Source organism: Triticum aestivum, chromosome 3D (genome assembly GCF_018294505.1).
Source record: "Triticum aestivum cultivar Chinese Spring chromosome 3D, IWGSC CS RefSeq v2.1, whole genome shotgun sequence".
Classification (NCBI taxonomy): Eukaryota; Viridiplantae; Streptophyta; class Magnoliopsida; order Poales; family Poaceae; genus Triticum; species Triticum aestivum.
Window position 1 is genome coordinate 162,273,334 of NC_057802.1, and position 72,089 is coordinate 162,345,422.

The 72,089-nt window shown below is 43.1% G+C and overlaps 1 protein-coding gene across 1 annotated transcript; it reads right to left on the reverse strand.

Moving 5' to 3' along the window:
• Positions 1 to 32,702: 32,702 nt before the first annotated feature.
• On the reverse strand, positions 32,703 to 42,740 carry LOC123078046 (protein TPR1). The gene is made up of 25 exons (XM_044500434.1): positions 42,434 to 42,740; positions 41,509 to 41,688; positions 41,270 to 41,383; positions 40,417 to 40,575; positions 40,163 to 40,337; positions 39,951 to 40,074; positions 38,168 to 38,262; positions 37,952 to 38,087; positions 37,697 to 37,806; positions 37,484 to 37,553; positions 37,296 to 37,369; positions 37,095 to 37,190; positions 36,920 to 37,012; positions 36,550 to 36,677; positions 36,221 to 36,467; positions 35,979 to 36,146; positions 35,793 to 35,888; positions 35,528 to 35,683; positions 35,338 to 35,448; positions 35,078 to 35,257; positions 34,727 to 34,855; positions 34,548 to 34,643; positions 34,294 to 34,476; positions 34,039 to 34,214; positions 32,703 to 33,241 (listed from the first exon to the last, which is right to left on the reverse strand). The coding sequence occupies exons 1-25, from the start codon at positions 42,511 to 42,513 to the stop codon at positions 33,025 to 33,027; spliced, it is 3,393 nt and encodes a 1,130-aa protein (XP_044356369.1). The 5' UTR covers positions 42,514 to 42,740; the 3' UTR covers positions 32,703 to 33,024.
• Positions 42,741 to 72,089: the final 29,349 nt, after the last annotated feature.

Genomic DNA, 72,089 nt, shown 5'->3' on the forward strand with positions numbered 1-72,089 from the left:
TGTGAATACTTGAGGTGACAATGAGGTATCATATTGATTCACTTGATATATGTTATGGCATTCAACTCGCGGATTCCCGCGGTGATATTGGGGTAATCTATGCATAGGGGTTGATGCACGTTTTTATTATCTTTTCTCCGACGGAAACCTTGGGGTCTCTTTATAGTTATTTGTGTGGATTGAGTATTATGAATATGAATTTGCTTTGGTGTTATTCTAGTACGAAGTCTTGAATAGATCAAACAGAAAGAATAGCTTTGAGGGGGTTTCGTACCCTACAAACAATTCCTATCTTTTCTTATCCGCTAATAGGAACTCGGGAGTGATTCTTTATTGTACTTTGAGGGATAATCATATGATCCAACTATGTTAGCACTGTTGAGAAATTGCACTAGCGAAAGTACGGACCCTAGGCCTCATTTTTAAGCATTGCAACACCGTTTTTGTGCCGTTTACTATTAGTTACCTTGCTATTTTTATAATTTCATATTACAAAAACCAATAACTACTATCCATATACACTTTTATCACCATCTCTTCGCTGAACTAGTGCACCTATACATTTTGCCATTGTATTGAGTGTGTTGGGGACACAAGAGATTGCTTGTATTTGGTTGCAGGGTCGTTTGAGGGAGACCATCTTCATCCTACACCTCTCACGGATTGATAAACCTTAGGTCATCCACTTGAGGGAAAATTGCTATTGTCCTAAAAAACTCTGCGCTTGGAGGCCCAACACGTGTCTACAAGAATAAAGTTGCGTAGTAGACATCACTGCAACTATTGTTGCGAGAGTCGTCGATGATGAAGATGACGCCACTTCACCAACTATGGCTTCAATGCATCTCAACTCTGCACCAGGCCTGTCTGCACCGCCCAACTCCACCGTCGACCCTGCTCCATCATCTTCTCCAACTGGGAACGAGTAGTGCCTCTATGTCTTCAAACCTTTTTGGTCCTTACTGACAAAAGGGGGAGAAGCATATGAGGTTGATAGTCTTCAAGCGGGTCCATATGGGGTGGTTGCATTATTTTTGCTAAGTTCTTACAGCTCTCGTGTTTGAAACTATTTGGCTCTTGAGTTGTAACACTTAAAACTTGATGCTCGTCTGCTACTTTTGCTGCTACTTTGTGATGCGATGATAAATTCCGCATGAATTCATTCTGCAGACGCCCATTTCTCATTATGCATTTCATTATCTTCACTATTCTTATATATGCATGATGAATTGTCGTCATGAGTTGAAGAGGATCTCCACAAAGTAAAACCTGTCATGTGCATTTGCATTCAAAAGCAAACTACTTATATGCACATCTTCAGGGGGAGCCTTTTGCAACTTATGAAGATAATGACTTTGATCTTTAACTTTCACATACTTTTATCCCCGTTGAAAACATCAACCAGTTTGTCATCAATCACCAAAAAGGGGGAGATTGTAAGTGCATCTAGTGCAACCCCTAGTTGGTTTTGGAGTATTGACAACAAACTTGGTTGAGGGACTAATGTGTTTGTGAGAATTGCAGGATAACACAGGTAGTAGTCCCTTATTGATTCAATTTACCTACCAGAGATGACCCCTAAAAATGTGTGAAGACATTGAAGACAATGGTGGTTTGTGAAGACATTAATGATGAAGATTATGACATGTGAAGACATTCACTTGAAGACTGTGGATTGCGAAGACATAGTTGTTTTGTAGTTTCCTTTTCTTCTCTATTGAGTCATAGGAACCACCGTATTGGTAAGTGGGGTCCAAGTGAACAAAGTCAGAGTGACTGAAGTGATGCTCAACCAAAATCCTATGTCTTTGAGCAAAGACAATGAGAGCAAATCTTATCCAGAGCTGGATGAGTCAGCTTTGCTTGTAGCCCAAGTCAAGCTGCCGCGTGTGTTTGAAATCTGACCATTGGACACGTGTCGGTTCTTTGTGACCCAAGGTCATTTCGGACATATCATGTTGGGTTGCGTCCAGGCTATAAATAGCCCACCCCCTACACCATAAATTGGTGGCTGCTCAGAGTTAGTGCACGGCTTTTGTCATTTGAGAGCAACCCACCTCCGAAACTTTTGAGAGAGAGAGATCCTTGCGAGGACAAAGCCCAAAAAACCCAGAGCCAAAGAGTGTTAGGCATCACTGAAGTCTTTCTGTTCGCGTGGCCTGAAGACTTGTTACACTTGAGGACTGTGAATCCTCCAGCCGGTTAGGCGTCGCGTTCTAAGCATCCAAGAGCCATTGTGGTTCGCCGGTGAACGAAGTCTGTGAAGGTTTGGAAGTCTACCTTGAAGACTTACCAGAGTGATTAGGCGAGGACTGGGTGTCCTTAGCTCGAGGGGATTAAGGTGAAGACGCGGTCTTCTGAGTTCAATCTCAGCCTCTCTAACCAGACGTACAGTTGTCACAGCAACTGGAACTGGTCTACCAAATCCATGTCTTCACCAAGCAACTGGTTCTATCCCCAACTTCCTTTACCTTTCAGTTTGTCTTCGTGAAGTCATTGCTTGCCTGTCTGATTTGACAGACTTCACTGTGTGAAGACTATTACCTGTTTGGCTTCATACTGTCTTCCATTCTGATTCATTCTACCTAGCTGCTGATAGTCTTCGTACTTTCACTGTATTGCTTACTTGACTATGGCTTGTCTAGTGTAGTCTATCTTCCGCTGCATATTTATAGGTTCATCTTACCTGTTTGTCTTCAAAGACCTCATGTTTTGAAGACTTTCATAAAAATCGCCTATTCACCCCCCCTCTAGTCGATAACTAGCACTTTCATCTACATTGGAAGCTTTTGCAGTTAGGGAAGGCTTGACATTGGCTAGAAACTTCTAGTGTTTTTACATCTTGTAATTTCTTATTTGAATCTCGAGCTTCTAACTTTGAAGCTCATAACATAGCTAGGTATAATACTTCTCTTCCTCAAGAGAGGCATTTGTGGTTAGCCACTCCTCATGACCCAACCATCATTCATGTAAACATTGTGATACATCAATAAAGAACCTAGCTTCGTTGGCTCAAAAAAAAAGTCGACCATTGATGAGATGAGTTGATCTTTCACCTGACCCGTTGACTTAACGTTGACCATTCACTTTTCCAAAAAAATCACACGTTCGAAAGAGTCCATAGATTTCACAAAAAAGTTAGAATATTTCAAAAGTTCATGAATTTAGAAAAAACAAGTAAACTTGAAAAATTCATAGATTTGAAAAAATGTTCATGAATTTGAAAAAAGTTCGCGAAGTAAAAAAAAATCACGAGTTCGGAAAAATGTCCATGAATTCGTTGGAAAGAAATACACATTTTAAAAAAGTTCACAAGTTCAAAAAAAAGTTAACGAATTTGAAAAAATCATAAAATTTTAAAAACCGTCTGCTGATGTGGCAAAATTTCATAAATTTGAGAATTTGCACTTTTGTAAAAGTTCATACATTTGGAAAATAAAGTCGCGCATTTTGAAATGTTGACAAAAAATAAAAATAAAATTAGAAAGAAAAAAGGGAAGGAAAGCGAAATGAAAAAAACAGAAAGAAAACCGAACTCAGAAGCTACTAGAAGCTTCCAAAAACCGAGATGCACCAGCGGCCCGCGAATGTAGCGCAGAGCGAACGAGGAAAAACATGGGCCAACTCCAGGTCGGAAGGAGGTGTGTGCCAATTTGTGGAGTAGCGTGTAACTGACGCTGAGGGCGCGAACCAACTTTTGTTTGGATGGTTATTAGACTTTTTAGGAAGATAATGGTATCCCCATCCCACCAGAGTTCAAGTCTTAGACTTTACATTGGTACTCGCATTATTCCTGGATTTATTTTCAGGCTTCCGGCGATGTTGATTAGTTCAGTGGGAGGAGATGTTCCCGTCGACTGCAAGGCGGCTATGATGACTTCGTAAAATCTCAAGATGCTATGCAGGCTCAGTCTCGCAGTGGTGCTCTTAGGGGTAGGGTGTGCATGTGTGCCTTTATAGGGGTGAGTGTATGTGAGCAATTTCGATTGTACTATGTTTAAAAAAACTGACGCTAAGGGCGCCAAATAGGATTTGGGCAAACCACCTGGATGGAAAAATTCCTTAATATGAAAATGTCTCCATAGAGCATGGTTGACCCTTCTCCTAAAAAACATCAATGCTCTAATAAAATTTGTTTGATGAGCTAACATTCATCTAGCCGTTCCCCTAAAACCTTTGATGCCTTAGAAAATAGCTTTCCCCACAACATCTTCCTCCACTAGCCTAAATTTATTATGAATAAACAAAGTCTCGGTAAAAAAATAGCTTTCTCTCCTGCCCGAGTGATACGTCCATTTTGCATCATGCTTTTATATCGATATTTATTGCATTATGGGCTGTTATTACACATTATGTCACAATACTTATGCCTATTCTCTCTTATTTTACAAGGTTTACATAAGGAGGGAGAATGCCGGCAGCTGGAATTCTGGGCTGGAAAAGGAGCAAATATTAGAGACCTATTCTGCACAACTCCAAAAGTCCTCAAACTCCACGGAAGTTATTTTTGGAAATAATGAAAAATACTAAGCGGAAGAAATACCAGAGGGGGGCCCACACCCTGGCCACGAGGGTGGGGGGCGCGCCCTACCCCCCTGGCGCGCCCCCCTACCTCGTGGGCCCCCTGTTGGCCCTCCGGTGCCCATCTTCTGCTATATGAAGTCTTTCGTCCGAAGAAAAATCAGAAGCAAGCTTTTGGGACGAGACTCCGCCGCCACGAGGCGGAACCTTGGCGGAACCAATCTAGGGCTCTAGCGGAGCTGTTCTGCCGGGGACACTTTCCTCCGGGAGGGGGAAATCATCGCCATCGTCATCACCAACGCTCCTCTCATCGGGAGAGGGCAATCTCCATCAACATCTTCACCAGCACCATCTCCTCTCAAACCCTAGTTCATCTCTTGTATCCAATTCTTGTCTCTAAGTCTGGGATTGGTACCTGTAGGTTGCTAGTAGTGTTGATTACTCCTTGTAGTTGATGCTAGTTGGTTTATTTGGTGGAAGAGCATATGTTCAGATCCTATATGCATATTAATACTCCTCTGATTATGAACATGAATATGCTTTGTGAGTAGTTACGTTTGTTCCTGAGGACATGGGAGAAGTCTTGCTATTAGTAGTCATGTGAATTTGGTATTCGTTCGATATTTTGATGAGATGTATGTTGTCTCTCCTCTAGTGGTGTTATGTGAACGTCGACTACATGACACTTCACCATTATTTGGGCCTAGAGGAAGGCATTGGGAAGTAATAAGTAGATGATGGGTTGCTAGAGTGACAGAAGCTTAAACCCTAGTTTATGCGTTGCTTTGTAAGGGGCTGATTTGGATCCACATGTTTCATGCTATGGTTAGGTTTACCTTAATACTTATTTTGTAGTTGCGGATGCTTGCAATAGGGGTTAATCATAAGTGGGATGCTTGTTCAAGTAAGGACAGCACCCAAGCACCGGTCCACCCACATATCAAATTATCAAAGTACCGAACGCAAATCATATGAACGTGATGAAAACTACCTTGACGATAATTCCCATGTGTCCTCGGGAGCGCTTTTCTCTATATAAGAGTTTGTCCAGGCTTGTCCTTTGCTACAAAAAGGATTGGGCCACCTTGCTTCACTTTATTTACTTTTGTTACTTGTTGCTCGTTACAAATTATCCTTTCACAAAACTATCTGTTACCTATAATTTCAGTGCTTGCAGAGAATACCTTGCTGAAAACCGCTTATAATTTCCTTCTGCTCCTCGTTGGGTTCGACACTCTTACTTATCAAAAGGACTATGATAGATCCCCTATACTTGTGGGTCATCAAGACTCTTTTCTGGCGCCGTTGCCGGGGAGTGAAGCGCCTTTGGTAGGTGGAATTTGGTAAGGAAAAATTTATATAGTGTGCTGAAATTTACTGTCACTTGTTACTATGGAAAGTTATCCTCTGAGGGACTTGTTCGGGGTATCTTCACCCCGACCAGTAGAGCAAAGAGTTGCTCCTCAACCTACTGAACCTACTGAAAATGAAAATGTCTACTTTGAAATTCCTTCGGGTATGTTAGAAAAACTGCTAGCTAATCCTTTTGCAGGAGACGGAACAATGCATCCTGATGAGCACCTAATATATGTGGATGAAGTTTGTGGATTATTTAGGCTTGCAGGTGTGCCCGATGATGTTATTAAGAAGAAGGTCTTCCATTTATCTTTTAAGGGAGATGCATTGACATGGTATAGGCTATGTGATGATATGGGATCATGGAACTACAAACGATTGAAATTGGAATTTCATCAGAAGTTTTATCCTATGCATCTTGTTCATCGTGATCGCAATTATATATATAATTTTTGGCCTCACGAAGGAGAAAGCATCGCTCAAGCTTGGGGGAGGCTTAAATCAATGTTATATTCATGCCCCAATCATGAGCTCCCAAGAGAGATAATTATTCAAAAAAATTATGCTCGGCTTTCTGATAACAATCGCACCATGCTCGATACTTCTTGTGCTGGCTCTTTTATGATGAAGACTATTGAATTCAAATGGGATTTATTGGAAAGAATTAAACGCAACTCTGAAGGTTGGGATCTCGACGAAGGTAAGGAGTCAAGTATGACACCTAAGTTTGATTGTGTTAAATCTTTTATGGATACCGATGTTTTTCGTAAATTTAGCACTAAATATGGACTTGACTCTGAGATAGTAGCTTCTTTCTGTGAATCTTTTGCTGCTCATGTTGATCTCCCTAAGGAGAAGTGGTTTAAATATCATCCTCCCATAGAAGTAAAAGTAGCTGCACCTATTAAATTTGAAGAAAAGACTATCACTTATAATGACCCTATTGTTCCTACTGCTTATGTTGAGAAACCACCTTTCCCTGTTAGAATAAAGGATCATGTTAAAGCTTCAACTGTGGTTTGTAAAAGCAATATTAGAACCTATACACCTCCTGAGCGAGTTAAAGTTGAACCTAATATTGCTATTGTTAAAGATCTCTTGTCTGATAATATTGATGGGCATGTTATTCATTTCTGTGATGAAACTGCTAGAATTGCCAAACCTTGTGCTAAAGATAAACATAGACCTGGGGTAGGCATGCCTGTTATTTCTGTTAAAATAGGAGATCATTGTTATCATGGCTTATGTGATATGGGTGCTAGTGCTAGTGCAATACCTATTAACTTATACAAAGAAATTATGCATGATATTGCACCTACTGAGTTAGAAGATATTGATGTCACAATTAAACTTGCCAATAGAGATACTATTTCACCCATGGGAATTGTTAGAGATGTTGAAGTCTTGTATGGGAAAACTAAATATCCTGCTGATTTTCTTGTTCTTGGTTCCCCACAAGATAGTTTTGGTCCCATTATATTTGGTAGACCCTTCTTGAACACTGTTAATGCTAAGATAGACTGCGAAAAGGATGTTGTTACTATTGGTTTGGGTGATATGTCTCATGAGTTTAATTTCTCTAAATTTCGTAGACAACACCGTGAAGAGGAATTGCCTAGTAAGGATGAAATTATTGGTCTTGCTTCTATTGTCGTACCTCCTAATGACCCTTTGGAACAATATTTGCTAGACCATGAAAATGATATGTTTATGAATGAAAGAAGGGAAATAGATGAAGTATTCTTTAAACAGGAACCCATCCTGAAACACAATTTGCCTGTTGAAATCCTAGGGGATCCTCCTCCACCCAAGGGTGATCCCGTGTTTGAGCTTAAACCATTACCTGATACTCTTAAATATGCTTATCTTGATGAGAAAAAGATATATCATGTTATTATTAGTGCTAACCTTTCAGAGCATGAAGAAGAGAGATTATTGAAAACTCTGAAGAAGCACCATGCTGCTATTGGATGTACTCTTGATGATCTTAAGGGCATTAGTCCCACTCTATGTCAACACAAAATAAATTTGGAGAAAGATGCCAAACCAGTTCGTGATCACCAACGACGGCTGAATCCTAAGATGAAAGAAGAGGTAAGAAAGGAAATACTAAAGCTCCTTGAGGCAGGTATAATTTATCCCGTTGTTGATAGTCAGTGGGTAAGTCTTGTCCATTGTGTCCCTAAGAAGGGAGGTATTACTGTCGTTCCTAATGATAAAGATGAATTGATCCCGCAAAGAATTATTAAAGGTTATAGGATGGTAATTGATTTCCGCAAATTGAATAAAGCTACTAAAAAGGATCATTACCCCTTACCTTTTATCGATCAAATGCTAGAAAGATTATCCAAACATACACATTTTTGCTTTCTAGATGGTTATTTTGGTTTCTCTCAAATACCTGTGTCAGCTGATGATCAAGCTAAGACCACTTTTACTTGCCCTTTCGGTACTTTTGCTTATAGACGTATGCCTTTTGGTTTATGTAATGCACCTGCTACCTTTCAAAGATGCATGATGGCTATATTCTCTGATTTTTGTGAAAAGATTTGCGAGGTTTTCATGGACGATTTCTCCGTCTATGGATCCTCTTTTGATGATTGCTTGAGCAACCTTGATCGAGTTTTGCAGAGATGTGAAGAAACTTATCTTGTCTTGAACTGGGAAAAGTGCCACTTTATGGTTAATGAAGGCATTTTCTTGGGGCATAAAATTTCTGAAAGAGGTATTGAAGTTGATAAAGCTAAAGTTGATGCTATTGAAAAGATGCCATGTCCCAAGGACATCAAAGGTATAAGAAGTTTCCTTGGTCACGCTGGATTTTATAGGAGGTTCATTAAGGACTTTTCAAAAATTTCTCGGCCTCTGACTAATCTATTGCAAAAAGATATACCATTTGTCTTCGATGATGACTGTGTAGAAGCATTTGAAATACTTAAGAAAGCATTGATTTCTGCACCTATTGTTCAGCCACCTGATTGGAATTTACCCTTTGAAATTATGTGTGATGTTAGCGATTATGCTGTAGGTGCGGTTCTAGGGCAAAGAGTTGATAAGAAATTAAATGTTATTCAATATGCTAGTAAAACTCTAGACAATGCCCAGAGAAATTATGCTACTACTGAAAAAGAATTCTTAGCAGTTGTATTTGCTTGTGATAAGTTTAGACATTATATTGTTGATTCTAAAGTAACTATTCACACTGATCACGCTGCTATTAAATATCTTATGGAAAAGAAAGATGCTAAACCTAGACTTATTAGATGGGTCCTCTTGCTACAAGAATTTGATTTGCATATTATTGATAGAAAGGGAGCTGAGAACCCCGTTGCAGACAACTTGTCTAGGTTAGAAAATGTTCTTGATGACCCACTACCTATTGATGATAGCTTTCCTGATGAACAAATAAATGTCATAAATGCTTCTCGTACTGCCCATGGTATGCTGATTATGCTAATTACATTGTTGCTAAATTCATACCACCTAGTTTCACATACCAGCAAAAGAAAAAGTTTTTCTATGATTTGAGACATTACTTTTGGGATGACCCGCATCTTTATAAAGAAGGAGTAGATGGTGTTATTAGATGTTGTGTGCCTGAGCATGAACGGGAACAGATCCTATGCAAGTGTCACTCCGAGGCTTATGGAGGACACCATGCTGGAGATAGAACTGCACATAAGGTATTGCAATCCGGTTTTTATTGGCCTACTCTCTTTAAGGATGCCCATAAGTTTGTCTTATCTTGTGATGAATGTCAAAGAATTGGTAATAGTAGTAGACGTCAAGAAATGCCTAGGAATTATTCACTTGTTATTGAACCATTCGATGTTTGGGGCTTTGATTTTATGGGACCGTTTCCTGCCTCTAATGGGTATACACATATTTTAGTTGCTGTTGATTACGTTACTAAGTGGGTAGAAGCTATTCCAACTAGTAGTGCTGATCATAACACTTCTATTAAGATGCTTAAAGAAGTTATTTTTCCGAGGTTTGGAGTCCCTAGATATTTAATGACTGATGGTGGTTCACATTTTATTCATGGTGCCTTTCGTAAAATGCTTGCTAAGTATGATGTTAATCATAGAATTGCATCCCCTTATCACCCATAGTCTAGTGGTCAAGTAGAATTGAGCAATAGAGAGCTCAAATTAATTTTGCAAAAGACTGTTAATAGATCTAGAAAGAATTGGTCCAAGAAACTGGATGATGCATTATGGGCCTATAGAACTGCATATAAAAATCCTATGGGTATGTCTCCGTATAAAATGGTTTATGGAAAAGCATGTCACTTACCTCTCGAACTAGAACATAAGGCATATTGGGCCATTAAAGAGCTCAACTATGATTTCAAACTTGCTGGTGAGAAGAGGTTATTTGACATTAGCTCACTTGATGAATGGAGAACCCAAGCCTATGAGAATGCCAAGTTGTTTAAAGAAAAAGTTAAAAGATGGCATGACAAAAGAATACAAAAGCGTGAGTTTAATGTAGGTGATTATGTATTGCTATACAACTCTCGTTTAAGATTTTTTGCAGGAAAACTTCTCTCTAAATGGGAAGGTCCTTACGTTATCGAGGAGGTCTATCGTTCCGGTGCCATAAAAATCAACAACTTTGAAGGCACAAATCCGAAGGTGGCGAACGGTCAAAGAATCAAACATTATATCTTAGGTAATCCCATAAATGTTGAAACCAATGTTATTGAAACCGTAACCCCGGAGGAATACATAAGAGACACTTTCCAGAACGTTTCAGACTCCGAAAAGGAATAGGTATGTGGTACGGTAAGTAAACCGACTCCAAAACAGTTCTAATGGCAATTTTTCTCCGTTTTGGAATATTTAGAAAAATAGGAAGCAATCCGGGAAGGACACGAGGGCTCCACGAGGGTGGAGGGTGCGCCCTACCCCCTGGGCGTGCCCCCTTCCTCGTGGGCACCTCGTGCTCTCTCCGGACTCCGTTTTCTTGCACAATACGTATTTTGGTCGGTAAAAATTCATTATATAATCTCCCGAAGGTTTTGACCACCGTATCATGCAATTATCTTCTGTTTTCGTTTCGAGCTGTTTCTGTAGCAGATTTGGAGCAAGATGTCATCTCAGGATTCCGATGGAGAGAGCTACGTCTCGCACCTCATTGCTGACCCAAAGACCTATGGGGATCTATCCCCTTGTGGTCGGACTACGGATGAGGAGGAGGATGCTCATTTGATGAGGATCAATGATTCAAGTTCGGAGGAGGAGGATGTCTCCCTAAACTATCTAACAGCTGATCTATTCCTTCTCGTTTTCGGCAAAAGAGCAAAGGAGATTTATGTGACAAGATCTTGAAGCTGGAATCAGAGGTCGATGATTTAAAGGAGGAAATTTCCCTTCTCAATTACAGTATGAAGAAGCTAAAGGCACAACTGTCATCATCAACAACTCCATCATCACCACCTCCGAAAAAGGAGACATAATCATATGGGTATGGGCACTCCCCTTGGAACCTGCCAAGCTTGGGGGAGGTGCCCCGGTATCGTATCACCACCACATCTCCTATCTTTACCGTTTTTCTTAGTTTGATCCTTTTTAGTATTATCTTGATCTAGTAAAATAAAAGTTTTAGTATGATCTAGTTTTGAGTTTTGCTTTATGATCCCTCTATGTAATCGAGTCCGTGAGCTATATAATAAAGATTAGTGTTGAGTCAAGGGCTTGATTATCTTGCTATGATCTTGAGTGAATAAAAGAAAAGAGAAAATAATAAAAAGAAATAAAGAGATCATATTGATCTTATGGAGAGTAATGACTTCACATAGAAAGAGTGTGATGATTAAAAGTTGTTGAGAGTTGACAAACATAGATTTGGTCATCGTTGCAATTAATAGGAATTAATAAAGAAAGAGAGGTTTCACATATAAATATACTATCTTGGACTTATTTTATGATTGTGAGCACTCATTAAAATATGACATGCTAAAGAGTTGATGTTTGACAAGGAAGACAACGTAATGGGTTATGTTTTCTTATATCTGAAATAAAGTATATTGTTATGGATCATCCAACATGTTGAGCTTGCCTTTCCCCCTCATGCTATCCAAATTCTTTGCACCAAGTAGAGATACTACTTGTGCTTCCAAAAACCCTTAAACCCAGTTTTGCCATGAGAGTCCACCATATCTACCTATGGATTGAGTATGATCCTTCAAGTAAGTTGTCATCGGTGCAAGCAATAAACATTGCTCCCTAATATGTATGATTGATTAGTGTGGAGGAAATAAGCTTTATACGATCTTGTGATGTGGAAGAAATAAAAGCGACGGACTGCATAATAAAGGTCCATATCACAAGTGGCAATATAAAGTGATGTTCTTTCGCATTAAGATTTTGTGCATCCAACCCTGAAAGCGCATGACAACCTCTGCTTCCCTCTGCGAAGGGCCTATCTTTTACTTTTATCTCTTACCCTTATGCAAGAGTCATGGTGATCTTCACCTTTCCTTTTTATATTTTATCCTTTGGCAAGCACAGTGTGTTGGAAAGATCCAGACATATATATCTAATTGGATGTAAGTTAGCATGAACTATTATTGTTGACATTACCCTTGAGGTAAAAGGTTGGGAGGCGAAACTATAAGCCCCTATCTTTCTCTGTGTCCGATTAAAATTCTGTAACCACAAGTATTGCGTGAGTGTTAGCAATTGTGAAAGACTAAATGATAGTTGAGTATGTGGACTTGCTGAAAAGCTCTGACATAGACTCTTTCTTATGTTATGATAAACTGCAATTGCTTCAATGACTGAGATTATAGTTTGTTAGTTCTCAATAAAGTTTCTGATTCATACTTTGCATTGTGAATAGATTATTACTTGAGCATAAGAAATCATATGACATTATCCATATATGTTGCTATTATGAGAATAATCATGATGCCCTCATGTCCGTATTTTGTTTTATCGACACCTCTACCTCTAAACATGTGGACATATTTATCGTTATCGGCTTCCGCTTGAGGACAAGCGAGGTCTAAGCTTGGGGGAGTTGATACGTCCATTTTGCATCATGCTTTTATATCGATATTTATTGCATTATGGGCTGTTATTACACATTATGTCACAATACTTATGCCTATTCTCTCTTATTTTACAAGGTTTACATAAGGAGGGAGAATGCCGGTAGCTGGAATTCTGGGCTGGAAAAGGAGCAAATATTAGAGACCTATTCTGCACAACTCCAAAAGTCCTCAAACTCCATGGAAGTTATTTTTGGAAATAATGAAAAATACTGAGCGGAAGAAATACCAGAGGGGGCCCACACCCTGGCCACGAGGGTGGGGGGCGCGCCCTACCCCCTGGCGCGCCCCCTACCTCGTGGGCCCCCTGTTGGCCCTCCGGTGCCCATCTTCTGCTATATGAAGTCTTTCGTCCGAAGAAAAATCAGAAGCAAGCTTTCGGGACGAGACTCCGCCGCCACGAGGCGGAACCAATCTAGGGCTCTGGCGGAGCTGTTTTGCCGGGGACACTTTCCTCCGGGAGGGGGAAATCATCGCCATCGTCATCACCAACGCTCCTCTCATCGAGAGAGGGCAATCTCCATCAACATCTTCACCAGCACCATCTCCTCTCAAACCCTAGTTCATCTCTTGTATCCAATTCTTGTCTCTAAGTCTGGGATTGGTACCTGTAGGTTGCTAGTAGTGTTGATTACTCCTTGTAGTTGATGCTAGTTGGTTTATTTGGTGGAAGATCATATGTTCAGATCCTATATGCATATTAATACTCCTCTGATTATGAACATGAATATGCTTTGTGAGTAGTTACGTTTGTTCCTGAGGACATGGGAGAAGTCTTGCTATTAGTAGTCATGTGAATTTGGTATTCGTTCGATATTTTGATGAGATGTATGTTGTCTCTCCTCTAGTGGTGTTATGTGAACGTCGACTACATGACACTTCACCATTATTTGGGCCTAGAGGAAGGCATTGGGAAGTAATAAGTAGATGATGGGTTGCTAGAGTGACAGAAGCTTAAACCCTAGTTTATGCGTTGCTCCGTAAGGGGCTGATTTGGATCCACATGTTTCATGCTATGGTTAGGTTTACCTTAATACTTCTTTTGTAGTTGCAGATGCTTGCAATAGGGGTTAATCATAAGTGGGATGCTTGTTCAAGTAAGGACAGCACCCAAGCACCGGTCCACCCACATATCAAATTATCAAAGTACCGAACGCGAATCATATGAACGTGATGAAAACTAGCTTGACGATAATTCCCATGTGTCCTCGGGAGCGCATTTCTCTATATAAGAGTTTGTCCAGGCTTGTCCTTTGCTACAAAAAGGATTGGGCCACCTTGCTGCACTTTATTTACTTTTGTTACTTGTTGCTCGTTACAAATTATCCTATCACAAAACTATCTGTTACCTATAATTTCAGTGCTTGTAGAGAATACCTTGCTGAAAACCGCTTATCATTTCCTTCTGCTCCTCGTTGGGTTTGACACTCTTACTTATCGAAAGGACTACGATAGATCCCCTATACTTGTGGGTCATCACCGAGCCACACCGCCGACCCAATGACAAGGGAAATGGATCACTCGACCCTGGCCGCACCTCGACGGTGCCGGAATCCCACCGGCGTCGGTGAACTCGGACTCGATCACACCGAAGCATAATCAGCAAGGGAAGCTCGTAGTTGCACCAACCACAACGTCGGCGGTCGTCGCCGCTCGCAACATTGCGCCCAAGTGCCCACCGGCCATCAGTGAAGGCCGTTGGACAAGGTCGTGCTACTGGCGAAAAAAGAGGGCCGAGGGGGCGCCTCCGCCTCCCCATGTTGTTGAAAGGAGATGTTTCTCTACCTACTAGGTGTTTCTCGGCCAAATTTTTGACTAATCTGATGATGGTGAGTCTGATGTGTCGACACATTATGGTGAGCTCGTTCTTCAACTCTATTATTATTTGTTGGAAGTCCAGGGCATTGGACCTACAAGAGCATCTCTAGAGAATCCTTGAAAAACAAGTTCCGCAAACCAGTTTAGGGTACCCAAAAACTGGTTTGCAGTACCATTCGGGTTTGGGCAGAACATATGCCCTAAACTCAAACTCGTACGCTATGAGTTTAGGGCATCTATTCCTCCTGAACCTGTGTGGCACCGCAAACCAGTTTTCAAGGTTTTAGGCAAATTTATGATTTTGAACAACATAAATCTTAATACAATAGCAATATAAATTAGGGATAATTGGTTTTATACCCTTAGTTGTGTCCCCCTCGTCAGGATTGCCCCTAGTTTCTGAAAACGTGTGGTCTTGCCCAACCCACTTCAGCGTGTTGTGCTTTTGCCCTTTTACCATTTGACCATCACTTTGAAAACTTCATAACTAATTCATACTAAATCAGAAAAATGCAAATAAGATGCCAAAATGTTCCGAAAAACATCACCTGTGTGTAAATGTCACTTGCATTCATGACAAAAGTGTTGTTAAGTGCCCATTTGAGTTTTAGCTCTTATCATACCACCATGAACAATAAAATCTAAAAATAATGAAAAATTGAAAAAAAATGTTGGTGGAAAAGAATGACAAATGTTTTAAGTGCTTGCCAAGTTTCATCAGGGAATGGCATTCGTGGAAGTCGTGGCAAAAAAGACAATCAACACTCGAAAATAGATTGTTTTCTTTGCCACGACTTCCACAAATGTCATTCCCTGATGAAACTTGGCAAGCACTTCAAACATTTGTCATTCTTTGCCACCAACTTTTTTTTTGGAAATTTCTGAATTTTTTTAGACTTTACTATTCATGGTTGTATCATAAGAGCTAAAACTCAGATGGGCACTTACCCACACTTTTTTCATGAATGCAAGTGACATTGACATACAAGTGATGTTTTTTCGAACATTTTGGTACCTTATTTGCATTTTTCTGGTTTAGTATGAATTAGTTATGAAGTTTTCAAAGTGACGGTCATAGGGTCAAAGGGCAAAAGCACAAGATGCCAAAGTGGGTTGGGCAAGACCATGTGTTTTCAGAAACTAGGGGTAATCCTGGCGAGGGGGCACAACTAAGGGTATAAAACCAATTATCCCTATAAATTAAACTTATTAATGTCTTAGCATCACACAATACAATAATCATCTCAATTATAACAAATGTTCAAATCCGAATAATTAAACAGTAACAAATGGTTCGAAATGAAAGAATTTCTCAAATCACTCATGAATACAAATAAGATCAAATAAATAAAATGGGAGTCTCCTCGCTCTTGGGTAGACTGGCTCGCATGGGCGGAGTACTGCTACAACACCTCTTATCACTCCGCCCTGCGCGCCATGCCGTTCGAGGTCGTCTACAGCCGACCTCCCCCGCCCATCCTGCTGGTTGACCTGGAGATGGCGCGGACGGAGGCGGCGGGCGACCTTCTTCGCAGTCGGGACGAGATGCTTGCGGAGGTGGGGCAACGTCTCATTCAGGCCCAGCAGCCAGCCAAGCATTACTACGACGGCCACCGGCGCGGAGTTGGGTGTGTGTGGCATTGTCGTCAATCCGCCGATAGGTCTCAAGAAATGCAAGGATCTGATCCCGATTCCTGGCAGGCTTGACACGGCTACCAATATTATCATAGAAAAACTTTAAATTTAAATCCCTCTCATCCTCGATAATCATGTTGTAGAATTACACATGCAGTCATGATATTTGAGAGAGATTTCTTATCCGAGAAGCGAGCAGGTGCTCGAATAATGGCAAACCAAGCTTGCAACACACCAAATACCCTCTCAATATCCTTTCGGCATGCCTCTTGTGCTTGGGAAAAATAGTTTGCTTCTTGCCTTTTGGATTACTGATGGTCTTTACAAATGTTGACCATGAAGGATAGATATCGTTGGCAAGCTAATACCCCATGGTATAGTTATGTCCATTGACAGTGAAGTTGCAAGATGGAGCATCTCCACTACCAAGATGAACAAAAAGATGTGATCTCTACAATACGTTGATATCATTAAGATAAGAAGGCAAACCAAAGAAGAAATGTCAAATCCACAAATCATGCGGAGCCACGGCTTCGAGCTTCGAGCACAATAGTGGGATCCCGATGATGGCCGGTGTACTGCCTGTGCCAAGTCGTAGGGTAGTTCTTCCACCTCCAATGCATGCAATCAACACTTCCTATCATGCTCGGCCATCCTCTTGCTTCATTCATCGCCATCAACTTCATTGTGTCTTCATTGGGAGCTCAGAGATACTCGGGATCGAAAACCTGGATTAAAACCTTGGAAAATACATGCACGCATTTGAGCACGGTATCTTCTCCAATGTGAAGATACTCATCAGCGTAGTCAGCCAGAATGCCATATGCTATCACTCTCATTGACGCCGATGTCTTTTGGTATGAACTAAACCCAAGAAAAATGGTGGCATTCCTCCAGCGAGTGAAAAAAAAGACAGTTTTGCTCGCAAACTTCCACAATTTGAACAAAAAGAGATCTACACATTCGATAACACCTACGGAAGAGGTGAGCCGGATAGGTCGGTACCCCTGTGAGGTAATATTTCATGAGCATGGAATGTCCAAGAGCTCGGTTGCACTGAATGCAAAGATGGCCAATCTTCGGTCCTTAACACTTTCTCTTCTTGTCGCCCTCGAATTCTTGGACAAGCTGCAACAAGACGAGGTGCTCGACATCGTCGTCAAAAAGCAAATCCTCTATCGAAATCATCTGACTCCGACGACGATGAGGAACTCTAATAAATATCCATTTAAAAAATAAATGCATAATTTAATCTTCATATCGCCCGTCTCCTAAAATTAAAACCGATGACAACTACCAGAAAAATTACCTTTGGAGCAGCGCTGCTTCTTCCCCATAGATGGCCAGTAGCAAATCCGTTTCCTCGATTTCCCAATGGACGCGCAACCCAAACCTGCGACGCCGGCAGGCGCGGCGGCTACGAGCACGAATCCGCGGTCAATCACACCTGGAGCAACCTATTCCAGCCGACGACGGATCCAGGGCGGTCGCGGCGGCCACAGACACGCGGGAAGGAAAGGCCACCCTTGAGCTCCCAAAGTGGTGGAAAAGATGCGGCGGACCGGGGGAGCTACTCGACCACCAGGTGACCGAGGGCAGCAGGAGTCGATGGTGAGATGTGGCAGTGGCAGCGACAGAATGGAGGGCATGAGCTGAAACTTCCGCCCCGCCAATATGATACATCTCCAACGTATCTATAATTTTTTATTGTTCCAGGCTATTATATTATCAATCTTGGATGTTTTATATGCATTTATATGCTCTTTTATATGATTTTTGGGACTAACCTATTAACCTAGAGTCCAGTGCCAGTTTCTGTTTTTTTCCTTGTTTTTGAGTTTTACAAAAAAAGGGATACCAAACGGAGTCCAATTGACGTGCCAATTTTTGATGTTTTTATGGACCAAAAGAAGCCCTCGAAGTAAAAGAGTTGGGCCAGAAGAGTCCCAAGCCATCCACGAGGGTGGAGGGCGCGCCCTACCCCCCTGGGTGCGCCCCCTGCCTCGTGGATGACTCTAAGAGCCCCCTGACGTGAGACCGACGCCAAAAATTCCTATAAATACAGAAACCCCTGAAAAGAAACCTAGATCGGGAGTTCCGCCGCCGCAAGCCTCTATAGCCACCAAAAACCAATCGGGACCCTGTTCTGGCACCCTGCTGGAGGGGGGATCCATCACCGGTGGCCATCTTCATCATCCCGGCACTCTCCATGACGAGGAGGGAGTAGTTCACCCTCGGGGCTGAGGGTATGTACCAGTAGCTATGTGTTTGATCTCTCTCTCTCTCTCTCTCTTGTGTTCTTGATATGGCACGATCTTGATGTACCGCGAGCTTTGCTATTATATTTGGATCTTATGATGTTTCTCCCCCTCTATCTCTTGTAATGGATTGAGTTTTCCCTTTGAAGTTATCTTATCGGATTGAGTCTTTAAGGATTTGAGAACACTTGATGTATGTTTTGCATGTGCTTATCTGTGGTGACAATGGGATATTCACGTGATCCACTTGATGTATGTTTTGGTGACCAACTTGCGAGTTTTGTGACCTTGTGAACTTATGAATAGAGGTTGGCACACGTTTTCGTCTTGACTCTCCGGTAGAAACTTTGGGGCACTCTTTGAAGTTCTTTGTGTTGGTTGAATAGATGAATCTGAGATTGTGTGATGCATATCGTATAATCATACCCACAGATACTTGAGGTGACATTGGAGTATCTAGGTGACATTAGGGTTTTGGTTGATTTGTGTCTTAAGGTGTTATTTTACTACGACCTATAGGGCTGTTTGTGACACTTATAGGAATAGCCCAATGGATTGATCGGAAAGAATAACTTTGAGGTGGTTTCGTACCCTACAATAATCTCTTCGTTTGTTCTCTGCTATTAGTGACTTTGGAGTGACTCTTTGTTGAATGTTGAGGGATAGTTATATGATCTAATTATGTTATTATTGTTGAGAGAACTTGCACTAGTGAAAGTATGAACCCTAGGCCTTGTTTCAACGCATTGCAATACCGTTTTCGCTCACTTTTATCATTAGTTACCTTGCTGTTTTTATTTTTTCAGATTACAAAAACCTATATCTACCATCCATATTGCACTTGTATCAGCATCTCTTCGCCGAACTAGTGCACCTATACAATTTACCATTGTATTGGGTGTGTTGGGGACACAAGAGACTCTTTGTTATTTGGTTGCAGGGTTGTTTGAGAGAGACCATCTTCATCCTACGCCTCCCACGGATTGATAAACCTTAGGTCATCCACTTGTGGGAAACTTGCTACTGTCCTACAAACCTCTGCACTTGGAGGCCCAACAACGTCTACAAGAAGAAGGTTGTGTAGTAGACATCACAATATTTTCTAACAATCGGGGAAACGAGAAATGGGGCGGCAAAAACTGGGCATATGCGGCACTTGGTCTGAAATATTCCCCCTCCCCCCCCCAAAAAAATCTAGGAGGGGTCGTTTTCTACGGCCCGCGCGGGAGGTATTTTTGCCCCGGTGCCTAAAAAGGTTGTTATTATAGTGGTGGGGGCATTTGCGGGATTTGTTAGAGATGCTCTAACCGTCACCTCTGATTGATATTTCGTCAATTAATCCTTCCTAACTCACATTTTTTCTGAAAAACATATTTTGTAATTCTTCACATGAGAACTCCAAAAATACCATGTCCCCACCTACACAACCAAATTAATGATAAAAGTTTAAAATGTGCTTTTTTACGCAATCCTCTTCTTCTCCTCAGTGTTCAGGAAATAAAAGAAAAAAATTAGGGTAGGCAAGGCTTTCCCTCGAACTTAGGCCCAGGTAGTCCGGCAGAATTGTTTGGTTTGTCCGACCCGAGACCGAGAGGACCCAAACGCGACCCAAACGAGCGCTCAAATATCTTCTCGGGGCATCACCCTACGGCTAGGACCAAGGCCAACTCCAACGCGCCGATGCATTTGGTTCGATTGTGTCTGTTTGAGCCAAAACAGACAGAAGCGACGGCCGAAGGTGACGATGCATCTGCAAATCTAGTCTGCTTGATGTTTGTTTGGATGCATATCCGACTCAAATTTGCACCCGATTTGCATCCACATGGAGGCGGACGCGCCGCACATCCTCTCGGTGCCCGCCTCGGGCCCGTATGTCGGCCTACCAACCACCACCCCGGTGGTAGTCAATGCCACCCACTCACCTCAGGCCCGCACATCAGCCACTGGAAGCATCCAGGCCACGTCTTTTTAAATGGCAAGCGTGCGGAGGGGCCGGTGTACGATCTAAAGTATGTCTAGAGGGGGGTGGTTAGACTACTTGACCAAATAAAAACCTATCCTTTTTCCAATTCTAGTTGTAGGCGATTTTTAGCAATTCTACCAAGTCAAGAACACCCTGAACATGCAAGTCTAAGAGTTAATCAGCAGAAAATAAAGACTTTGCATATGAACGTAAAGGAGGGATCGGAGAAATCAAATGCAATGAAGACACGCTGATTTTTGTCGTGGTTCCGATAGGTGGTGCTATCGTACATCCACGTTGATGGAGACTTCAACCCACGGAGAGTAACGGTTTCCTGAGTCCACGGAGGGCTCCACCCACGAAGGGTCCATGAAGAAGAAACCTTGTCTAAGATGCTTACGCCCACGAAGGACTGGCCTCACTCGGGTAGATCTTCATGAAGTAGGCGATCTCCTTGCCCTTACAAACTCCTTGGTTCAACTCCACAATCTCTTGGAGGCTCCCAAGTGACAGCTAACCAATCTAGGAGACACCACTCTCCAAAAGGTATTAGATGTGTAGTTGATGATGAACTCCTTGCTCTTGTGCTTCAAAGGATAGTCTCCCCAACACTTAATCACTCTCTGACAGATTTGGCTTGGGTAGAGAAGGATTTGAATGAAAAGCAACTTGGGGAAGGCTATAAATCAAGGTTCAAATGATAGGATTGAAATCTCTTGATCTCAACACATGAGTAGGCGGTTCTCTCTCAGAAAATAAGTAGTGGAAGTGAAGTTTCGTTTTGATGGCTCTCCTTGAGAGTAGGTGGGGTGAGGGGTATATATAGGCTTCACCCAAAAATACAACCATTACAACCATTACAACCATTTGGCCCAACTCGGTGACACCGGACCAAAATCTCGGTGACACCGACCTGTGTAAAAGATTCGAAAGTTGTAGGTCTTGGTGAGACCGAAGCAGAACATCTTGAGCGACGAAGTGCAATGGCTAGGGAAAAACCTCATTTCGGTAGTTCTGATCGTCTCATCTCGGTAATTTCGAAATGAATCAACTTCATCACAGAAACTTGGGCACGCCATCTCGATGGGATTGAGATCCATATTGGTAGAACTGAAATGTTAGGGTTTGGCTTAGGCAGTGTATCTGATCAACTCGGTGAGTCCGGGATAGAGAATGTCAGTGGGAACGAGATGATACTTTAGGGTTTGGACAAATGTGATTTGGAGAATGTGGTTGAGGGTTTTGGAGCAATATCACTAAGCACTTGAGCAACAAACTCATGATCAGTACCTCATCCCCTTTTAATAGTATTGGCTTTCCTATAGGACTCAATGCGATCTTGGATCACTTAAGCAAAAATGAAGAGTCTTGGAGCTTTGCCAATTTCATGTCCTTAGCATTTTAAGGGGTCCACAATCACTAGTCCTTGCCATGCCAATCATTGATCTTCTTGAAATCTATTATCAATGAGCATTAGATCAATGGATTATATGTTGTTATTAATTACCAAAACCACCCGGGGATTAGTTGCACTTTCAGTCGGCCTCATCCACTTATCGCCAAGCCAGTCCACATCTAGAGCTTGCTCCCCCACCACATGACACGAACCCTAGATCACCATCGTCGCCACGTGCTTCTTCAGCCGCAATGGCAAGCACGACCACAAAGCTGGCTCATCGCACCGCCCGACCAACTTCACGTTGGTGCCTGGGGGACGGGGGCGACCGCCACGCCCACGCGATTGGTTATACATCCCAGTGCATCGTGTGCACTACCATTGGGAGCACCACGCCCCCCTGCCGTGGCCAGGCGCGAACCTCCCGCATGGCTGGCACCTCGACCCCAGCCGCATTCCGGTGCCAGTCGTGCTGCAGTCCGAGCACGCGCGCAATGGAGATCCGCAACCGCCGTGCCTTCCTGCCGCCGAAGCAATGACGTGACCCCACATACGCATCGGATTCCCCAAACTGGGACATCTGGTTCGCGACGGAGCTCGACGTGTGCCGTCATGGAGTCGTCCAGATTGATGCCCGCCCTCCACCGTCGGTGTTCGTGGTGAAGGAGGAAGACGAGAAAGGAGGAGATCATGTTCCAAGCGGCCCTCGAGGAGGCGACGTTGCGTGCCATGGAGGAATATGTGCGCGCAGAGAATGCCATGTGGCCTGGCCTCGAGCAAGCACTCCAGGAGTCCGCGTTCGGCGTCCAGGCACCACCACCACCACCAATGCCGCAGGTCGTCGCCCCCCCCCCAGAGCTATATGTGGATGAGCAAGCTGCCGTTCTACCTCTTTGCGCCACTTGTTTGGCCGGGCACGGCGAAGGAGGAGGAGGGGCAGCACATCCAAGAGTGGGAGGGACGCGCGCTGGCGGTGGAGTGGGCAAGGCGGAGCGTTGGATGCAGTGGGAGCAGGAGAAGGAGGACGAGCGGCGCGAGCAGGAGGAGGAGGCAGCGGTAGCGCAGCGCCAGGCAGCGCAACAGCAACAACCGTCAAAGGCTGCGGCGCTGGCGGCCTACCAGCAGGCCTTCCCATGGGCAGTGCCGCCAGAGTTTGTCGACCTGACCATGGAGAGTGTCGCCGCTACCTAGGGTTGCAGGCGGCTGCGAGTTTTCTGTGTGTTTAGTGTTTTATGTTTAATTAATGTCTAAGTGGACTTTGTTTGGCGTTTTAATATGCATGCTTTTATTTCAAATGTTTTGTGCCTATTTAGTTTTTTTTAAGTTGTCGCACGAACCAAATGCATCAATCGCATTGGGCGCACCGACGCTCCTAGAGCCAAAATCGGACACACTCGTCCGCTCAGCCGATCCAAGGGGACAAAATGCGAAGAAAACCCTTTAGATGGGTGCCTTGGAGTTGGCCTAAGCCTCAGCTAGACAGTTCAACACCAATTCCCGAACAGTCCGGCTCATGCCTGATAGAGAGCCAGCCATATTTGTGCACCCGGACAGTCCATGTAGATTACCCCAGATAGTCCGACTGGGTGATTTTAGCACTTAGGGCATGTTTGGTTCCCACCCTAGCTTTCGTGCCTGGTCCAAAGCGATGCCTGAACACAGTCTGAAAAGTAGCAGTTATATGCCCGGCGAGGCATGGTGTGTTTGGTTACGTACCTAGCCTGAGAGAAGCTTACTATGAACACAACATTCATTTCAGACCTGGCCCACAAGAGAAACCAGCTGATTAAAGACAAATTCCCTCCATGGTTGCTCCTAGGCGACCAATTCCTAGCGCCTGGTCCAGGCTAATCATGCGGCCTAGGTCATGGGCCAGGCTAATCAAAGCTTTGATGTGACCAGGCCAGGCTAGCTTCTAGCTCTCTGGACTTGAACCAAACACACTCCAGTTAGTTTTCAGGCAAGCTCGAGGCGAGATGTGAAAGGACGAGGATTCCAACCAGACAGGCCCTTAGACCCTCTTGCTCTATAGTACTAAGTAACTATGCCCGCTCAAAATGAAGAGCCCTCCTCCACCCAGTTGCGTGGAGCACTCTCCTCGCTCAGTGAATTTACCACTTGTTTGTCTTTTATTTTTATTTGTCTCTTCCTTCATATTTTCACTCATGAACATTTAAGAAATATCTTGAAGATTTTTTGGAATTAGAGAACAGTTTTTAAGTTGACGAGTATATTTAAAGTTCGTGAACATTTAAAATTCTATGAATATTTTCTAAGTTCTGAAGTTTTTTTCAAATTCACATTATTTGAGATTTTCACTCCTATTTTTTAAATTCGTTAATATTAATAAAAAATATAGGAAGATCTTTAATTTACAAAAATTTCAAGTAAATAAATGATAGTCGGTTTTTTCTAGCTAGCACTGGAGTGAGCGGAAAAAAACTAATCAAGCGAGCGGAGCAGGGAGCCGAGCTGAGGGAGTGAGGGCTTCCTGTTTTGGTATTATAGCAACAACTTCATACTTCCAACATGGAATAATAGCTTTCAAGGGGCTCACACAACCAACACCGACTAACACTAACCAAAAATCTCCACTCTCCTTTCAAAACAAATATGTATGTAAAAACACTGCTAGAACATAATTAAAACTCAAGTCAATGCAAATAAAAGTAGAACGCACAATTGCAGGATTGCCCAGCAGTGGCGGGTGCAAAAAGCCTAGTAGTGGCGGGCCAGGCTCTCAGGGCCGCCCGCCAGTAACCTCCTGCCACTGCTACTATGGCATCAGTGGTGGGTCGTCACTCGCCACTGATGACAGCGTTGTAGTGGCGGGCAGAAGTTACAGCTCGCCACAACTACAATCATTGCCCGCCACTGTTGTGCGTACTAGCAGTGGCAGGCACCTTGCTGCTCGCTACTCGTAGTGATGTCGGCATATAGAGAAATTGCTGCTGTAGCAGCGTTAATTTGGCGTTCAAGCAGTATTTTGCACTCAATCATCCCATTGAATTTAGACAATCATATTACAATGGTGTTACAATAATTAAGATTATTAGTGAAGCAAACATACAATATAAGAAGTGTAGGGCAACAAATAAACATGTAAAATTATCAACTCATAAAATGAACAACGAATTAGGATGTTTTGAAGCACTGTATCACTCGCAATCGATTACCACAATATGTCTTTGACTCAGTGAAGTCGTTCTTCATCTCGCTGTAGCTGGAAGTGAAACTTCCCATCCTCATTTACAACCTCTTCGTTGATGATTCTGGCCAACACCTTTTGGAGGCGGCCATGCTCTGTTAATAGTTCCCCTATGTCCATGTCCCTCTCCATCTCTTCAGACCACTTGATGATCTAGTTATGATTACGCAAATAGTTGCTTTTCTTCAAAAAGTCATCCATGATAGCCACGGCACAGTATCCAGACCTATGAGAGGTTTCCACATTTTGTTCTTGATAGCAACAAGCGCTAGTGAAGAACTTGAATTCTGAATGTTCGATTATAGTCTCTCTGACGTTATTAAACTTGGCAAGCGCTAGTGAAGAACTTGAATTCTGAATGTTCGGTTATAGTCACTTGGCGAGAGCATCATTTAGAACCTTCTTCAACCTGGTCCATTGCTTTTGAGGGCGTCTCTTCGAATCGAAGAAGTAAGCCAAGCCCTGCATCGGCAATAATGCGATTATGATCCAATATCGGTCGATGCGCAAAATAATGGAGAAATTAGCATTGATGAGATCAAACCACAAGGCTATTTATATGTTTCGAAATAAACTAGTGAACATTAATGACTTACTTGACATAGTATGGCAGTAGAAAAGTGTCCGCGTGTGGATGATTGACAATAAAGTACGGAACAGATAGTCCGAGATGACCTCCTGGCCTTCTGTGGTTTCCAGGTTGTGGCAATGCATGTAAAAAGGGTCGGGTAAGGAAACTTTACCGTGCGAGAGTAGGGGATACGTAGCTTGATGAAGTACCCAGAGCCTCATTAACTCTCGGGAGATTGCGTTGACAGAGAAGATATTTGCATGGATGACCTCATTAAAGGCCGGATCGATTCTGTCTACCGGAGACTCCTGGACAAAACTATAACCTTCTACCACCTTGGTCGTGTATCCATGTTGACCTTTTTGCCTGATCTACCACATGGGTGTGTAGAATTTGAAGATCAATCCAGAGGGTCTCCAACATAGAGTCCAATGGAAGCGGTTCCCTGGGCTTATACATGTTCATTTTCCGCCCTTCGGGAATGATAACAGGCATATGTGGTATGTCCACGGATGGTCCGCAACTGTCACGTGCATTCTTCTCCCCTGAATGTGGATATGTCTCTAGTGTCGGCATATCCTTGGGGAATCTCCTCTATATCATTTATTAGCCACTTAAGCAGGTGGCTCTGGGCCACTTGCCATAACATAGTGACGCCGTCTTCAGGGGGTGAGGCAACGACCAAGATTCGAAGCCCGTCACTACCTCCTGCACCCGCACCCTCGTCATGCCAAGTGGCAGGACGACCCCATGCATCATTCTGCTACCATCGGTAAACGGGATGATTTGACCCTTGGCAACCCTTGTCTTCACACCGTCCATGTTGGCTTGCAGCTAGCATGGAATAAAAGTAGGATGCACGTGGCTGATGGGTGAAGATAGGTGTATGTTGCTGGATAGGAGTCGGCGCGTCGTGCGGAAACATTTCTGCTAACCTTTTTTCTCGACTGTTTCATCTACTACTGCATCTAACTTGGTTTTGCTTATGTATTTCCTTCTATATATTTTTTAGTTCTTTGGTTTTGGGTAGGCGTCGTCCCACAACATCTTAACCCCTCCCAAAGCACGCCCAGTCTTGGGCATCCTGTTAACCCCAAAACTCGCGTTCATTGCACGGGTAAGAGGGTCATCATACCTATAGTCGTGGGGAGATTCATGAGGACCCCGTCCAAATTCCTGATTTATTTGTCTCTACAAAAAATACATATATTAGTATGGTATGTAATAAATAAGTTGTGGGGACTAAATTATTAGTGCTGATCGACGTTACCAAGTTTTCCTCCATCGAGCGAAGTTCCTGCGTCGGGAGGACCAACTCCTTACTGTGTGGGTCTTGCACTACACGGGCCCTGAGAAAACGGAAGTCTCGAGCACAATCTCAAAGTTCCCAGAATGGAGGTTGTTTACACGTGGCTATACACTCCGCGGCCTCCTTCTCCCACTTGGGTTCTGCAGCTTTGTAACCACCAGGGCCCAAACAATGGTTACCTGGCAGATTTTTCCGCAATTTACGGAAATGGTCGCTTATCTCCTTGCTTGACTCACTACGGTTTGAGCCGCTTAACAGCCTTGAAGTCCTTACCAACTAGATTGCAACGAGCACTGCTCTTCCAGTCCCTTAACATCTTTGGCCATTTTGACATAGCATGATTTTCGGCTAACTTCTTGACATCAGGTGGAAATTCATAACTACGGTTTAACGCTAGTAGTAGATTCTCCTTGTGTCCGGCCAAATCCTTGCTACTGATCGGGACGGTTTTTCGCAAGATGCAACCTAGCATTTTGCTATACCTTTTTGCTCCATCCTCTGGGGTGACGGGCTCGCCACTCGGGCGGGCGAGCCAACTGCGCTGATTACAATTTTACCTTCGTGAAGCTTGTTTGGATCCCTTGCCTTTCGGTTGCTCTTCTTTGTGGCGGCCATGTTGGATGAAGTCACGTTAGTGTGGCTCGTGTCCCCTGCCCCGGTGGTCGGTTCTACCTGTTGGTCGTTGCCCATCTCGACGTCAAGGATGGTCGTATCATCCGCGTCTGGGGTGCTCATCTCGACGTCAGGATTGGTGTACCGAGGTTCCTTCTGAGATGAGGTTCCGGCGTCGAGATCCATTTGTCCAACTGCAATATAGTAACAAAAAGTTATGATTGAACATAGAAAGAAAATGGCGACTGGAAAATTCGGCATGATCTTTGCTAAAGGTAGGGCATATTGAGTACCAGAAATTTGACGAAACGGAAACGAATCAACGTTACATCAAAACATTGGCACTTATATTAAGTCCTACAAATCAAACACAACCATCTGATTCTACATTGAATGACACCACCCATCCACGTGTTTGTACAGGTACATCTAAGAACATCTAAGATCTAAATCCTTTGTGTGGCATTTCATCGAACACGTTACAAACATTTATATATATGTGAAATGTAGTGAAATTATACCTTGACACAGATGTGAATCAGAAATTTGCAACGTCGACGACGGTGTTGATGAGACGGCCAGGTTCGTTGCGACAGCCGCGAGGTTGTCAAGGTGCCGGCCCACCGGATTCCGCGGGAAAAAAACTACAGTTGTTGTGCCGACAGAGTACGAGCACCGGTGACGACTGTAGACCGGACCGCACGACAGTAGAGAGGCACGACGGCTAACCATAGCGCGCAAGAGTAGAGAGTGGTGCGCGGTGGCCGGCGGCGGTTGCGGTGGACGAGCGCGCAAGAGGGGGAGAAGAGGGGAACAGATTAGACAAGTTTCGAAAGAATGGGCGGGTGGAGCATGTGTTTTCGGTTAAAACACGGCGGACAGTACGAGGCACCCGCCACTCCTAACATTAGCTACGGCGGGCGGCTAGGGCCACCCGCCAGCCAAAAGCCTACGTACGTAAAATGCTTTTACAAATATTCGTTGCGTACAAATACGACAGCGCACTTTGACATTTTTAGATTTGAAATTTTTTCCATGTGTAATATACACCCCGTGCTACAATTTGACAACTTTTGGAGTTGGTTTGCAATTTTCGCGACATTAATTGAATTTTCGGCAAGTAAAAAACGCAAAACAAACTTTGGCCATGCTAGCGATGTTGGAAATGTTTGAAACTTTCCAGGCCGTCTTCATTGAACACCTATATGGTGTGATAAGAATTAGAGATCGTTTCGACCAAAACCAAAACCTGATGCACATCATGTGCAAACAGGACACTCTCCCGCCAAGTGCATAGGGTTTCGAAACGACCATCTGACATATAGAACTCAATTTTTAAACATATTTTGCACTTGAAAAAATTTCCATGTGTAATATACGCCATCAGAAGCTCCGTGCTACAATTTGACAAGTTTTGGAGTTGGTTTGCTATTTTCACGGCATTAACTGAATTTTCGGCAAGTAAAAAATGCAAAACAAATTTTGATCATGCTAACGATGTTGGAAATGTTTGAAATTTCCATGCCATCTCCATTGAACACCTGTAGGGTGTGATCAAAATTAGAGATCGTTACGACCAAAATCTGATGCACATCATGTGCAAACATGACACTCTCCCGCCAAGTGTATAGGGTTCCGAAACGACCACCTCACACACAAAACTCAATTTTTAAACATATTTTCCCATGTGTAATATACCCCATCAAAAGCCCCGTGCTAAAATTTGACAACTTTTGGAGTTGGTTTGATATTTTCACGGCATTAATTGAATTTCGGGCAAGAAAAAAGGCAATAAACATATGTGGCGGGCACTAGGCAGCACTCGCCGCTCTAAACATATTTTTATTTCCACTACCGACTGCATTGCAGCAGTGGCGAGTACCTCTGTTGCCAGCCACCGCAAACATCCGGATACAGAAAATATAAAATTTAAGAGGGTCACCTCACTATGTCGTGGCGAGCGTATTCCACGACCGTCACTGTAATACGATGTAGCAGTGGCGGGTGCGCGGCAATGCCCGCTAGTGCCAGGTTTCACCAGTATCGCAATTTTTGTGAGGCCATCTATGGAGGCCGCTGGTGATCACCCGCCACTGCCACGCTACCAGCGGCGGGTGTGCTTTGTCACCCGCTGCTGCTAGATTTCAAAATTAGCTGTGGCGGGTGCCCGGCCCTGCCCGCCACTGAGGTCATCTATAAGCCATTTTCCCGTAGCGATGTAACAACCGACCACAATAACATGCTAGAGATAAAAAAAAGTTATACCCACAAGTAAAAAACGGCGCGGTGAAGCTCGCATTTGCCTCCAGTAGATGTTGGAAGCCACGAAGAATTCTTCTCTTCTCTTCACTACCTTCACGGACTTGATAACTTTTTTTGACGGTGCTACGGTGGGCTTACGCCAGCCTGAACCATTTTCATTATAGATAAGATTGAGATACAACACGACGGTTACAACAAATATCACCCGACACATAGGAGAAGGAACCAAGAACAACATAATAGAAGATGGAATAAGGAACAACAGAAAAAGAACCAGAGGCGAGCTACGACAAGCAGCCAACACCAAGAACTTAGCATCCATCACCACCAGTGGACCGAGAAGAGCAGGAACTAGCTTTGTTGGATCCGTCGAAAGGACATCCGCCACCGAGAAGACGTAGAGAAGAAGTTGCCTGCTACCATGCGATCTCTGCACCTTGAAGAGCTAGGAGATCGTAGCCACCGTCGAAGAGCATCCTGCTGCCTAGGAACGTCGCGGCAGAGAAAGCCACAGACCGTGCCGAAGGGCAATTTTCTGCCGAGATAGCCCTACACCTCCTCTGAGCCACACCACGGCCACCATCACAAATAGAGAGAACCATAGCACTCCGCAGGCCACCAAACCTCAAAAGCCATCGAAGGGTGCCGAACACCGAGACCTCACCACCGCCACAAGCCCCCAAAAGAGAGGTCAACCATCAGCACCTCCACCGCCACCGCCCTACAAACCAGCAACCTGAACCAACACTCCAGCCCAGACATCATACGACCAACCGCGGATCCCTGGCTCCTGAAACGACGCCCCCAAGGGGGGAAACAACATTGAAGATGTCGTCGTCGTCCGATCCAGAGAAGGATCTGAGACTTTCGCCCGAAGCACAAAGAAATAGCCGGCAACGGTAGCTCCCCAATGATGCCTTCACGAAGGGACACGGCGCCCGGAGACGTCGTCATCATCGTTGCCGACGAGGTCGACAATAGGCTTTCGCCCGAAGCATCCCAGCCCGGCCGACTCCGCAAACGCCGGCTGCCGAGTCCGGCAGCGCTAGACCTTCCCCTCTCCTGCCAGTCCACGGCGAGCGTCCCCGCTTGGTCCAGCAAGAGTCATCCGCAAACACAGCCGCTCACCTCGAGCACCTGCATAGACAGAGTTGGTTCTGTCTCTGCTGCCACCTGCACCCAACCCCTCACCGCCGGCCACAACACCACACCACCACACGCCTACCCCGCCGACAGCAGCCACCACCGACCCCCCAGCCGCAACCATGGAGTGCACCAGCCGTTCGAGCCACCGCCCCAGAGGGGTCCAAATCTGGGCGAAGAGAGGCACCCAGACCAGGCATGGCAGTCACCAGGGTCACCGCCACGGCCTGCTCCACCACGCTGCGCTGACCACCACACCCGCCTACGCCACCAGCCCCCAGTCGCGACCGGGGGACCGCCGGCCAAGGGAAACGGGCCGCCGTCCGAAGAGAGCTGGATCTGGAGCTCCCCTGGGCAGAGCGGCGTCGGATCCTTGGAGACCAAGCTGCCCACGCCTCCATGCCGCTCGCGCCGGCGCACTGCGCGACCATTGCCGGTGCGCGCCCCCGACCACCCGCGCCCGCCCGCGAGTCCCCGTCGCCGGCCAGCGTCCCGCGCCGACACGCCTAGAGAAGAGGAGGGAGAGCCGTCCCCGCCGCCGCCGGCGCCGAGGGCTTTGCCCAGGGACGCCCTCCGGCGGCGGCGGGAGGAGGAGGGGGGAGGCGAGGGTGGCTGTCGGCGGTGGCTGGGGTTTCTCCCGAGCCGCCCGCGAGAGCGACACGGGAGTCGTAATCCACTCCCAAAAAGCCACGGACTTGATAACTAATAGCTCAATCCTCTCATGAACACATTGAGTTTCTTCATGAATCTCACATTGGTCATTACTTGCCTTTCTACAACCTCCATCACAATCCTCGAGGCCTGCGTGTTGGAGCTAGTGTGGTGTGATTGTAATGATTATTTTTCTGATTAATTAATATACACCATTTCAAAGAAAAACACTAACAGCTTGGTTTGAGATGGAAATGTCTCCCAGAAACCAAGCTGAATACATGTTCAGGGAGCACATGCGCTCCACAAGAAGAATAGCACCATAGGTAGATTGAAAATCTCTCTAGGCTTTTTCATGTATGCTACGCAAGCAGTGAGCGAAAGTACCTTTCTACATCTGGACTCAAATGCTTCAGGTGTGAACAGTAAAATCAAAAATAGAAAAAAAATCTGAAAAGAAATTTGTGGCATACTTTAAGAAATGTTTGTCGTGCATGCAAAATTTTATCACGGAATCACATTGATAAAAGTCATGGCAAAAAAAATCAGAGCTTCAAAATGCGTTTGAAAGTAACATCTTCAGAGCATCAATTTTGTTTTTTCTACCACACCTTGCACCAATGTGATTTCGTGATGAAATTTTGCATGCACAACACACATTTCTTCAAGTATGCCAAAAAAATCAGAGTTTTTTTATTTTAATGTTTACGCCAGGAGCATTTGAGGCAGGGTGTAGAAACTCCACGTCCCAATCACAATAGCTTTTCTCCGAAGCAACCATTACGAAGGGTAAACCAAAGCGTACCGATGCTAGCAACGCTTCAGGCATCATGTAATCCCGTTGCTCTTGTCGGCTGTATCAGCCTCTGTAAGGATCTACATGAACTTGTACTCCCTTTTGTGATGTTGGATTCTTAACGATTATGCAATAACAAATGTATATGTGCATCAATCCATGCCGAGGCCCGGGGCTTTATCCCTCTTTCCAGAAAAAATGGATGCAAAACCATGAACTGATTTACATCATTATGCATCAAGATACCTACAGGGTCCGGCTATTCCGTTTAAACTGCCCAAAACCTAAGGCGAACCTTCTTATGAACTTTATCCCTATCACAAGATCATCACTCATAGGAGCAAGGGTAATCATCTCACAACTACAACATAAACACACAGCTAATCTTACATTCCCAAGAAACGCAACAATAACCTTGCTGACACCAACATGCGGATGACAAGATTTTACAATTAACTCAACATGCATCTATCTTTGGTTTTGATCTGTGGCTAGATTGCTTGTAGCGGATGATGCTGGCGCCCTTCCGTTGGCCACCCCATTTTCCACTGGAGCAGGCGTCCCCCACTTCCCGTCGGACTCCAACGGCTCCATCACTTTAACGGATCCATCTGAAAGCCCGACTGCGAATTGATTTGGTTCTTGGGGGTGTGCAGCGACAACAAAAGGGTAAACGGGTGGATTGCTGGAGCCAAGAGAGGTATGGTTGTTAGATCATATAAGAAGCATGTAAGAGCAGTAAAGTATTGCCACAATCTGAAACTTATAGTGGAATGGAAATTCAAAAATACAAATGTCATAGTTTCTTGTCTATGTCTATTGCACTTTACACTAGATATCCAATGATTAGGCTTGTATTTACGTAAATGGTTAATGGACGTCAACAGTCAACGCCCATCCCACGTGTTTCCCACAATAATGTCAAGACATTGGTGATTACCTATCTTACATTGCATCGGTCATCAACTAAACCCTGCCTTCGTGTATTACCTTGCTCTTGAAACCAGGAAGCTAGGTCTTACAAAGTTGAGTACTCATTAAGCCAGTCCACCAATACCAAAACTTGAACGAATAAAAATGCCAGTAAATACACCTCGACATTAGCCAATCAACATGTAGCTGATGATCTTACCCACCAACAATTTCTACACTGGCTTGTTCTTAACAAGCTCAAAGCACACATGTTCTTTTTTCTTTCTTAACTTAAAAGTTTGCATGAAAAATATAATGGGTTAAATGTTTCTGAGACTGGAGTTTGGAATTTTGTTGTTATTAATACATTAAATATTCATTGATTTCCCCAAATATATGTATTTCCATAATATCCGATGCAATTCCATACTGAAAATTTGCTTGCTGATCAGTTATCGGATGGTTATAATCTTTCAGAGGGCAAATGAAAATCAAAATGTAGCAGCACTCAGAATTTGTGGCATGATGTTCAGGCGAATATTGTGCAACCAATGTACAAAAAGAGATTACCTGTTTATGGCTGTCGTAGACATGTAAGCAGATGATGCAATTCGGCATCGTAATCTCAAGTTATCCGCATCAAAGATGGCAACATTACCATCAGTAAAAGCAGCAAAAACTAGTTGGCTATTGCACGAGTACGATGCGTGTGATATGGCAGCTGACAAAGTGCCCTGAGGTATCCACTGAAACAAGATCGAGAAAGAGATTATTAACAGACACAGACAGTAACAAAATGTTTCCATCAAATATATGATATGCTACCTGGTAGATTCTCTCCATCTTGGACGCATCATAAATAGCTATCTGAGTCTCATGGACTACTAACAAGCGATTTTGGTCAGAATTAAACTGAACCCTTGTGTCTCCTGATGGAGTCTTCCCAGCTGGCATTTGTATAGCGACCGATTTCTTCTTTTCCCAAGAATCGGTGGCCCACACACATAACTGCAAAATGAGGACAGTAAATGACTGACCAATGAAAATGCAAAAATAGAAAGGGTGTCATTAGTAGTAACCTGTGCATCAGCGCCAGAAGAAACAAGTATATGCAAGCTGTTGGAGAAGGCCAATCCGGTTATCCTCTTTTGATGTCCTTTGAGTCTAATTTTGACCTGAAAAGGTAAAAAGCTCAATACAGCAGCAAAGCAGTGATTCAATAACTTGATAATCTGTGGCAGTTTTTAAGTTTTAGTACCTCATCTACCCTGACATTGTATATGTGGATGGTTGAATCTTCCATTCCAATTGCTATGATGTTATTATCTTGAGGGTGAAATGCTAAAAAGGTCGATGCTGGTGGAGGTGGCATGAATGTTGTCATCACCTGTAGGAAAGATGCTGTTAATGTTTCAGCAAAATGCACCTTATTCTTGATTTAAAGAGGGGATACAGCACACAGTACAAAGGCCTCATGGGCCACCCCAGAAATTGGACCTGATTGGCCCATCCATATACAACATACTATATACTTACTTAAGACCTACAGATGCATCATTCAAAATTCCTGAAGTTTTGAAATACATCCAAATAAAATAACTAAAATTACCTTAAATGTCATCATATTAAACAATGAGACCTTTCCACCACATGCAGACATCACATAAGAATCATTCTTGGAGAGTGCAATGCATGGGACTGACTCCTCAGGAGGTGTTTCTCCGATATCATTTGCCATGACAAGGCCACTGTTTGGTTGCCAATGCTGTGGCACAACACTAGCCGTGGCCTGTTCAGATGAAAGGAAAATTTTATACAACAATCTGAATTAACCTAAACACAAGGAATCAATAGAAAAAATATATATACCTTCCCACTTGGATTCTGCTCATTTCGGTTCCATTTCCACAGCCTTTGAATGGCATTAGACCCTAGTGCTAACAAACCGACACCAGAATTTGTGTACAGAAGTCTGACAACCTGCATATGTTGGTAAGCTTCTCAGAAATTTCGTGATGAAAAAGTACAAACACACAATCAAGAATAAGATGGACCGAACCTTGCTGGTTTGGTCTGGAGTTTCTGGCAATGTAGCTACACGGAATTGCTGGGGATTTAGAACTTCCATCAGCTCCCAAGGTTTGGCTTTATCAGGTTTTTCTTCTGAGATTCTTGGCTTTATATCTATGCTTCTAGATGCTGGATCAGCGCCATTCTATCATAATCATGATTAAGTAAGATTGCATTGTTGTTGATAAGGTAAGCATAGAGGCATTAAAACATATGAAACTTATCAAAGTCTACTTTCTTCTGGATCAGCATACCAGTATAGGAGATGGCTTTGCAGGAGAGTTCCTGTCTAAGTTATCCATTCGGCCAATGTTAGGAGAGATGCCCGCAACAACAGGAGCACCTGAGACCTATTAATTCGACACTCAAGGTTAGAAACTTTCTGAAAACTACGCCCGCAATCTGTCATGACAATAGCAGGCAGGAATACATGTGCTTACCTTCATCGCAGAAGCTTCATATGGCGACCTAAACGCCTCGAAAGGCCTGTTCCCAAAAGCCCGTAAAGATCTGAGCCCATCAGAATTTGCAAGTATCTTAAAACCATTGTCTACAGTAGTAACAGCAAGAAGATTCCCTTCTTTATTGAACCTTAACCGGGGAAGGCCCTGTTAGAATGTACAGAGGTTAGATTACTAAATGGAGAAAAGGTTGGCAAATATAATAGGGAACAGAGACTAACTGGCAAGCCTCCGTCGGCATCAATAAAGGTAAGCATGTTGGTGTTATCAACATCCCAAAATTTAATTTGGTTATCTTCCCCGGCAGCTAAAATGTGATTCTGAGCTGTATCAAACTGCACGACACCCTGCACTACACCAGATGCCTTTTTGCGGAATCCAGAATATGTTCTCTTGATAGATCCTTCGCTTTCGTTCCACTCGACCAAATGTGAGTCCCCCTCTTTGCTTGTTCCGCATGAGAACAACCTTCAAATAATCGACAAGTAAAATATTACATCTAGAATAACTCAAAACAATTCTAGTGAGCAAAATAACACATCATGTTTACCTAGTTCCATCGGCACTATAAAGCATTGTAGTACACCATTTTCCTGGAGCATCATAGTCCACCCTAGATCCCGCATTGTCATAAAGCCATGCCTTAATTTTCCCATCAATGGAAGTTGAGAAAATAAACTGTAGGGAACACAATAAAATTGTGTATCAGTACATCAGAAAAACGCTTAAGTGCTTGAAAATGCCATGCACCCATAAACCTCACTCAGTTCACAAAGTACAGGCATCATCCATAATGGCTCATACTGCCTCAATTCAAATTAAAGTTGAGTACACTTTTGCGGCATATATAAGGAGCAACCACAGATATCATCATTGCATTCGAAGTGTTGATGCCTAAATATTCTATTCAAACAACATACCTGAATAGTCTCTTTGTGGTGAGGGCAAATAGAATACACAGGTGCCTCGTGCCCTTCAAACGAATATATTTTCTGTCCATGCATATCCCAGACCTACAAAATGGAAAGGAAGTTACAGAAGACCAGGCCTGGGGACAATGAAATAGATGATAACCATTTACGACAAGTCAAATACCCTTATCAGCTTGTCATCTCCGCAAGTGACAACACAGAGTTGCTTATTTGGCCGGGAGAATGCTATGTCATTAACTCCTCCAGAATGAGCCTCAATCTGACATGAAAAATAAATGATTTAGTAACAAAAGTCATTTAATAAAATATCAAATGTAACATCTATAAAATTGAATTTCAATGCGGAATTAGAAGTTCTACAAACCTCTAAAACTTGGCGTGCTTCATTTGGTTGTTGGTATGCGTACAGATGGATCAAATGTTTTGCGAATGCAACTCCTAAAAACCAAAAAAGAGGAAGCTTAAGCAACAATGGAGCACAATATGGGGAACTTAAGCAACAATGGAGTGCAATGCAGAGTTACTGACTGAAGATTGAATATTAGCACTAACCAATCAAGTCTCCATCAGGGCTCCATGTAACTCGATTAATGGGCATGGAAGAGTCTTTAGCCAAGACACTCTTTTCTCATAAGAGGTAAAATAGTCAGGCACATATATAATATCAAAACATGTAGACACTTGCAAACAAGTACAAGACTACAAGTAAAAGCAAACAGGAGTAAATTACGTTCAGAACTTCAACTTGTTTGAGATCTCAGTTACCTGAAATTGTGCTGAACATGCTTGCATGTCCCAAATTTTGAAGGGCTTTGAGACCAGCCTCTCACGCAGACCAATCTCCCAAAGTGTAAATTCACCATTAGCAGATCCAACTATTGAGCAGTAAATAAGATGAGAAAATCAATAAGGTGTTGTTCGAAGATTTGCCCAAACCACATGAGACACCTTTTGTACTTGCCAAGTTGGTACTACATCATTTTTTTTAAGATAAGAGTAAATGAGGAATCTTAATTGTACCTAGTAGTAGTGTATGACGAGAAGGATGAAAGTCCATGCTAGTTACATTAGATCCCTGTGATAATGTGCACGCCACTGTCCTAGGAAGGTCATCCAATGACCATGAAGGTTGAGGAGTAGGTGCAGGATAGGTGGCCTGCAAATAAGTACGGATAATTTTCTTTAGCTCATGCAAAATGCACCGTGGTCGTAAATCTTGACTCAGTGCAACATTACCTCATCAATACCATGTCCAGCGGGCCTCAATCGCTTCATTAGTTGCTCAGATTCTGCACTTTGATAGTCTGATATAGCTGGGCGTTTCATCATGCCTGGGAAAATAATGTACTGTGAAGTATAGAACTGAGGTCATAGGACAACCAAACACATAATACATTTCCCATCACAACAAACAAAATGGCAATAATAAAACTACATGTTCATTTTTGTTGCCATGAAGAACTAAAGCTCTACATCCTGAAAGAACTAAGCCAGGACTGTTAAGTTAATCTCATAAAGTAACTGTATACCATTGATCCATTATACTCCTTGATATACTCCCTCCGTTCCTAAATATAAGTCTTTTTAGATATTTCAAATGGAATACAACATACGGATGTATGTAGACATATTTTAGAGTGTAGATTCACTCATTTTACTCCGTACGTAGTCACTTGGTGGAATCTCTAGAAAGACTTATATTTGGGAACGGAGGGAGTACAAGTCAATATGAAGTATTACATATACATAAAAGGGGCCTTGGAGAAGAGAGAAAAGTACTATACATATATCGCCCTACAAAACAGAAACTACATGACGGAGGTAATAACAACAGTGGCATGTATGTGATCATCTCAGTACAGAATCACACACATGAAGAGCATAATGCTCCAAAGATGAACTGGCATAAAGTATATGGCACACCAAACTCTGCATTGAAAATAACTTATTGCTCTAGTTTATCGTGTAATTATTTCATTGTAGATTCGTTACTTCTCACAACATTGTTACTTTCGACACACAGAGGCGAGAATAGGTAGAAGGATCTGCCATTTTTCAAGAAGGTAAGTGGGGACTTAAACCCAAGAACCCAACAACAACAACCTTGTGCTTAACCACTAGGTAACACGGATGTCCCTTCTTAATTGCATATAAATGTCTGATTTACGAATCCATGCATTCTAATCAGTTGAGACCAAGATAACAGTGCATGTTTCTAAGATACAAATTAACAACCCATTCCCTCTCCAAAAATAACTTCCTGATTGCAAAAACGAGAATAAAATCCTAATAACACCACAAGACATGCAGACTAATGGATCTGTGTTTGCGCTCTGGCAACAACAACAATGGTAATGAAGACTGGCAAACTTGAAAGAATATTTAGCATGAATATAACAGCAGAAATATTTATTGACTTGTCTTAACAAGGAAACTTTATTCGAGACCTTCCCCATAAAACCATTGCAAGGGTACTCTGTGGAGAATGCTTAGCATTGGATACAATTGCAGAAAGACTAATTAGGGCTACAACGGTCAAGGTAACTGCAACTCCAACGAAATAGAAGTGCCCAACCACCAATTGCACAGACTGATTGCAAGGATCATCTCATAACTCATATTTCTTGTTCAGCAAATCTTAAGTTTTCATTAAAAATCAACACCAGATTTTTTTTATAAAAAAATTGTCATTTTTAAAAAAAAAATAACCAGAAAGCCAAGTATGTCAACTATGTTTACAGATTATGCTTGAATATGCCATCCCTAGTGAGAGAAAAAGGTATGCATAACCAGATGGACAGGTTTAGGTCAGAGGAAGATTACAAGGGGAGTGTTTTTTTATTTTGAACTGCAAGGGGAGTGTATTAGTACCAACATCTTCTGTACGTAAAAAGGTAAAACTCCAGACATAAGACGTGTTAGTTATTATCAACTAGCGAAGTATCAAGTTTGGTTCAAAGATGTGTAAAACAAGCCACTCGATGCATGTCAACAGAAAGGCACAAGTTTACCACAATACCTTGATTTGGTGGAACAGACATTGATGATGCTGCCACAGCAGCAGACTGAATGGATGAAGAAACAGCAGCACTTGTCATCCAACCAGCTAAAGATGGACCGGCAGGAGGAGGAGGCTGGAATGGCTGCGTTAATGAACATACTGGATGTTAGTAAACTATAAGGATCATAAAACGCACATAAGCAGGAAATGATATTATAGAGAGTACATACAGCATGGCCTGTGAGTGGCTGGTATGCTGCACCAGCCTTCGGAACAGCTGCCAATGGTACAGATACAGGAGATGTACGTGCTCCATTGGGAGGAGAGCAAGTGTGATCCGTGAATAATGTCTTGATATCTGGATTTGGCCGAGGGTTCTTACAAAGTTGATGCTGCCAGTTTAAGCTGCACATGTTCTCAAGGAATTATGAAACATGAAAACAGACTCAGATAGCATAACACCATTAGATTATTTAGTCCAAACCTTTGGTTAATTAAAGTCCGCAAACGGGATGCTTTAAGGGTTGGAAAGACAAGTTTTTCCCGGAAAAGGGGATTTGCTTCGATTAGTTTTTTTAGCTCAATCAGCATAATACTGCGAGCAGATTTTGTATCCCCATACTTAGATAGCTGTTCATTTTCCCTGCAGGAAAATAGCAAACTGTAAATGATTTGAGCTAATTTACAGAGAATAGTAAAACCAAAATACTGATAATATATACATAAACAAATTATATTGATGAAAAAGGCACACACATACCACATAAATTGTTAAAAGCAACAGTTCAGGAATGCCACCACACTCAAGAACAAGAATTTACAAATCATAACTAAGTACTACATGTGGACCCTGGTTAGTAATGTTTTCCAAGTAGCCATCTTATAATAACCCCTTGTATTGTTTCAAGTAGCCATGTGCGCCCATGTCATTTAGTAGATAATAACTGGATTATCAAAGTGTTAACAGGTCGATGCAGTTGCCCTGCCTGTAAGCTCAGTCAGCTAAAAGTTTCATTTTAATCCATGATATGACAAAAAAAAATGAACGATGTGATTGCAGACAAAATGAAACCGCGCCAAGCGTAGAAGTTCAATACTATATAAGTTAAAATATCAAGAAAGATATTTGAATTTGTGTTTCAACAGTCCGAAGCAATTGAAGATCCAAGCACTTTCCTAAACGACCAACTATATCATTTTCCACTGTATTACTGGTAACAGATTAGTGAGGAACCATATAACACAAACATCAATTACAAGAAGCTTCCAGGATGGCTTACACATAAAGAAAAGGAAAAAACAGACAATAAAGATAACATGGGGTAGGAAAAAAGAACCTGAAATTCTCAAGAGTGAGAAGCTGTGTTATCTCTTTATATAACTCCTCATTGAATGTCGAGAAGACTTTAAGATCCTTGACAAGAATATCTACCGCCTTCGCTCTATCATGCCTGTTAGAAATTATTACAGCAAATTAGTAAACTTTAGTTTCAACCAATGCCAAAAAGAGGGGACAGGAAACCCCTGATCCTTTTCAGAGTGGGGTACAAATCCACAAGAAATGCAAGAATATTACCTATCAAGCGCTTCCAAATACTTCTGCTTCCTGATCTCAAAGAAGATCTTCATCGAATACCTATTGTCGTCCACCTTGGTGAAACCTGAGAGATACCTTTCCACCTCATCCCACTCCCCAGCATGGACCTTCTCCTCAAAGTACTTGACGTTGAAGTAAAAGCCCGACTCTTGTTCAAGCCTGCAGCATCATGCATCATCAAAATCACATAAATTGATTGCAATACTCCATTTACTGATGTTTTACTCGGAAAAGGCGCCGCACAGGAGACAACAATGCCACGCAATCACTGGACTAACTACTTTTTTTATCTGGACTAACCACACTTGATCTAGAAGATCTCACTTTCTACGAATTGAAGTGGCCGGCAGAGAAGAGAAGGAAATAGTCTAAGTTACGGCAGAAAAAAAACTGGTAGCTCATTATTATTTGCGCACGCTGAAGGAAAAAGAAACAAGAGGAAAAAGACACGACTCACGCGATCGCGAAATTTCAAATCTACCCCTGAACTGCCCAACTAAAAGGGAAAATTGCGGTAGAGACTAAGCGAATCCATTTTGACTAAACTAGATTAAAGAACAATTATCACGGAGAAAAAAAAGGTAAGAACGACCTAACACGAAACTTCGCAGGAATTTACCGCGCGTACGGAACAGATCAAACGGAGCAAAAGTAATAAAAGGAAATAAACATTTCTCCCCATGAACTCAAAACCCAAAACAAAGTAGTACTACTAGACGAGAGAAAAAACACCCGGAGATTTATTTCGGGGAAATCGCGAAAAGGAAGAAAAAAATCACAGCGCACCGAAACAAATCCCTAGGGGCTGGCTTCTGGAGCCCAGCCAGCCACCAACCGAGAGAGAGAGAAAAAAAACAGCCCACGGGCCGGCAGGGGAGGAGAGAGACGGCGGCAGGGTACCGACTTGTGCACGGTCTCCTTGAACTTCTCCTCGTCGAGGAACTGGAGGATGAGGAAGACGAGCTCGCGGCTGAGGGACGACATGGCGCCCGCGCCGCCACCCAGGAGCTCGATCTGGCCCGCCGCCGGCGCTCGCGCGGGCTCGGAGGGAGCGGGCGAATTCTAGGGTTCCGCCGGCGTCGTCGCCGCCCCTCTCGTGAGGAGAGAGAGATGGAGAGATGGGTGGGGGGAGAGAGAGACGGAGAGATGTGGAGGGAGGAGGAGACGGATGCAGAGGGAGAGAGAGAAACTTTAGTCTCGCTTTCTTCGATGCGTTGCAGACCTCTCGCCCTTTTCTCTCTCCCCACGCCACCCCCACTGGCTTATCTGCGATACGCGACACGTCGTATCGATATGCGCGAGTGCTTATGGATACGCTGGGGGTCTTATATGAGAGGCTGGGAGAAGCGGAATCGAAGGGCGTGGGATTAAATCGGGTGGATATTCGTGAGCTGGCGTCCGGTCGTGAGGGCGACGTGGGCGCGAGACGAGTCGGGTGCCCGTGGATCGCGACGCAAGAGCCTGCCGCCACACGACACGACACGATACGAGACGAGACGAGACGTTGGTTCCTTAAACCGCGATACGAGTGGACGGTCTCTCGGATCGGTTTTGCGTAGCGTGGACAGGGTAGTTAATGGCGTACCACCGACTGACTGAATGGGGTGACGTGTATTGATCGTGCACTATCCAACCAGCAGGTACTGAAACTCATCTCGATTTGTGAAATTGATCGGCCATATGTGTCTCCAACCAATCCGTTTGACTTGGTTTTCTCAGTTTGACCGAGTGAATGCAAAAAATGTTGAAAACTGTTTCATCCTCTACTTCTCTCGCTATACCATGCTTCACTCAAATCTTTGATTTCCAAAATAATCCAGATCTATTATCAAAGCTCAGCGGAAGTATAAAACGTCTTGAACATAATAAAAATTACATTAAGATTCCATTCCAAGATCCCCAAGCAACCACTACCGCCGCCAGAACAAGCCGCCGACGCGCTACTGTCGCCTCTTCCCTACCGGAGCCGGCTTGACCTTGTCGATGACAGCCAGGAAGTCTTCGTGCACGTGCTCCTAAGGACCAGCGCCCTGGAGCCGTAGTCGTCGCCGTTGAACCCGCACATAGATCTGAAGTATCTAACACCAAATCTCGCCGTAAGCAAGAAACCTAACCTCACCTCCCGAAAGAGACGACAGGAATCTATGCCGGAGCTCCATCGATTACGTCCAGACAAACGTGCTCAAGAAGGATCGGAACCCGGAAGACAAACTCGAAGAAATAGCGCCGCCATCCGCATGAGCACCCCACCTGCGAGAACTAAAAATCCCTAACCTAAACTACTAACTGGAGCGGAGGCACCGGGATTCCTTTCCTCGCCAACGGCCACCGGCCACCGGAGCGGCAAGCAGAGGAGAGGCGAATCCACGAACTCGCTGGCGAAGTTTGGAGAGAAGAGTTTGCCCTGGCCGCCTTGGGTTAGGGAAGGAAAACGATAAACCCTATGCTTCACTCCAATCTAAGTGCATCTCCAAGGCGGAACCTCAGACCGCCCGCAATTGTCCGGACCGCATGGTCCAGACGTGGTTTGCCATCCAACGTGGCATGTATCGGTCCGTCGAGCGGTCCAGACGTACTTTTTTCGACAAACCCGAGACAAACGTGGGGGGCTTTGCGGGAGTCCGGACAGCAGCCATGTAGGCCTTCGACACCCCCGACCCACCCAAAACCCTTCTCGGACCCGCGACTCCATCCTCCCCATTTTCTCTCTTGCCTTCACCGCCGCTCCACCACCCCGGCCGCCATGCCACACCCCTGCTAGAACTATACGTCTCTATCACCTCCAGCGTTCCAGTCGAGCTCCACCCCGCTTCTCCTCCGTCGCCGTTCAACCACTCTCCTCCAACCGCCCCGCCAGGTACCATCCGCTACTGCTATACACACAATGCCCGACAATTGTTCGATGAATTACCGGAGCTAAAAAAGGTGTCTCTTCTTCTTTCAAGCAATGGATTCCAATATGGCGTGCATATACGAGCACTATGTCGAGTCGCCCGGCGGGTCGTCCAACGAGGAGGCCTACACGAATGAGATGGCGATGATGCAGGCGATACTTGAAGACGCAGAGCGTGAGGAGCATGTTCTCAACTTAAAGGGGTCGATCAAGGGTCATCGATTGCTCAACCGTACCAGGGCGCGCGACCATTTGACACTGATGGCCGACTACTTTGCCCCCGATGCACTCTTCGATGATCATTTTCTTCGGCGTTTTCGAATGCGCAAGACTGTTTTTGATCGTTTGTACCATGGTGTCCGGTCCTATTATGACTATTTCATCTTGAAAAAGGACATCGTGGGAACGATTGGGTCCTTTGGTTATCAGAAGTGCACGGCCGCACTCCGGATGCTTGCACATGGCATGGCCACTGATTCGTGGGACGAGTACCTACGGATGTCTGAGGGCATGATGTTGGGGAACGCAGTATTTCAAAAAGTTTACCTACGATCACGCAAGATCTATCTAGGAGATGCATAGCAATGAGTGGGGAGAGTGTGTCCACGTACCCTCGTAGACCGAAAGCGGAAGCATTTAGTAACGCGGTTGATGTAGTCGAGCGTCTTCGCAATCCAACCGATCCAAGCACTGAACGTACGGCACCTCCGCGTTCAGCACACGTTCAGCTCGATGACGTCCCTCGATCTCTTGATCCAGTTGAGGACGAGGGAGAGTTCCGTCAGCACGACGGCATGGCGACGGTGATGATGAAGTTACCGGCACAGGGCTTCGCCTAAGCACTACGACGATATGACCGAGGTGTGTAACTGTGGAGGAGGGCACCGCACACGGCTAAGAGAAGACTTGGTGTGCCTTTGGGGTGCCCCCCTCCCACGTATATAAAGGCGGGAGGAGAGGTAGCCGGCCCAAGGGGGGCGCGCCATGGGGGGAGTCCTACTTGGACTCCTAGTCCAAGTAGGATTCGCCCCCCCCTTTCCTATTCCCACTAGGAGAAGGAGGGAAGGAGGAGGAGGAGGAGAGAAGGAAAGGGCCCCCCCCAACCCTAGTCCAATTCGGTTTGGGCTTGGGGCACGCGCCTCCACCTGGCCGCTGCCTCCTCTCTCCACTAGGGCCCATGAAGGCCCAATAACTCCCGGGGGGGTTTCCGGTAACCCCCGGTACTCCGGAAAATGTCCGAACCTTTCCGAAACCATTCCGGTGTCCAAACACAACCTTCCAATATATCAATCTTTATGTCTCGACCATTTCGAGACTCCTCCTCATGTCCGTGATCTCATCCGGGAATCCGAACGAACTTCGGTACATCAAATCACATAACTCATAATACAAATCGGCATCAAATGTTAAGCGTGCAGACCCTACGGGTTCGAGAACTATGTAGAAGTGACCGAGACACATCTCCGGTCAATAACCAATAGCGGAACCTGGATGCTCATATTGGCTCCTACATATTCTATGAAGATCTTTATCGGTCAAACCGCATAACAACATAGGTTGTTCCCTTTGTCATCGGTATGTTACTTGCCCGAGATTCGATCGTCGGTATCATCATACCTAGTTCAATCTCGTTACCGGCAAGTCTCTTTACTCGTTTCGTAATGCATCATCCCACAACTAACTTATTAGTCACATTGCTTGCAAGGCTTATAGTGATGAGCATTACCGGGAGGACCTAGAGATACCTCTCCGATACTTGGAGTGACAAATCCTAATCTAGATCTATGCCAACTCAACAAACACCATCAGAGACACCTGTAGAGCATCTTTATAATCAACCAATTACGTTGTGACGTTTGATAGCACACAAGGTGATCCTTCGGTATTCGGGAGTTGCATAATCTCATAGTCAGAGGAACATGTATAAGTCATGATGAAAGCATTAGCAATAAAACTAAACGATCATTTGTGCTAAGCTAATGGATGGGTCTTGTCCATCACATCATTCTCTAATGATGTGATCCCGTTCATCAAATGACAACACATGTCTATGGTCAGGAAACTTAACCATCTTTGATTAACGAGCTAGTCTAGTAGAGGCATACTAGGGACATCTGTTTGTCTATGTATTCACAAATGTACTAAGTTTCCGGTTAATACTCCCTCCATTCCGTTTTATACTGCGCATAAAAATTTCACGGGAATTCCGCAATGTAGTGCGTATCTCGTCCAGCGAGCGATTTTGGACGAAACTGCCCTCCCACCGAACAACCAGCGCCCCACCCCCACCGCATCTCTCCATCCCCTGTCTCTCTCCCTTATCTCTTTCTCGTCGCTGCTTTTCCCCACCTCCCTGCTCGCCTCGATCCCCACCGGCATCCCACCGCCCAACCTCCCCACCGATCCCCACACTCCTAGTTCATCCCCACCTCCCGCAACGTTTCCTCTCCCTCTCTCATCGATCTTCTCCGCCTCACGACAGGAGCTGTCCAATATATCGCGGCCGAGAGGTGTGGTGGAGGCGGCGGTCTTCATGGCCGGCGGAGTTGAGGTAGAGGTGAGGAGGAAGGTTCTGGCTCTGTTGAAGGAGGCAAAGGGAGCAATATAGCAAATCAAGCTGTTGCTAGGCCAGACGCCCAAGGTGGACGGACCAGATGGTCAACGATTCTGCAAGCGGCAATGGGAATTCAAAGAAACAGAGGAGGAAGAAGAAGAGGAGGTCCCTGGCGAGGGCTGCGGTGGATACTGGCTGGATGCCCTCAGTAAGGAGGACCTGCTCGAGTACGTCAATGGATTTGATGTCGGCGACACTAACCAAGGTTCGCTTGTGACCCAGGATGCCGATGTCCACGCCCGTGTAGAAGATGCCTCGCCCATGCCGCTCAATTTTGTTCAACACGGCGTCCATGTCCTTGGCGGTTGCCCAAGTTCAGGAACAGGATGCATGCGCGGCAACAAGCTCAGCTACTGCCCAAGCAATGGTGTGCATGTCCTTAGTACAGGGAGCTTGCCCATCTTGGTCGGTGAAGAGGTACTGCCCGAGGACGCTGAGACCTAGGACGACAATAAGGTGTAGCCCGACGACGCCGGGACCGACGGCGGAGAGATGCTTGATGTCTACTATGCAACCTTTTTCTTGTAGACATTGTTGGGCCTCCAAGTGCAGGGGTTTGTAGGACAGTAGCAAATTTCCCTCAAGTAGATGACCTAAGGTTTATCAATCCGTGGGAGCCGTAGGATGAAGATGGTCTCTCTCAAGCAACCCTGCAACCAAATAACAAAGAGTCTCTTGTGTCCCCAACACACCCAATACAATGGTAAATTGTATAGGTGCACTAGTTCGGCGAAGAGATGGTGATACAAGTGCAATATGGATGGTAGATATAGGTTTTTGTAATCTGAAAATATAAAAACAGCAAGGTAGCAAGCAATAAAAGTGAGCGTAAACGGTATTGCAATGCTAGGAAACAAGGCCCAGGGTTCAGACTTCCACTAGTGCAAGTTCTCTCAACAATAATAACATAATTGGATCATATAACTATCCCTCAACATGCAACAAAGAGTCACTCCAAAGTCACTAATAGCGGAGAACAAACGAAGAGATTATTGTAGGGTACGAAACCACCTCAAAGTTATTCTTTCGGACCGATCTATTCAAGAGTTCGTACTAGAATAACACCTTAAGACACATATAAACCAAAACCCTAATGTCACCTAGATACTCCAATGTCACCTCAAGTATCCATGGGTATGATTATACGATATGCATCACACAATCTCAGATTCATCTATTCAAACCAACACAAAGTACTTCAAAGAGTGCCCCAAAGTTTCTACCGGAGAGTCAAGATGAAAACGTGTGCCAACCCCTATGCATAAGTTCACAATGTTACGGAACCCGCAAGTTGATCACCAAAACATACATCAAGTAGATCACGTGAATATCCCATTGTCACCACAGATAAGCACATGCAAGACATACATCAAGTGTTCTCAAATCCTTAAAGACTCAATTCGATAAGATAACTTCGGAGGGAAAACTCAATCCATTACAAGAGAATAGAGGGGGAGAAACATCATAAGATCCAACTATAATAGCAAAGCTCGCGATACATCAAGATCGTGCCAACTCAAGAACACGAGAGAGAGAGAGATCAAACACATAGCTACTGGTACATACCCTCAGCCCCGAGGGTGAACTACTCCCTCCTCGTCATGGAGAGCGCCGGGATGATGAAGATGGCCATCGGAGAGGGATTCCCCCCTCCGGGAGGGTGCCGGAACGGGTCTATATTGGTTTTCGGTGGCTACAGAGGCTTGCGGCGGCGGAACTCCCGATCTAGGTTATGTTCTGGGGGTTTCAGTATATATAAGAGGTTTTGGCGTCGGGAACAAGTCAGGGGGTCTCCGAGGCGGCCACGAGGAAGGGGGGCGCCCAGGGGGTAGGGCGCGCCCCCCACCCTCGTGCGTGCCTCGGGACTCTTCTGGCCCATCTCCGATGCTCCGTGGGCTTCTTATGGTCCAAAAATAATCTCCGTCAATTTTCAGGTCAATTGGACTCCGTTTGGTTTTCCTTTTCTGCAAAACTCAAAAACAAGCAGAAAACAGAAACTGGCACTGGGCTCTAGGTTAATACGTTAGTCCCAAAAATCATATAAAATAGCATATAAATGCATATAAAACATCCTAGATGGATAATATAATAGCATGGAACAATAAAAAATTATAGATACGTTGGAGACGTATCAGCATCCCTAAGCTTAATTCCTGCTCGTCCTCGAGTAGGTAAATGATAAAAACAGAATTTTTGATGTGGAATGCTACCTATCATATTTATCAATGTAATTTTCTTTATTGTGGCATGAATATTCAGATCCATAAGATTCAAGACAAAAGTTTAATATTGACATAAAAACAATAATACTTCAAGCATACTAACTAAGCAATTATGTCTTCTCAAAATAACATAGCCAAAGAAAGCTCATCCCTACAAAATCATATAGTTTGGCCATGCTTCATCTTCGTCACACAAAATACTCAAATCATGCACAACCCCGGTTTCAGCCAAGCAATTGTTTCATACTTTAGTATTTTCAAACCTTTTCAACTTTCACGCAATACATGAGCGTGAGCCATGGACATAGCACTATGGGTGGAATAGAATATAATGATAGGGGTTGTGTGGAGAAGACAAAAAAGGAGAAAGTCTCACATTGACTCGGTTAATCAACGGGCTATGGAGATGCACATCAATTGATGTCAATGCGAGGAGTAGGGATTGTCATGCAACGGATGCACTAGAGCTATAAATGTATGAAAGCTCAACAAAAGAAACTAAGTGGGTGTGCATCCAACTTGCTTGCTCACGAAGACCTAAGGCATTTTGAGGAAGCCCATTGTTGGAATATACAAGCCAAGTTCTATAATGAAAATTCGCACTAGTATATGAAAGTGACAACATAGGAGACTCTCTATCATGAAGATCATGGTCCTACTTTGAAGCACAAGTGTGGTAAAAGGATAGTAGCATTGCCCCTTCTCTCTTTTTCTCTCATTTTTTTGTTTTTTTGGCCTTTCTCTTTTTTTCTCTTTTTTCTTTTTTTTCTCTTTTTTTTCCTTCGTTCGGAGTCTCATCCCGACTTGTGGGGGAATCATAGTCTCCATCATCCTTTCCTCACATGGGACAATGCTCTAATAATGAAGATCATCACACTTTTATTTACTTACAACTCAAGAATTACAACTCGATACTAGAACAAAATATGACTCTATATGAGTGCCTCCGGCGGTGTACCAGAATGGGCAATGAATCAAGAGTGACATGTATGAAAAATTATGCATGGTGGCTTTGCCACAAATACGATGTCAACTACATGATCATGCAAGGCTATATGACAATGATGAAGCGTGTCATAATAAATGGAACGGTGGAAAGTTGCATGTCAATATATCTCGGAATGGCTATGGAAATGCCATAATAGGTAGGTGGCTGTTTTGAGGAAGATATAAGGAGGTTTATGTGTGATAGAGCGTATCATATCACGGGGTTTGGATGCACCAGAGAAGTTTGCACCAACTCTCAAAGTGAGAAAGGGCAATGCACGGTACCGAAGAGGCTAGCAATGATGGAAAGGTGAGAGTTCGTAAAATCCATGGACTCAACATTAGTCATAAAGAACTCACATACTTATTGCAAAAATCTACAAGTCATCAAAAAAAATTACTACACGCATGCTCCTAGGGGAAGGGTTGGTAGGAGTTAACCATCACGCGATCCCGACCTCCACACAAAGGATGACAATCAAAGAAATACCTCATGCTTCAAATTTGTTACACAACGGTTACCATACGTGCATGCCGCGGGACTTGCAAATTTCAACACAAGTATTTATCAAATTCACAATTACTCAACTAGCATGACTCTAATATCACCATCCTCATGTCTCAAAACAATCATAAATAATCAAACTTCTCATAGTATTCAATGCACTTTATATGAAAGTTTTTATTATATCCCTCTTGGATACCCATCATATTAGGACTAAATTCATAACCAAAGCAAATTACCATGTTGTTCTAAAGGACTCTCAAAGTAATATAAGTGAAGCATGAGAGTTTATCTATTTCTTCAAAGTAAAACCACCGCCGTGCTCTAAAAAGATATAAGTGAAGCACTAGAGCAACCGACAAACTACTCCAAAAGATATAAGTGAAGATCAATGAGTAGTCGAATAATTATGCAACTATGTGAAGACTCTCTAACAATTAAGAATTTCAGATCTTGGTATTTTATTCAAACAAAAAGCAAAATAAAATGACGCTCCAAGCAAAACACATATCATGTGGTGAATAAAAATATAGCTCCAAGTAAAGTTACCGATGAATGAAGACGAAAGAGGGGATGCCTTCCGGGGCATCCCCAAGCTTAGGCTCTTGATTGTCCTTGAATATTACCTTGGGGTACCTTGGGAATCCCCAAGCTTAGGCTCTTGCCACTCCTTATTCCATAGTCCATCGAATCTTTACCCAAAACTTGAAAACTTCACAACACAAAACTCAACTGAAAACTCGTAAGCTCCGTTAGTATAAGAAAATAAAACCACTTTTGGTACTGTTATGAACTCATTCTAAATTCATATGGGTGTAATATCTACTGTATTCCAACTTCTCTATGGTTCATACCCTCCGATACTACTCATAGATTCATCAAAATAAGCAAACAACACATAGAAAACAGAATCTGTCAAAAACAGAACAGTCTGTAGTAATCTGTATCATTAGAATACTTATGTAACTCGAAAAATTATGAAATAAATTGGTGGACCTGAGGAATTTTTATATTAATCATCTTCAAAAATAATCAACCTAAAAGCACTCTCCAGTAAAAAATAAAATTGGGTTGCCTCCCAACAAGCGCTAACGATTAACGCCCCTAGCTAGGCATGATGATTTTCAATGATGCTCACATAAAAGATAAGAATTGAAACATAAAGAGAGCTCCATGAAGAATATGACTATCACATTTAAGCCTAAACCACTTCCCATGCATAGGGATTTTGTGAGCAAACAACTTATGGGAACAATAATCAACTAGCATAGGAAAGCAAAACAAGCATAACTTCAAGATTTTAAGCACATAGATAGGAAACTTGATATTATTGCAACTCCTACAAGCATATATTCCTCCCTCATAATAATTTTAAGTAGCATCATGAATGGATTCAACAATATAACCATCACATAAAGCATTCTTTTCATGATCTACAAGCATAGAAATTTTACTACTCTCCACATAAGCAAATTTTCTCTCATCAATAGTAGTGGGAGCAAACTCAACAAAATAACTATCATGTAAAGCATAATCCAATTGAAAATTAAAATCATGATGACAAGTTTCATGGTTATCTTTATTCTTTATAGCATACGTGTCATCACAATAATCATCATAAATAGGAGGCATGCTTTCATCATAATAAATTTGCTCATAAAAACTTGGGGGACTAAACATATCATCTTCATCAAACATAGCATCCCCAAGCTTGTGGCTTTGCATATCATTAGCATCATGAGTATTCAAAGAATTCATACTAACAATATTGCAATCCTGCTCATCATTCACATATTTTATGCCAAGCATTCTATGTAATTCTTCTTCTAGTACTTGAGCACAAATTTCCTTCCCATCATTTTCATGAAAGACATTAAAAAGATGAAGCATATGAGGCACCCTCAATTCCATTTTTTGTAGTTTTCTTTTATAGACTAAAATAGTGATAAAACAAGAAACAAAAAGATTCGATTGCAAGATCTAAAGATATACCTTCAAGCACTCACCTCCCCGGCAACGGCGCCAGAAATGAGCTTGATGTCTACTACACAACCTTCTTCTTGTAGACGTTGTTGGGCCTCCAAGTGCAGGGGTTTGTAGGACAGTAGCAAATTTCCCTCAAGTGGATGACCTAAGGTTTATCAATCCGTGGGAGCCGTAGGATGAAGATGGTCTCTCTCAAGCAACCCTGCAACCAAATAACAAAGAGTCTCTTGTGTCCCCAACACACCCAATACAATGGTAAATTGTATAGGTGCACTAGTTCGGTGAAGAGATGGTGATACAAGTGCAATATGGATGGTAGATATAGGTTTTTGTAATCTGAAAATATAAAAACAGCAAGGTAGCAAGCGATAAAAGTGAGCGTAAATGGTATTGCAATGCTAGGAAACAAGGCCTAGGGTTCATACTTTCACTAGTGCAAGCTCTCTCAACAATAATAACATAATTGGATCATATAACTATCCCTCAACATGCAACAAAGAGTCACTCCAAAGTCACTAATAGCGGAGAACAAACGAAGAGATTATTGTAGGGTACGAAACCACCTCAAAGTTATTCTTTCGGATCGATCTATTCAAGAGTTCGTACTAGAATAACACCTTAAGACACATATCAACCAAAACCCTAATGTCACCTAGATACTCCAATGTCACCTCAAGTATCCGTGGGTATGATTATACGATATGCATCACACAATCTCAGATTCATCTATTCAAACCAACACAAAGTACTTCAAAGAGTGCCCCAAAGTTTCTACCGGAGAGTCAAGACGAAAACGTGTGCCAACCCCTATGCATAAGTTCACAATGTTACGGAACCCGCAAGTTGATCACCAAAACATACATCAAGTAGATCACATGAATATCCCATTGTCACCACAGATAAGCACATGCAAGACATACATCAAGTGTTCTCAAATCCTTAAAGACTCAATTCGATAAGATAACTTCGGAGGGAAAACTTAATCCATTACAAGAGAATAGAGGGGGGGAAACACAACTATAATAGCAAAGCTCGCAATACATCAAGATCGTGCCAACTCAAGAACACGAGAGAGAGAGATATCAAACACATAGCTACTGGTACATACCCTCAGCCCCGAGGGTGAACTACTCCCTCCTCGTCATGGAGAGCGCCGGGATGATGAAGATGGCAACCGGAGAGGGATTCCCCCCTCTGGCAGGGTGCCGGAATGGGTCTAGATAGGTTTTCGGTGGCTACAGAGGCTTGCGGCGGTGGAACTCCTGATCTAGGTTATGTTCTGGGGGTTTCTGTATATATAAGAGGTTTTGGTGTCGGGAACAAGTCAGGGGGGTCTCCGAGGTGGCCACGAGGTAGGGGGGCGCGCCCAGGGGCTAGGGCGCGCCCCCCCACCCTCGTGGGTGCCTCGGGACTCTTCTGGCCCTTCTCTGATGCGCCGTGGGCTTCTTCTGGTCCAAAAATAATCTCCGTCAACTTTCAGGTCAATTGGACTCTGTTTGGTTTTCCTTTTCTGTAAAACTCAAAAACAAGGAGAAAACATAAACTGGCACTGGGCTTTAGGTTAATAGGTTAGTCCCAAAAAATCATATAAAATAGCATATAAATGCATATAAAACATCCTAGATGGATAATATAATAGCATGGATCAATAAAAAATTATAGATACGTTGGAGACGTATCAGTGCTGCCCGAGGGCGCCGATACTGACGGCGGACACATGTTGCCCGAGGACGCCGAGATCGGCGACGGCGTAGACGTGCTGCTCGAGGACGCCTACACCGACGATGGCATAGAGTTACTGCCCTAGGACGCCCAGACCGACGACGGTGTCGAGTTGCTGCTCCAGTACGCCCAGACCAACGACGGCGTAGAGTTGCTGCCCGAAGACGGTGAAGCGGCACTGCCCGAGGATGCTGACAGTGATGTATCTTTCGTGCCTGACTCTATGCGTGCTCACGGTGGCGACTCGCTCGATGAACCGACGATGGAGGTAAGGGATATTATGTTGGGGAAGGCAGTAATTTCAAAAAAATCCTACGATCACGCAAGATCTATCTAGGTGATGCATAGCAACGAGAGGGGAGAGTGTTGTCCACGAACCCTCGTAGACTGAAAGCGGAAGCGTTATGACAACACGGTTGATGTAGTCGTACGTCTTCATGATCCGACCGATCCTGGCACCGAAGGTACGGCACCTCCGCGATCTGCAGACGTTCAACTCGGTGACGTCCCACGAACTCTAGATCCAGCTGAGGTCGAGGGAGAGTTTCGTCAGCACGACGGCGTGATGACGGTGATGATGAAGTTATCGACGCAGGGCTTCGCCTAAGCACTATAACGATATGAACGAGGTGGAAATCTGTGGAGGGGGGCACCGCACACGGCTAAACAATCAACTTGTGTGTCTATGGGGTGCCCCCCTCCCCCGTATATAAAGGAGTGGAGGAGGGGAGGGCCGGCCCTCTCTATGGCGCGCCCAAGGGGGGAGTCCTACTCCCAGTAGGAGTAGGTTTCCCCCTTCCCTAGTTGGAGTAGGAGAAGAAGGAAGAGGGAGAGGGAGAGAAGGAAAGGGGGCCGGCCCCCTCCCAATTCGGATTGGGCTTGGGGGGGCGCGCCCCCACCTTGGCCGCCTCCTCCTCTCTTCCACTAAGGCCCAATAAGGCCCATTGACTCCCCGGGGGGTTCCGGTAACCTCCCAGTACTCCGGAAGTGCCCGAACTCATCTGGAACCATTCCGGTGTCCCAACATAGCCTTCCAATATATCAATCTTTATGTCTCGACCTTCGGTACATCAAAACACATAAACTCATAATACCGATCGTCATCAAACGTTAAGCGTGCGGACCCTACGGGCTCGAGAACTATGTAGACATGACCGAGACTCATCTCCGGTCAATGACCAATAGCAAAACCTGGATGCTCATATTAGTTCCTACATATTCTACGAAGATCTTTATCGGTCAAACCGCATAACAACATACGTTGTTCCCTTTGTCATCGGTATGTTACTTGCCCGAGATTCGATCGTCGGTATCTCAATACCTAGTTCAATTTCATTACCGGCAAGTCTTTTACTCGTTTCCTAATGCATCATCCCGTAACTAACTCATTAGTTACATTGCTTGCAAGGCTTATAGTGATGTGCATTACCGAGAGGGCCCAGAGATACCTTTCCGACAATCGAAGTGACAAATCCTAATCTCGATCTATGCCAACTCAACAAACACCATTGGAGACACCTGTAGAGCATCTTTATAATCACCCAGTTACGTTGTGACGTTTGATAGCACACACTAATTGTTCCTCCGGTATTCGGGAGTTGCATAATCTCATAGTCATAGGAACATGTATAAGTTATGAAGAAAGCAATAGCAATAAACTAAACGATCATAGTGGTAAGCTAACGGATGGGTCAAGTCAATCACATCATTCTCGAATGATGTGATCCAGTTCATCAAATGACAATTCATGTCTATGGTTAGGAAACTTAACCATCTTTGATTAACGAGCTAGTCAAGTAGAGGCATACTAGTGACACTGTGTTTTGCCTATGTATTCACACATGTACTAAGTTTCCGGTTAATACAATTCTAGCATGAATAATAAACATTTATCATGATATAAGGAAATATAAATAATAACTTTATTATTGCCTCTAGGGCATATTTACTTCAGTCTCCCACTTGCACTAGAGTCAGTAATCTAGATTACACAGTAATGATTCTAACACCATGGAGTCTTGGTGTTGATCATGTTTTTCTCGTGAGAGAGGCTTAGTCAACGGGTCTGCAACATTCAGATCGTATGTATCTTGCAAATCTCTATGTCTCCCTCCTTGACTTGATCGCGGATGGAATTGAAGCGTCTCTTGATGTGCTTGGTTCTCTTGTGAAATCTGGATTCCTTTGCCAAGGCAATTGCACCAGTATTGTCACAAAAGATTTTCATTGAACCCGATGCACTAGGTATGACACCTAGATCGGATATGAACTCCTTCATCCAGACTCCTTCATTTGCTGCTTCCGAAACAACTATGTACTCCGCTTCACACATAGATCCCGCCATGACGCTCTGCTTGGAACTGCACCAACTGACAGCTCCACAATTCAATAAAAATACGTATCCGGTTTGTGACTTAGAGTCATCCGGATCAGTGTCAAAGCTTGCATCAACGTAACTGTTTACGACGAGCTCTTTGTCACCTCCATAAACGAGAAACATATCCTTACTCCTTTTCAGGTATTTCAGGATGTTCTTGACCGCTGTCTAGTGATCCACTCCTGGATTACTTTGGTACCTCCCTGCTAAACTAATAGCAAGGCACACATCAGGTCTGGTACACAGCATTGCATACATGATAGAACCTATGGCTGAAGCATAGGGAATGACTTTCATTTTCTCTCTATCTTCTGCAGTGGTCGGGCATTGAGTCTGACTCAACTTCACACCTTGTAACACAGGCAAGAACCCTTTCTTCGCTTGATCCATTTTGAACTTCTTCAAAACTTTATCAAGGTATGTGCTTTGTGAAAGTACAATTAAGCGTCTTGATCTATCTCTGTAGATCTTGATGCCTAATATATAAGCAGCTTCACCGAGGTCTTTCATTGAAAAATTCTTATTCAAGTATCGTTTTATGCTATTCAGAAATTCAGTATCATTTCCGATCAACAAATATGTCATCCACATATAATATCAGAAATGCTATAGAGCTCCCACTCACTTTCTTGTAAATACAGGCTTCTCCAAAAGTATGTATAAAACCATATGCTTTGATCACACTATCAAAGCATATATTCCAACTCTGAGATACTTGCACCAGTCCATAAATGGATCGCTGGAGCTTACACACTTTATTAGCACCTTTTGGATCGACAAAACCTTCTGGTTGCATCATATACAACTCTTCTTTAAGATATCCATTAAGGAATGCAGTTTTGACATCCATTTGCCAAATTTCATAATCATAAAATGCGGCAATTGCTAACATGATTCGGACGGACTTAAGCATCGTGCTACCTCTTGAGCACTGCGTTGGTTTTCCCTTGAAGAGGAAAGGGTGATGCAGTAAAGCAGCATAAGTATTTCCCTCAGTTTTTGAGAACCAAGGTATCAATCCAGTAGGAGACCACGCACGAGTCCCTCGCACCTACACAAACAAATAAATCCTCGCAACCAACGCAATAAAGGGGTTGTCAATCCCTTCACGGTCACTTACGAGAGTGAGATCTGATAGATATGATAGGATAATATTTTTTGTATTTTTATGATAAAGATGCAAAGTAAAATAAAAGGCAATAAAAATAGCTAAGTGTTGGAAGGTTAATATGATGGAAGATAGACCCCGGGGGCATAGGTTTCACTAGTGGCTTCTCTCGAGAGCATAAGTATTATGGTGGGTGAACAAATTACTGTTGAGCAATTGACAGAACTGAGCATAGTTATGAGAATATCTAGGTATGATCATGTATATATGCATCACGTCCGTGACAAGTAGACCGACTCCTGCTTGCATCTACTACTATCACTCCACACATCGACCGCTATCCAGCATGCATCTAGAGTATTAAGTTCATAAGAACAGAGTAACGCTTTAAGTAAAATGACATGATGTAGAGGGATAAACTCATGCAATATGATATAAACCCCATCTTGTTATCCTCGATGGCAACAATACAATACGTGCCTTGCTGCCCCTACTGTCACTGGGAAAGGACACCGCAAGATTGAACCCAAAGCTAAGCACTTCTCCCATTGCAAGAAAGATCAATCTAGTAGGCCAAACCAAACTGACAATTCGAAGAGACTTGCAAAGATAACCAATCATACATAAAAGAACTCAGAGAAGATTCAAATATTGTTCATAGATAAACTTGACCATAAACCCACAATTCATCCGTCTCAACAAACACACCGCAAAAGAAGATTACATCAAATAGATCTCCACGAGAATCGTGGAGAACTTTGTATTGAGATCCAAAGAGAGAGGAGAAGCCATCTAGCTAATAACTATGGACCCGAAGGTCTGAGGTAAACTACTCACACATCATCGGAGAGGCTATGGTGTTGATGTAGAAGCCCTCCGTGATCGATGCCCCCTCCGGCGGAGCTCCGGAAAAGGCCCCAAGATGGGATCTCACGGGTACAGAAGGTTGCGGCGGTGGAATTAGGTTTTTGGCTCCGTATTTGGTAGTTTGGGGGTACGTAGGTATATATAGGAGGAAGAAGTACGTCGGTGGAGCAACATGGGGCCCACGAGGGTGGAGGGCGCGCCCAGGGGGGTAGGCGCGCCCCCTACCTCGTGCCCTCCTGGTTGATGTCTTGACGTAGGGTCCAAGTCCTCTGGATCACGTTCGTTCCGAAAATCACGTTCCCGAAGGTTTCATTCCGTTTGGACTCCGTTTGATATTCTTTTTCTGCGAAACTCTGAAATAGGCAAAAAAACAACAATTCTGGGCTGGGCCTCTGGTTAATAGGTTAGTCCCAAAAATAATATAAAAGTGTATAATAAAGCCCATTAATGTCCAAAACAGAATATAATATACCATGGAACAATAAAAAATTATAGATACGTTGGAGACGTATCAAGCATCCCCAAGCTTAATTCCTGCTCGTCCTCGAGTAGGTAAATGATAAAAACAGAATTTTTGATGTGGAATGCTACTTGGCATAATTTCAATGTAATTCTCCTAATTGTGGTATGAATATTCAGATCCGAAAGATTCAAGATAAAAGTTTAATATTGACATAAAAATAATAATACTTCAAGCATACTAACTAAGCAATTATGTCCTCTCAAAATAACATGGCCAAAGAAAGTTCATCCCTACAAAATCATATGATTTAGTCATGCTCCATTTTCGTCACACAAGAATGCTCTCATCATGCACAACCCCGATGACAAGCCAAGAAATTGTTTCATACTTTAGTAATCTCAAACTTTTTCAACCTTCACGCAATACATGAGCGTGAGCCATGGATATAACACTATGGGTGGAATAGAATATAATGATGGGGGTTATGTGGAGAAGACAAAAAAAGGAGATAGTCTCACATCAACGCGGCTAATCCATGAGCTATGGAGATGCCCATCGATTGATGTTAATGCAAGGAGTAGGGATTGCCATGCAACGAATGCACTAGAGCTATAAATGCATGAAAGCTTAACAAAAGAAACTAAGTGGGTGTGCATCCAACTTGCTTGCTCACGAAGATCTAGGGCATTTGAGGAAGCCCATTGTTGGAATATACAAGCCAAGTTCTATAATGAAAAAATCCCACTAGTATATGAAAGTGACAAAACAAGAGACTCTCTATCATGAAGATCATGGTGCTACTTTGAAGCACAAGTGTGGAAAAAAGGATAGTAGCATTGTCCCCTTTTTTGGGGCCTTTTTTTATTTGGCATTCCTCTCTTTTTTTTATTTCGGACAATGCTCTATGAATGATGATCATCACACTTCTATTTATTTACAACTCAATGATTACAACTCGATACTAGAACAAAATATGACTCTATATGAATGCCTCCGGCGGTATACCGGGATAGCAATGAATCAAGAGTGACATGTATGAAAAAAATATGAATGGTGGCTTTGCCACAAATACGATGTCAACTACATGATCATGCAAAGCAATATGACAATGATGAATGTGTCATGATAAACAGAACGGTGGAAAGTTGCATGGCAATATATCTCGGAATGGCTATGGAAATGCCCTAATAGGTAGGTATGGTGGCTGTTTTGAGGAGGATAATAGGAGGTTTATGTGTGAAAGAGCATATCATATCACGGGGTTTGGATGCACCGGCGAAGTTTGCACCAACTCTTAATGTGAGAAAGGGCAATGCACGGTACCAAAGAGGCTAGCAATGATGGAAAAGGTAAGAGTGCGTATAATCCATGGACTCAACATTAGTCATAAAGAACTCACATACTTATTGCAAAAATCTACAAGTCATCAAAAACCAAGCACTACGCGCATGCTCCTAGGGGGATAGATTGGTAGGAAAAGACCATCGCTCGTCCCCGACCGCCACTCATAAGGAGGACAATCAAAGAACAGCTCATGTTTCAAATTTGTTACATGACGTTTACCATACGTGCATGCTACGGGACTTGCAAACTTCAACACAAGTATTTCTCAAATTCACAACTACTCAACTAGCACAACTTTGATATCACTACCTCCATATCTCAAAACAATCATCAAGCATCAAACTTCTCATAGCATTCAGCACACTCATAAGAAAGTTTTTTACTAGTCTTGAATACCTAACATATTAGGATAAATTCCCAATTTAAACAAATTACCATGCTGTTTAAGACTCTCAAAATAATATAAGTGAAGCATGAGAGAATAATAGTTTCTATAAAACAAAACCACCGCCGTGCTCTAAAAGATATAAGTGAAGCACTAGAGCAAAAACTATACAGCTCAAAAGATATAAGTGAAGCGCATAGAGTATTCTAATAAATTCCGAATCATGTGTGTCTCTCTCAAAAGATGTGTACAGAAAAGATGATTGTGGTAAACTAAAAAGCAAAGACTCAAATAATACAAGACACTCCAAGCAAAACACATATCATGTGGTGAATAAAAATATAGCTCCAAGTAAAGTTACCGATGGAAGTAGACGAAAGAGGGGATGCCTTCCGGGGCATCCCCACGCTTTGGCTTTTTGGTGTCCTTAGATTATCTTGGGGTGCCATGGGCATACCTAAGCTTAGGCTCTTGCCACTCCTTGTTCCATAGTCCATCAAATCTTTTACCCAAAACTTGAAAACTTCACAACACAAAACTTAACAGAAAATCTCGTGAGCTCCGTTAGCGAAAGAAAACAAAACACCACTTCAAGGTACTGTAATGAACTCATTCTTTATTTATATTGGTGTTAAACCTACTGTATTCCAACTTCTCTATGGTTTATAAACTATTTTACTAGCCATAGATTCATCAAAATAAGCAAACAACACACGAAAAACAGAATCTGTCAAAAACAGAACAGTCTGTAGTAATCTGTAACTAACGCAAACTTCTCGAACTCCAAAAATTAAGACAAAATAGGATGACCTAGAAAATTTGTTTATTGATCAGCAGCAATTGGAATAAATATTTTATCACGTTCTGGTGATTTTTAACAATTATTTTCGTGAACAGAAAGTTTCTGGAATTTTCAGCAAGATCAAATAACTATCATCCAAGAAGATACTATAGGTTTAACTTGGCACAAACACTAATTAAAACATAAAAACACATCTAACAAGAGGCTAGATCAAATATTTATTCCTCAACAGAAGCAAAAAGCAAAAAAAAAACTAAAAATAAAATTGGGTTGCCTCCCAACAAGCGCTATCGTTTAACGCCCCCAGCTAGGCATTGAAATTTCAATGATGCTCACATGAAAGACAAGAATTAAAGCACAAAGAGAGCATAATAAAACACGTGACAAACACATCTAAGCCTAACATACTTCCTATGCATAGGAATCTTATAGGCAAACAAATTACCAAGGCAAGCAAAAACTAGCATATGCAAGGAAGCGGAAAGAAACAATAGCAATCTCAACATAACGAGAGGTAATTTAGTAACATGAAATTTTCTACAACCATATTTTCCTCTCTCATAATAATTACATGTAGGATCATAGGAAAATTCAACAAAATAGCTATCACATAACATATTCTTAACATAATCCACATGCATGCGAAGTTGACACTCTTCTAAAATAGTGGGATTAACATTAGGTAAAGTCATGACCTCTCCAAACCCACTTTTATCAAAAATGCCATAAGATTGAACGTTCTCCAAATATGTGGGATCTAAAGTTGACACTCTTCCAAACCCACTTTCAATATTATTGCAAACACTATTATCAATCTCATATTCATCATGGGGCTTAAATAAATTTTCAAGATCATAAGAAGAATCACCCCAATCATGATCATTGCAACAAGTAGTAGACATAGCAAAACTAGCATCCCCAAGCTTAGGGTTTTGCATATTATTAGCACAATTGACATCAATAAAATTTATAGTAAAATCATTGCAATCATGCTTTTCATCGAAGGAATTATCAAGTATGGGTGCAATAGCAACGATCTCATGTTTAACGTAAGGAACTATAGCAAATTCATCTTCATAAATATTGGCATCATGGCCACAAGAATAGCAAGCAACATGTTCATCAAGGGATATTTCAATCAAATCATCGGAATCATCATTATCTATAGATTCATGCATATCATTATTTTCTTCCAAAGCAACGGTCATTCTCTCAATAAATTCTTTGACATAGACATTATGAGCATAGTTTTCATAGCAATATTTAAGTATGTCAAATTTTTTAGATTCGTAGAGAGTAATATCATACTTTTCAATCAAAGAAGCAACTTCATAAGCACCCTTAAAAGCAACAAATCCTTCAATTTGTTTGATATCATAGTAACTATAAACACCCTTTGCATAAGAAGATAAGATTTCATTTTCATTAAACTCACAAAGGTAGGGAAGGTGTTTTTTTAGGGTTCTTAGAGCAACAAGTAAAATCACAAATTTCACAAAGATTCCAAGCATAACACAGCAATCTGTTTATTTGATTCCATAAGAGTCTCCCTTTTTCAGACAAACGATGACGCACAAAATGAGCATGCTCAACTAAAGATTTCCCATCAACTAGGCTAGTTGGGGTTTCAGCACGAGCGCATAAGGATCGAAGATGATCCAAGTAGAACACTTTAAGTGGATCCATATCAATAGATTTTCAGCAAGCGAAGATGCAAGCATATAGAAGGCACATGGAAACACGAGCAAACAAAAGGACGAACGGAAAAGAGAGGGCAAATAAAACGGAAAGGGTGAAGTGGGGGAGAGGAAAATGAGAGGCAAATGGCAAATAATGTAATGCGGGAGATAAGGGTTTGTGATGGGTACTTGGTATGTTGACTTTTGCGTAGACTCCCCGGCAACGGCGCCAGAAATCCTTCTTGCTACCGCTTGAGCACTGCGTTGGTTTTCCCTTGAAGAGGAAAGGGTGATGTAGTAAAGCAGCGTAAGTATTTCCCTCAGTTTTTGAGAACCAAGGTATCAATCCAGTAGGAGACCACGCACGAGTCCCTCGCACCTACACAAACAAATAAATCCTCGCAACCAACGCAATAAAGGGGTTGTCAATCCCTTCACGGTCACTTACGAGAATGAGATCTGATAGATATGATAAGATAATATTTTTGGTATTTTTATGATAAAGATGCAAAGTAAAATAAAAGGCAATAAAAATAGCTAAGTGTTGGAAGATTAATATGATGGAAGATAGACCCGGGGGGCATCGATTTCACTAGTGGCTTCTCTCGAGAGCATAAGTATTACGGTGGGTGAACAAATTACTGTTGAGCAATTGACAGAATTGAGCATAGTTATGAGAATATCTAGGTATGATCATGTATATAGGCATCACGTCCGTGACAAGTAGACCGACTCCTGCCTGCATCTACTACTATTACTCCACACATCGACCGCTATCCAGCATGCATCTAGAGTATTAAGTTCATAAGAACAGAGTAACGCTTTAAGTAAAATGACAAAATGACATGATGTAGAGGGATAAACTCATGCAATATGATATAAACCCCATCTTGTTATCCTCGATGGCAATAATACAATACGTGCCTTGCTGCCCCTACTGTCACTGGGAAAGGACACCGCAAGATTGAACCCGAAGCTAAGCACTTCTCCCATTGCAAGAAAGATCAATCTAGTAGGCCAAACCAAACTGATAATTCGAAGAGACTTGCAAAGATAACCAATCATACATAAAAGAATTCAGAGAAGATTCAAATATTGTTCATAGATAAACTTGATCATAAACCCACAATTCATCGGTCTCAACAAACACACCGCAAAAGAAGATTACATCGAATAGATCTCCACGAGAATCGTGGAGAACTTTGTATTGAGATCCAAAGAGAGAGAAGAAGCCATCTAGCTAATAACTATGGACCCGAAGGTCTGAGGTAAACTACTCACACATCATCGGAGAGGCTATGGTGTTGATGTAGAAGCCCTCCGTGATCGATGCCCCCTCCGACGGAGCTCCGGAAAAGGCCCCAAGATGGGATCTCACGGGTACAGAAGGTTGCGGCGGTGGAATTAGGTTTTTGGCTTCGTATCTGGTAGTTTGGGGGTACGTAGGTATATATAGGAGGAAGAAGTACATCGGTGGAGCAACATGGGGCTCACGAGGGTGGAGGACGCGCCCAGGGGGTAGGCGCGCCCCCTACCTCGTGCCCTCCTGGTTGATGTCTTGACATAGGGTCCAAGTCCTCTGGATCACGTTCGTTCCAAAAATCACGTTCCCGAAGGTTTCATTCCGTTTGGACTCCGTTTGATATTCTTTTTCTGCGAAACTCTAAAATAGGCAAAAAACAACAATTCTAGGTTGGGCCTCCGGTTAATAGGTTAGTCCCAAAAATAATATAAAAGTGTATAATAAAGCCCATTAATGTCCAAAACAGAATATAATATAGCATGGAACAATAAAAAATTATAGATACGTTGGAGACGTATCACATCGCTATGGGTGAGAAGGTCTCATCGTAGTCAACTCCTTGAACTTGTCGAAAACCTTTCGCAACAAGTTGGGCTTTGTAGATAGTAACATTACCGTCAACGTCAATCTTCTTCTTGAAGATCCATTTATTCTCTATGGCTTGCCGATCATTGGGCAAGTCAACCAAAGTCCACACTTTGTTCTCATACATGGATCCCATCTCAGATTTCATGGCCTCAAGCCATTTTGCGGAATTTGGGCTCATCATTGCTTCCTCATAGTTCATAGGTTTGTCATGGTCAAGTAACATGACCTCCAGAACAGGATTACCGTACCACTCTGGTGCGGATCTTACTCTGGTTGACCTACGAGGTTCGGTAGTAACTTGATCAGAAGTTTCATGATCATCATCATTAGCTTCCTCACTAGTTGGTGTAGGAATCACTGGAACTGACTTATGTGATGTACTACTTTCCAACTCGGGAGAAGGTACAATTACCTCATCAAGTTCTACTTTCCTCCCACTCACTTCTTTCGAGAGAAACTCCTTCTCTAGAAAGGATCCATTCTTAGCAATGAATATCTTGCCTTCGGATCTGTGATAGAAGGTGTACCCAACAGTCTCCTTTGGGTATCCTATGAAGACACATTTCTCCGATTTGGGTTCGAGCTTATCAGGTTGAAGCTTTTTCACATAAGCATCGCAGCCCCAAACTTTAAGAAAACGACAACTTGGGTTTCTTGCCAAACCACAGTTCATAAGGTGTCATCTCAACGGATTTAGATGGTGCCCTATTTAACGTGAATGCAGCCGTCTCTAAAGCATAGCCCCAAAACGATAGCGGTAAATCATTAAGAGACATCATAGATCGCACCATATCTAATAAAGTACGATTACGACTTCCGGACACACCATTACGCTGTGGTGTTCCAGGTGGCGTGAGTTGCGAAACTATTCCGCATTATTTCAAATCAAGACCAAACTCGTAACTCAAATATTGTCCTCCACGATCAGATCGTAGAAATTTTATTTTCTTGTTACGATGATTTTCCACTTCACTCTGAAATTCTTTGAACTTTTCAAATGTTTCAGACTTATGTTTCATCAAGTAGATATACCCATATCTGCTCAAATCATCTGTGAAGGTCAGAAAATAACGATACCCGCCGCAAGCATCAACACTCATCGGACCGCATACATCAGTATGTATTATTTCCAACAAGTCTGTTGCTCGCTCCATTGTTCCGAAGAACGGAGTCTTGGTCATCTTGCTCATGAGACATGGTTTGCAAGCATTAAGTGATTCATAATCAAGTGATTCCAAAAGCCCATCAGCATGGAGTTTCTTCATGCGCTTTACATCAATATGACCTAAACGGTAGTACCACAAATAAGTTGCACTATCATTATTAAACTTATATCTTTTGACTTCAATACTATGAACATGTGTATCACTACTATCAAGATTTAGTAAAAATAGACCACTCATCAAGGGTGCATGACCATAAAAGATATTACTCATGTAAATAGAACAACCATTATTTTCTGATTTAAATGAATAACCGTCTCGCATCAAACAAGATCCAGATATAATGTTCATGCTCAACGCTGGCACCAAATAACAATTATTTAGGTCTAAAACTAATCCCGAAGGTAGATGTAGAGGTAGCGTGCCGACGGCGAGCACATCGACTTTGGAACCATTTCCCACGCGCATCGTCACCTCGTCCTTAGCCAATCTTCGCTTAATCCGTAGCCCCTGTTTCGACTTGCAAATATTAGCAACATAATCAGTATCAAATACCCAGGCGCTACTGCGAGCAGTAGTTAAGTACACATCAATAACATGTATATCAAATATACCTTTCACTTTTCCATCCTTCTTCTCCGCCAAATACTTGGGGCAGTTCCGCTTCCAGTGACCAGTCCCTTTGCAATAGAAGCACTCAGTCTCAGGCTTAGGTCCAGACTTGGGTTTCTTCACTTGAGCAACAACTTGCTTGCCGTTCTTCTTGAAGGTCCCCTTCTTCCCTTTACCCTTTTTCTTGAAACTAGTGGTCTTGTTGACCATCAACACTTGATGCTCTTTCTTGATTTCTACCTCCGCAACCTTTAGCACTGTGAAGAGCTCGGGAATCATCTTATCCATCCCTTGCACATTATAGTTCATCATGAAGCTCTTCTAGCTTGGTGGCAGTGATTGAAGAACTCTGTCAGTGACACTATCAACTGGAAGATTAACTCCCAGCTGAGTCAAGTGATTGTGGTATCCAGACATTCTGAGTATATGCTCACTGACAGAACTATTCTCCTCCATTTTGCATCTATAGAACTTATTGGAGACTTCATATCTCTCAATCCGGGCATTTGTTTGAAATATTAACTTCAACTCCTGGAACATCTCATATGCTCCATGACGTTCAAAACGTTGTTGAAGTCCCGGTTCTAAGCCGTAAAGCATGGCACACTGAACTATCGAGTAGTCATCAGCTTTGCTCTGCCAGACATTCATTACATCTGGTGTTGCTCCTGCAGCGGGTTTGGCACCTAGCGGTGCTTCCAAGACGTAATTCTTCTGTGCAGCAATGAGGATAATCGTCAAATTACGGACCTAGTTCGTGTAATTGCTACCATCATCTTTCAACTTAGCTTTCTCTAGGAACGCATTAAAATTCAATGGAACAACAGCACGGGCCATTTATCTACAACAACATAGACATGCAAAATACTATCAGGTACTAAGTTCATGATAAATTGAAGTTCAATTAATCATATTACTTAAGAACTCCCACTTAGATAGACATCCCTCTAATCATCTAAGTGATCACGTGATCCATATCAACTAAACCATGTCCGATCATCACGTGAGATGGAGTAGTTTTCAATGGTGAACATCACTATGTTGATCATATCTACTATATGATTCACGCTCGACCTTTCGGTCTCAGTGTTCCGAGGCCATACCTGCATATGCTAGGCTCATCAAGTTTAACCCGAGTATTCTGCATGTGCAAAACTGGCTTGCACCCGTTGTATGTGAACATAGAGCTTGTCACACCCGATCATCACGTGGTGTCTCGGCACGATGAACTGTCGCGACGGTGCATACTCAGGGAGAACACTTATACCTTGAAATTTATTGAGAGATCATCTTATAATGCTACCGCCGAACTAAGCAAAATAAGATGCATAAAGGATAAACATCACATGCAATCAATATAAGTGATATGATATGGCCATCATCATCTTGTGCCTTTGATCTCCATCTCCAAAGCGCCATCATGATCACATCGTCACCGGCTTGACACCCTGATCTCCATCAAAGCGTCGTTGTCATCTCGCCAACTACTGCTTCTACGACTATCGCTACCACTTAGTGATAAAGTAAAGCAATCACATGGAGATTGCATTTCATACAATAAAGCGACAACCATATGGCTCCTGCCAGTTGCCGATAACTGTGTAACAAAACATGATCATCTCATACAACAATTTATATAATCACGTCTTGACCATATCACATCACAACATGCCCTGCAAAAACAAGTTAGACGTCCTCCACTTTGTTGTTGCAAGTTTTACGTGGCTGCTATGGGCTTAGCAAGAACAGTTCTTACCTACGCATCAAAACCACAATGATTTTTTGTCAAGTTTGCTGTTTTAACCTTCAACAAGGACCGGGCGTAGTCACACTCGATTCAACTAAAGTTGGAGAAACAGACACCCACTAGCCACCTGTGTGCGAAGCACGTCGGTAGAACCAATCTCGCGTAAGCGTACGCGTAATGTCGGTCAGAGCCGCTTCAAATACCGCCGAATCAAAGTATGACATGCTGGTAAGCAGTATGACTATTATCGCCCACAACCCTTTGTGTTCTACTTGTGCATATAACATCTACGCATAGACCTGGCTCGGATGCCACTGTTGGGGAATGCAGTAATTTCAAAAAAATTCCTACAATCACGCAAGATCTATCTAGGTGATTGATACGTCTCCATCGTATCTACTTTTCCAAACACTTTGCCCTTGTTTTGGACTCTAACTTGCATGATTTGAATGGAACTAACCAGGACTGACGTTGTTTTCAGCATAATTGCCATGGTGTTATTTTTGTGCAGAAATAAAAGTTCTCGGAATGACCTGAAACTTCACGGAGAACATTTTTGGAATTTATAAAAAATACTAGCGAAAGAATCAAGACCAGGGGGGCCACACCCTGTCCACGAGGGTGGGGGGTGCGCCTGCTCCCCCTGGGCGTGCCCCCTGCCTCGTGGGCCCCTGGTGCTCCACCGACCTCAACTCCATTTCTATATATTCGCGTTCGGGGAGAAAAAAATCAGAGAGAAGGATTCATCGCGTTTTATGATATGGAGCCGACGCCAAGCCCTAATCTCTCTTGGGAGGGCTGATCTGGAGTCAGTTCGGGGCTCCGAAGAGGGGAATCCATCGCCGTCGTCATCATCAACCTTCCTCCATCACCAATTTCATGATGCTCACCGCCGTGCGTGAGTAATTCCATCGTAGGCTTGCTGGACGGTGATGGGTTGGATGAGATTTATCATGTAATCGAGTTAGTTTTGTTAGGGTTTGATCCCTAGTATCCATTATGTTCTGAGATTGATGTTGCTATGACTTTGCTATGCTTAATGCTTGTCACTAGGGCCCGAGTGCATTGATTTCAGATCTGAACCTATTGTGTTTTCATGAATATATGTGAGTTCTTGATACTATCTTGCAAGTCAATAGTCACCTACTGTGTGTTATGATCCGGTAACCCCGAAGTGAAAATAATCGGGACCACTCCCGGTGATGACCGTAGTTTGAGGAGTTCATGTATTCACTAAGTGTTAATGCTTTGGTCCTGTACTCTATTAAAAGGAGGCCTTAATATCCCTTAGTTTCCAATAGGACCCCGCTGCCACGGGAGGGTAGGACAAAAGATGTCATGCAAGTTCTTTTCCATAAGCACGTATGACTATATCCGGAATACATGCCTACATTACATTGATGAATTGGAGCTAGTTCTGTGTCACCCTATGTTATAACTATTGCATGAAGAATCGCATCCGACATAATTATCCATCACTGATCCAATGCCTACGAGCTTTTCACATATTGATCTTTGCTTAGTTACTTTTCCGTTGCCACTATTACAATTACTACAAAACTGCTACTGTTACTTTTGCCACCGTTACCGTTACTTCAATACTACTTTGCTACTAAATACTTTGCTGCAGATATTAAGTTATCCAGGTGTGGTTGAATTGACAACTCAACTGCTAATACTTGAGAATATTCTTTGGCTCCCTTTGTGTCGAATCAATAAATTTGGGATGAATACTGCACCCTCGAAAACTGTTGTGATCCCCTATACTTGTGGGTTATTGATGCGTCTCCAACGTATCTATAATTTTTGATTGTTCCATGCTATTATATTATCTGTTTTGGATGTTTAATGGGCTTTATTATACACTTTTATATTATTTTTGGGACTAACTTACTAACCCAAGGCCCAGTGCAAATAGCTGTTTTTTGCCTATTTCAGTGTTTCGCAGAAAAGGAATATCAAAAAGAGTCCAAACGGAATGAAACCTTCGGGAGAGTTATTTTTGGAACAAACGTGATCCATAGGACTTGGAGTGGACGTCAAGAAATGAACGTGGAGGCCATGAGGCAGGAAGGCGCGCCTGCCCCCTGGGCGCGCCCCCACCCTCGTGGGCCCCTCGTAGCTCCACCGACCTACTTCTTCCGCCTATATATACCCATATACCCTGAAACCAACCAAGAGCACCACGAAACCCTATTTCCACCACCGCAACCTTCTGTACCCGTGAGATCCCATCTTGGGGCCTTTTCTGGCGCTCCGCCGGAGGGGGCATCGATCACAGAGGGCTTCTACATCAACACCATAGCCTCTTCGATGATGTGTGAGTAGTTTACCTCAGACCTTCGGGTCCATAGTTATTAGCTAGATGGCTTCTTCTCTCTCTTTGGATCTCAATACAAAGTTCTCGTCGACCTTCTTGGAGATCTATTCGATGTAACTCTTTTTGCGGTGTGTTTGTCGAGATCCGATGAATTGTGGGTTTATGATCAAGATTATCTATGAACAATATTTGAATCTTCTCTGAATTCTTTTATGTATGATTGGTTATCTTTGCAAGTCTCTTCGAATTATCAGTTTGTTTTGGCCTACTAGATTGATCTTTCTTGCAATGGGAGAAGTGCTTAGCTTTGGGTTCAATCATGCGGTGCTCGATCCCGGTGACAGAAGGGGAAACGACACGTATTGTATTGTTGCCATCGAGGATAAAAAGATGGGGTTTATATCATATTGCTTGAGTTTATCCCTCTACATCATGTCATCTTGCCTAATGCATTACTCTGTTCTTATGAACTTAATACTCTAGATGCATGCTGGATAGCGGTCGATGTGTGGAGTAATAGTAGTAGATGCAGGCAGGAGTCGGTCTGCTTGTCACGGACGTGATGCCTATATACATGATCATGCCTAGATATTCTCATAACGATGCACTATTCTATCAATTACTCGACAGTAATTTGTTCACCCACCGTAATACTTATGCTATCTTGAGAGAAGCCACTAGTGAAACCTATGGCCCCGGGTCTATTTTCCATCATATAAGTTTCCAATCTATTTTTACTTTGCAATCTTTACTTTTAGTCTTTATCATAAAAATACCAAAAATATTATCTTATCATTTATATCAGACCTCACTATTGCAAGTGGCCGTGAAGGGATTGACAACCCCTTTATCGCGTTGGTTGCAAGGTTCTTA

Excerpts from the sequence above, each read along its gene's own strand:
- LOC123078046 (XM_044500434.1), bottom strand. The coding sequence starts at position 42,513 with ATGTCGTCCCTCAGCCGCGAGCTCGTCTTCCTCATCCTCCAGTTCCTC. Across the intron at positions 41,384-41,508 it reads TATTTGGAAGCGCTTGATAG|GCATGATAGAGCGAAGGCGG; the intron begins GTAATATTCTTG and ends AATTTCTAACAG. Across the intron at positions 40,075-40,162 it reads AGCCACTCACAGGCCATGCT|CCATTCCAGCCTCCTCCTCC; the intron begins GTATGTACTCTC and ends TCATTAACGCAG.